Source organism: Struthio camelus, chromosome 29 (genome assembly GCF_040807025.1).
Source record: "Struthio camelus isolate bStrCam1 chromosome 29, bStrCam1.hap1, whole genome shotgun sequence".
NCBI classification, from domain to species: Eukaryota; Metazoa; Chordata; class Aves; order Struthioniformes; family Struthionidae; genus Struthio; species Struthio camelus.
Window position 1 is genome coordinate 2359396 of NC_090970.1, and position 69599 is coordinate 2428994.

General features: G+C 54.3%; 4 protein-coding genes across 4 annotated transcripts in view; 2 read left to right on the plus strand and 2 right to left on the minus strand.

Moving 5' to 3' along the window:
* Window positions 1–421, plus strand: part of LOC138062738 (olfactory receptor 14J1-like) — a gene marked incomplete at its 5' end in the record, with an annotated part of 1299 nt that extends 878 nt beyond the window's left edge. Inside the window, one exon of the mRNA XM_068921744.1 lies at window positions 410–421. Within this exon, the coding sequence (XP_068777845.1) occupies window positions 410–421 (12 nt within the window). The remainder of the gene's footprint in view (window positions 1–409) is intronic.
* A 4583-nt stretch (window positions 422–5004) lies between these two features.
* Window positions 5005–5595, minus strand: LOC138062739 (olfactory receptor 14J1-like). Its single transcript, XM_068921745.1, has one exon. The coding sequence runs from the start codon at window positions 5593–5595 to the stop codon at window positions 5005–5007; it is 591 nt and encodes a 196-aa protein (XP_068777846.1).
* Window positions 5596–18885: 13290 nt separating this feature from the next.
* LOC138062740 (olfactory receptor 14J1-like) lies at window positions 18886–26328 on the plus strand. Its single transcript, XM_068921747.1, has 2 exons — window positions 18886–19383; window positions 26278–26328. The coding sequence occupies exons 1-2, from the start codon at window positions 18886–18888 to the stop codon at window positions 26326–26328; spliced, it is 549 nt and encodes a 182-aa protein (XP_068777848.1).
* Window positions 26329–32111: 5783 nt separating this feature from the next.
* On the minus strand, window positions 32112–39847 carry LOC138062741 (olfactory receptor 14A16-like). The gene is made up of 2 exons (XM_068921748.1): window positions 39242–39847; window positions 32112–32231 (listed from the first exon to the last, which is right to left on the minus strand). Exons 1-2 carry the CDS (start codon window positions 39845–39847, stop codon window positions 32112–32114), a joined length of 726 nt encoding a protein of 241 aa, XP_068777849.1.
* Between the last annotated feature and the right edge of the window lie 29752 nt (window positions 39848–69599).

Here is a 69599-nt window from a genome sequence, read left to right on the forward strand (position 1 = left end):
CAGAGTCAGGCTCAGACAGGTGCAGGCAGGGTGAAACCGTGGGTCCTGTGTCCACTAGGAGAGCTCAGCTCCAATGGCCACAGTCAGGGTGTCATCTCACACTCTGCAAGGGTGGCAGCTGGCTGTCACCATGGGCTGATCCCTTCCCTCTACAGAGCTCCAACACTCAAAGCAGAGTAGGAGTGGAGGGGAGGAGATTCTGGACGAAGCTTGTGGGGATGGACCCTCTGCTGCACAGGACCGTCCCCACACCACCACAGCAGGCATTTGCTGGCTGCAGCCTTCCCTTGGGGGCTGCAGCTTTCCTGCAGATGTGGCCACCCACAGCAGCAGATCCTTCTCTTTTCACAACTGCTTCGTCTCATTTCCACACTGACCTACCGTGCTCTGATGTGTGTTTATGGTCCAGGAGTTCTCGTAACCTGGGAGTGGTAGGGTTGTATTTTGATGTTCAGGTGTCCTGTGACTACAGGCAGGATCAAGCAATGGGCACCCTTGTGCCAGACCTGACTCCCAGAATCAATTTCCTATAATAAAAGGCATCTCCCTTGTGCCGTGCCTGAAGTCTGGCCTTTCTTCAGAAGATGGAGTCAAAAATATGCCCACGGGATTGCACCATGAAAGGGCCTGATGCTCTGCTTGTGACCTTTGTGGGATCCTGGGGATGAGCTCAGAGGCCCTGGGTGATCTGTTGGGCACTGAGGACTGGATTCAGGGCTCATCTCTTGGTGTTTAGCAGAGATAGTGAATGGTCTCTGAACTACCATCCCAGGGCTGTTCCCACAGGTGACAGTGCTGATGAGAGATGCCCACTGTTGTGGAGGGGAATCTCCAGGAGATCGCCAGGAGAGCTCAGGAGATGTCCAGGCACAGCGTGTGCCTGGGGTGGGCAGTGAGTGGAGCCTCCCAAAGTGAGGGAGGGTCCATGGTGGAGTAACCAGAAGGCAAAGCACTAGATCCAGGTATGCTTGGGGAAACGAGGGCTCTGCAGTCCCCAGAGAGGCAGTGGGGACCCAGGAGGGGCAGCGAAGGGGAAGGGAGAGTGATTCCTGCACCTCCAGTGAAACACCACAAGCTGGAGCTAGTGTACACCCAAAAACATCTCCTGCCATGGGCAACACCCTGGGGGTCACTCTGAGCACCAGCCACAAGCACACATCTGTGCCAGCAGTGTCAGTGGTGGTGATCCCTGTGAAGCTGGGTCTGCTTCCCACCCCAGCCAGCAGGGCAAGAGCTTAGTCAGGAGTCACCCTGTGTCCCTTTGCCTCCACAGCCAATTGCTCTGCAGAGCAGCAATGCCAGCCCATGGCCCTGCGGGTAGCACAGGGGAGGGGTGTAGGATCAGCCAGGCCAGCAGGGCCATACTGGTCTGGAGAAAGGCTCTCTGGGGAGCAGAGATGTCCCAGGAGAAAAGCAGGGCAGCAGGCAGAGAGAGAAAATGAGAACGAGAAACAGGTTTCTCTGGGCACCAGCTCGGGGCAGGTGGCTCTGTCCCCGGGGCAGCAGGAGGTGCCGGAGGGGCTGCAGAGCCAGGGCTGTCGTGGTGTGCTGGGCAGCGGGGTGGGCATGGAGGGGTTGCAGGCAGCCAGGGAGGGGGATCTCGTGGGCACAAGAGCAGGGGAGACAGAGAGTGACCAGCCTCACTGTGGGGCCTCATCCCCCTTGCCAGGGAGCTGCTCCCCTTGTCCTTGGGCCGTGTCTGAGTTATGCTGTTGTGGTGGCCCATGCCAGTAGTGCACGTGCACCACGAAAAGGGCATGTTGGATAGCCGTATGTGCCACGTAGAGATTCTTTAGATGACCTGGGGGTTGCCTTCTTGAGGTGTGAGGGGGTTTACAAGAGCCAGCACACACAACACTTAACAGTAAACAAACTTTATTCCTCCTCTCATAACAGCAACTATATATATGTGTGTGTATATATATATATATGTATATATACACCCACACACAATATTTATATACTGGTACAGAAAGGAAAATTAACAGTAATAACATTATTTCAAAGCAAAGTGTACAGCAACAAGAAAGACACAAAACCTTTAGAAAGGGGAACAAGGTCGTGGAAGGGGATTGATGCCCAAGCTACTAGACGGCTGCGGCTAGAGCCGAACCGACAGTGAACACGGCTGGGGGGCAATAGCCCCAGAGGGAAGAAGCGGCACCTGCGTGCAGGGCCTGCTGCAATTATCCCTCCGGACGGGGTATTCTCTGATCCCGGGGACGGAGCAGCAGCTCCCTACTGGGACTGGGACACACGGCTCTTGCTGGAAGAGGTGGCCCTCAGAGACCTCCCAGAAGACCCTCCGGATGGGGTGACACCTCATTGTAGGAGTCGGAGTGGGAAAGGTCAGGCTTCCGCTCCACGTAGTGCGGTGCCCTTGCACAGCGCCCCGGTCGAGGGGGTGTTGGTGACGAAGTCCCGTGGAGCATCGCTTCCACCGCTCCGACGGTGGCCAGCCGCTGTAGCTGCTCGGCGTCTTCAGCTGGGGAAATGTGCCTGTAGGAGGCGGCTGGGCGTCTCGAGAGCTCTGACAAGAGGTGCCGCAGCCTCTTCTTCCCCGGCCGCATCGATCTTCGGCGAGTGTCCACCTGCCTTTGTGATCTTTTATCCAGGGGTTCTTATAACTAGACTAATCCAGTATGTAGTCACCCAGGAGGGACTAACCTGACCAATCAAAACATGCACTTTCAATCCGGCCATTTGCATACCCGCTGCCTTGCCAGCCTCCCAGAAGGTTCCTTTGGTCGACAGCCCAGACCACCTGATCTGGGATGCCCAATCAACTTAAAAGGAAAGTTGTGGGGACCTTTTGGCACAGTATCGATCCCGCTCCAAGTTATAGATAGGGCACGGTGATTGGTAGTTCATCTTCTAGTATGTTCCTATGGTGGGGAGGGCAGTTAATTCACCACAGCATCCCATCACTCCATCCCATCCTCTGCATCACTCATCAAGGCAAACAGCATTGGCTCCAGTACTGGCCTCTGAAGAACATCACTGGTAGCCATTAGTCTGTTGGACTTTGCACCACTGTTCTCCACCTTTGGAGCCAGGTGGTCTCCTGGTAATTTCCTGCATACTCCAGTGCATACGGCTCCATCCCACATCTGCCCACTTTGGCGACAAAGGTGCTAGGGAAGATCATGTCAAAGGCCTTCCTCCTTTCAAGCTATACAGCATGCAGGGCACTCCCCTTGTCCCCAAAGCCAGTCATCCCATCCCAGGAGGCAATCTGGGTGGGTCAGGTACACGCTGCCCTCAGTGACTTCATGCTGGCTGATCCCAATCCCTTCCTGCGGCTGGAAATCACTCCCACAAAGATTTGCTTCCCAGGGGCTGAGGTGACATGGAGCAGTCCGTCTTTTCCCAGAGGCTCTTTCTTGTCCTTCTGGAAGGTGGATGCAATGTTTGGGGGGAAGGTGGGGAGGGCTGGGACTGGAGAGCAGCTGTGGGGCTGTGCCAGCTCCTACCACACCACTGGTCCTTGCAGTTTGGGGAGAGGGGAGATGGGGCAGCAAAGGGGTTGGTGGCAGGTCAGCAGAGGAAGGGCAGGGAGCAGTGGGGGCTTCAGCAAGGGGTCATGGCTGGTGTTGGCAGGACGGAGCTGGCCACACAGCAACACGTACCATGAAACCTGGGGTGGGCGACCAGGGCAGGGTGGGTGCGTGTGTGCCGCCCCACCAGCCTCCCAGCTGGAACTGGCCCCAGGAGGCAGGCCACAGGGACACTCTGGGTCCCTCCTTCTGGTGTCCAGGAGATCCCCTACCCCCAGGCTGCCTGCAGCCCCCCGGGCCAGCCCCTCTCTCCACGACACACCAAGACCCCCTGCCCTGGGGCTCCTCCGGCCGCTCCTGCTGCCCCAGGGGCACAGCACCCTGCCCTTCCTGGACACACAGAGAAACACGTTGCTCTTCCTCCTTTATGCCTCCTTGCCAGTGCACAATTGCTCCTTTCCTCTTCTCCAGGGACCTCCCTGCTCCCCGCAGAGCCTTTCCCCACGTCTGTGTGTCCAGGCTGGCCTGCCCGGCCCTTCCTGGACCCTTCCCTGTGCTCCCCGCAGGGCCCTGGGCTGGCGGTGCTGCTGTGCAGAGGGAGTGGGCTGTGGGGCCACGGGGCCATGGGGTGACTCCACGCTGGCTGGGGTGGTCACGGTGGGAAGTAGACCCAGACAGACGGGCCTCATTGCACCTGACAACCCCCACCAAGGGGTCTGTGGCCATGGACAACACTCTGAGCAATCACAGGGCATTTGCAATGGCTCAGGCAGTGTTCAGGTGCGTCCCGAGATCCAGCCCGTGCTTTTTCATTGAAGGTGACATGAAGGACTCTCCAGGCTCCCTTCCTGTGCCTGCTGGGTCCCCACTGGCTGTGGTGCGATTTCAGAGCTCTCACTTGCCTGCACATTCATTGGGTTTGCCCTTTAAGTGTGGGTGACTGCACTTGATTTTGTAAAGCTCCATTCACTGCCCACCCCAGGGCACATGGTGCCCTTGGAGATGCCCTGGGCTCTCCTGGAGGCTCCATACTGCCTTAGAGAAGGACAGGCATCTGTCTCCAGCCCTGTCGGATGGGAGATACCACCTGACCATCCACCACCTCCAGGAGCCCTGGGCACCCACAAGTGACAGCTGAATCCCACCTTCTTTCACTAACACATCACCTATGAGCTCATCACCTTGAGCCCACAGAGAGCCCCAGAAAAGCATCGGGGTCTCTCAGAGTGGAAGTCTTCAAGCACATTTTTGACTCCAGCTTTGGAAGGAGAGCCCAACCTGAAAGCATTGCACAGAGGAAATCCTCTTTTACTAGACCTAAGCCAGCTCTGACCCTGTGACAGACATTCACAGATTCCTCTGTGTCAAACAGGCTGGTTTTGGGCTGCTGGAGAAATGGGATGAATTCAAACCCTTCTGTACAAACATGATTATCACAGAGACAATGCCACTGCACAAAAGGTGTCTGAGACAAACTGGAAATTGCTTGTGAGGAGAGATGGGCACCTTATTTCTGCTGAACTAGAATCATTTGGATCAGTTTGTTCAGGGCACCTTTGAGCTCCTTGTTCCTCATGCTGTAGAGGAGGGGGTTCACTGCTGGAGGCACCACCGAGTACAGAACGGCCACCACCAGATCCAGACCTGGAGAGGAGATGGAGGGGGGCTTCAGGTAGGCAAACAGGCCAGTGCTCATGTACAGGGAGACCACGGCCAGGTGAGGGAGGCACATGGAGAAGGCTTTGTGCCTTCCCTGCTCAGAGGGCATCCTCAGCACAGCTGTGAAGATCTGCACATAGGACAGCACAATGAAAATGAAACATCCAAAGACTAAAGAGGTACTAACCACAAGAAGCCCAACTTCCCGGAGGTAGGACTGAGAGCAGGAGAGCTTGAGAATCTGGGGAACCTCACAGAAGAACTGGTCCAGGACATTGCCTTGGCAGAGAGGAATGGAAAATGTGTTGGCAGTGTGCAGCACAGCATGGAGAAAACTAGTGGCCCAGGCAGCTGCTGCCATCCTGACACAAGCTCTGGTGCCCAGGAGGGTCCCGTAGTGCAGGGGTCTGAAGATGGCAACGTAGCGGTCATAGGCCATGACTGTGAGAAGAGAACACTCAGCTGACATGAATAAGGCAAACAAAAACATCTGGGCAGCACATCCTGCATAGGAAATGGCCCTGGTGTCCCTCAGGGAGTTGGCCATGGATTTGGGGACAGTGGTGGAGATGGAGGCCATGTCGAGGAGGGCGAGGTGGAGGAGGAAGAAGTACATGGGGGTGTGGAGGCGGTGGTCGCAGGCTACGGCTGTGATGATGAGGCCGTTGGCCAGGAGGGCAGCCAGGCAGATCCCCAGGAAGAGTGAGAAGTGCAAGAGCTGCAGCTCCCGTGTGTCTGCAAATGCCAGGAGAAGGAACTCCTTCAGGGAGCTGCTGTTGGACATTTGCTCTGCCTTGCTTCAGGACACTGTCCAAGGAGGAACAGGCATTGACAAGTTAGCACAGGCTTCTCGGAGCCAAACCCATTGCCCTCCTCAGAGCAACCCCCACATTGCCTCTCTCCTTTACCTTGTTCAGCTCCCTTCCCTCACCTCTGCTTTGGGCTGTGTGTGCGGTGCAGAGCAGGGGCCTCTGCCCATGGGCTACAGAGGAGTCAGCCCTGGGCACCCTGAGCTGAGTGGTGGGGATGTGGTCTGGGAAGCAAGGGGAATATTCTGTTTTGCTCATTGGGAGAGATGAATACAGCGCTCATGCCAGCTGTGTCTGGAAGAGAAGGTCCCTGCGGGGGACGCATCTCTCCCAACCTTGCCCTCTTGATCGGAGCTGCCCATATCTGAACCAGTCGCACCAGCTCCCACTCCAGCATGGGAGAGAAACAGTGCAGTGAAGGCAGGGGCTGACCCAACCCTTCCTCAACCTCTCTGCCCCACTGACATGGACCCTGCCCTCACATCAGTTCACCCTCTGCACTCTTTCTTCAGGCACTGTCAGGGGAGTGGGAAGTTCCTGCCTCCGCTGCAGCTGAACCCCCTCCTTAACCCCAGAGAGCGTGAGAGCAAGAACCAGAGCAGCACAAAGAGGTGAGGAAACTGTGAGGACTACTGTGACGCTCCGACCACAAGGAAAGCAAGGAGCAAGACACAGACGGGCTCTCAGGAAAGCCTTCAGCTCACGCAGCTGTGCTCACCACCTCCCAGACAGCAACCAGAGCAGGACAGTCACTCTCAGCCCCTTTGTCCCGCAGTGAGAAACAAAGCTCTGCTGGAGGTCGGGCTGCTGAGGAGGGGGCTCATGCCCTGCACCCCCTGGCCTGGAGGGCAGAGGCTCTGCTGGGTGGGAGAGGAGACACAGAGGGGCTTCCTTTAGAGGAACATGTCTGCACGGAAGAGGTTAATGGGGAGGTCTCCACATTCCCCCTCCCACAGCATTCACGTTTCCAGCTTCCTCTCTTTCGCTGATCAGATCTTCCCTGCTCAGAGCTTTTCCTCCTGGGAAATGGGAGCTGCTTCTCTATCCCTCGTCTTCTCCCTGTCAGCGCTCACAGACCCCATGCAGAGTGGGGAAAGAGTTTTCGGAGGTTCCTCGCAGACCTCTTGATCTCTCTCTGTCAAGTCTAGGAACGTCAGTCTGTTGTCCAAACCTGGCAGCTCCTTTTCCAACCCTCCCACCTGCAGAAAGCAGGAATCGGAAAGCAGAGACTCAGGAAAGCTCCTGATCTTCAAGGCAACCCCTGCCATGAGTGACCCATCAAAGGTCCCTTGGAAATACCGTGGGGGTGAGCTGGAGCTGAGAGCAGCCCTGACCCACACAGCACCCCCTCGATAGCAGAATGAACCTGCTCTGAAGGGGTCGCTCCTTCCACCCAGACCTTCTCCCCACAGCGCTGTGGGGAGCTCCCCGGGCAGGCTGAGGGCTGACCCACGCAGGCAGCAGAGTCACTGCCCCGGGCACACAGCACCCTGGGGCGCAGGGCTCTGCTCTGAATTACAGCCCTGCGCACACCTGGGGGCACTCCCTGGCTTCACAGCCCTGCACCAGCCCTGCAAGCAGGTAGCCCTCATGCCCTGTCCCTCTGACCATGTGGCAGCGCATCCCTGCTCTCAAAGCACCTCCTGCTCCAAACAGCAGAAGCTGGGAGAGCCACCCGGACAGATGCTCTCAGCTGTGGAAGGTGCCAGCTGCAGAAGAGCCCTCCGGGAACCACAGCAGCGGTGCCCTGCAGCCAGAGACTTACTGTGTTAGGGGCTGTGAAGGTTCCTCCCTGCAGTGAGCTCTCAGCCGTCCTCCCGCTCCCAACTGCCTTTAACTTCTGAGTCGCTCATCTCCTCCTGGCCCCTGCAGGCAGTGCCCTGAGTCTTGCTGCTCCATTCAAAGGAGCTGCACCTGGACAGAGCTGTCTCTCTGCAGCGCCTGCCAGGTTGCCCTGGGCTCCGGCAGTCCCAGGAGCCAGGCCCAGCTCAGGAGCAGAGGCCCAGCTGAAGACGTGACTTTCTCTGTCCCCTGTGCGCCCTCGAGATGGTTCCAGGGCTCCAGGGCTCACAGTTCCTGAAAGGCAGCAGACTGATTCCCCCCTGACTGATTCCTCATGCTCTGATCTTCTCAGAGGCACCGCAAGGCAGGGGGAGCCATCTGCACACACACAGTAACAGCTGACACAAGAGACCTTCAGTCTAGGGGACCTTTAGAAACTTGGGGAACAGGAACCTCATGAAGTTTTACATGGAGAAGGGGCAAGTCCTGCCCCTGGGGAAGGGTAAATCCCATGCATCAGGGCAGGTTGGGACCTTACCGGCTGTGGTGTGACCCTGAGGAGCAGGGTGTGGGCACTGTGAGAAATGCTATATGAGCCAGTGGGGCACACTCATTGTGAAGAAGGCCAGATGACCACGGGCTGCGTTAGGAGAAGCGTGGCCACCCACACAAGGGGAGCCATTATCCCCCTCAACACAGCAGACCTCCTGCAGGCAGGTGGGCTTGGAAGAGACTGTGAGGTTACTAGTAAAGGAGCCGCTGGTAGGCCAAAAGTCTAACCGGAGGGGACATTGTGGTGAGAGCCATTGTTTCTCAGAAGCTCCTTGGATGGTAGGAGGCACATGGCCGTAAAGGTGAAAGTGATGTCACTTCTGTCTCTGCAGGTGATGGGCCAGCAGCAAGCACATTGCTGGGAAAGTGGCTGTGAGGTCACGTCTGTGCAAGCATCTGGTAGACCATTAGGAGGCCCATGGATTGGATGTGGCAGCAGCTCATTTGCTTGGATGCTCATGGTGAGGTCACTGCTGCCTGAGTACCCAATAGGCTACCCACAGGCACAGGGCTAGAGTGCTGATTTGGTGGTGTCTCCTGTCTTTGCAGGTAATAGGCCAGCAGCAGGCACAAGGCTTGGATGTTGGTTGTGAAGCCCCCTCTGCCTTAGGACCTGACTGGATAACAGCAGGCACATAGCTGGTCACGTACATGAGCGAATCTGGAGGGCCAGCAGTAGGCCCCTTGGCTTGGTGGATGATTGTAAGGTCTACCAGGACCCCCAGGCCCTTCTCTGCCAAGCTGCTTTCCAGCCAGTCAGCACCCAGCGTGATGGTGACGGTACTGGATTCTGACAGAGTGAGAGTCCCACAATCTCCAAGGCCAGTTGGAGGCCCATGGCTGTGAAGGTGACTGCGAGGTCACTTCTGTCTCTGCCAGTGATGGGCAAGGAGCAGGCACATGGGTGGGACCTCACAATCAACAGTGCAGGTGTGTCCCCTTTGCCTGCCTCTCCCCGGCCTCCCACTCGTATCTCATCTTGGCTGGGATGAGTGGTGGTGTGATGTGCTTCTTGTCCTCAGAATGGCTCCTTCCACATGCTGGCCAGTGAGGTTCCTGCACAAGAAGTGACCTCACTATGAACGTCACAGCGGTGTGTGATGGTGCACTCCTCCCTGCCCCCGATGTGCTCTTCCTCCCCTAGCCTGACCTCTTCGTAAACAGCACATAGGACTATGAGTCCATCCTCTTTACCTCATAAATAGGGGGCTACGCAGAGCCCATTGAGCTCTCCCGCATGGTGACAGGCTGCACGGCAGAATCTCCCCTTGAGCGGGGATGCCTCTCAAGGTTACCCCTCGAGGTCAAGACATTCCTTACCCGCGTCACATCCTCGGTAAGTGACACTGAAAGCATGCTAAAGCTTTGTAACTTTCTCAAGTTACCTCTCTGCTGGATTGTGCACATAATTGTTAGACATAAACTGTTGACCACGTCTGGGACTAAGTTTGGATCCATTAGGTCCATTCTGAACCTCGTGACTCGGCGGGAGGGTCTACTAGACACTTTTGTGTGACCCTGTCCTCCACATAGTAAATAACCATGTGAACCGTACCATTTGACCCCTGTTAAGTCACTGTCTTATTTACGCTTTTACTCTGTTAAATCACTGTCTTGCCTCCACACATGTGGTGGGACAACTCATATGGCAGGATGGAAATGGGCTCCTGGGGAAGGCAGGCTGGGACAGCGAGGAGGTGGAGGTGTGCCCTGTGCAAAGGGGTGGCCAGAGTGCACAGAGCTTTGCCCTAGAGATGGTGATGAGCCAGTCCAAAGCACGGCACAAATGGACTGTAAAGCAGGTGGAAAATGGGCTGTACCATTGGGCCAAAATGCTGTGATCAGTGGCACACAGCATCCCTCAGGGATCAGCAGGTAGGGCAGCACTGTTTAAGGTTTTTGTTAACATCCTGGACCATAGGATGGAGCACACTCTCCGTGTGTTTGTGGACTAGGTGCAACGGGGGCAAGCCTCTGACCAAGCTTGTGTAATTCCCTTGGAGTGAGTGGGGGACGGGACAACATGACGTCCAGAGGTCTCGTCCACACTAAGTGCTGTGATTCACTGAATCTTTCCCTGAAGAGCTCTGGAAAGACAGAACAGTGAGAGGAAGCAGAAAGGACAGGGAGGCAGAAGGCGGCAGAGGAAATAGGTCCCTCTGAATAAAGTAGTTGCTCAGAACAAAGCTTCTGCATTCAGAGGGTTGGTAGAAAAGGTATTGGGCTGAATAACTGGTCACAAATATCTATACTCCACTAGAAGAAGGAAATACTGCACTGCATGCACTTGGTGCTGCTAATAAGAAAGACAAGATTCATCAGAACTGATAAAACATACTTGACCTTCTGGAAATGGCTGTGTGTTCTTTTCAGTTTTGGCATAGAGTTGTTTTTTGGATAGGTTTCAAGTTACAGCTAAACATTTTGATTCAGACCTTTATTCGTTTGCCCACATATGGAGGCTGCTGCTGCCTGAGATGCCCTGGGGTCACTGAGTTCCCATGACTAGAAAGGGAAGGGCAGACACCTGGGTTAGGCAGAGACATCTGCCCTGGAGGGGTCAGGCATGGGGTGAGATCGGTCTCAGCCCTGTTGTCACCTCAGATGGGGTCACACTTCATTGACGGTGCAGGGAAGGAGAAGGGAGTGTGGCTAGACTCATTGGGACATCTGTAAGACGTCACTATGACACAGGTATATTGAGATTTGTGCCAATCTGGCCATTTAAAAATACAGTTTGCCCCTTACTCTTTATCATTCAGGTGCTTCTCCACTCCCTAGTCGCTGGTCTGAGCTTCAGGGAGTCGGAAGCTTGCCTTCGTCTTTCAGCACTCTCATTGTCTCTTCAACCAACTCCTTCACTCTGTTTCTGTCTAGCCTTCCCTATCTGTTTGTCAAGAACATGTCAAGGAAGGTTATTCCTTCCAGCCTCATGGACCGCCCTGGAGGCAACTTGCCCTTGACATACACTTGAGGATTGTATGTTATTTCTTAGGACACTGCATCATGTTTCTTTGTGTTGGATCAGAATTGAGACACATGCTTCTGTGTCTGTTTGCAGTTGATTTTCTAAGGAAAGCAGGTGGGAATTGGTGCCCAGGAGCTGTAACATTCAGCTACAGGCTTGAGTGGGAAAAGGCTAGATGTTAAGCCGAGTGAGGGAAGTCCCCAGGGGCCAAGGAGAGAAATGTGAGGGCTGGGGAGGTGGGGAGGAAGGTTGTCCATACACGTCTCCTATCAGAAATACTGCTTTTCCTAGATGTGCAGGCTTCATCAAGGGACCCTGTGGGTCAGTGTGAATTGGAGGAGGTGGGTATCACTTCTTCTGAAACCTGAAGACTGAAGAAAGTTTGAAAAGCAGACATCTCTCAGGTGCTCCTTGAAATCTTCCTCTTTTCAATACACTCCTCAAAACTTGCCAATTAGCCACAGCAGAATAGAACTGAAGAAAAGGATGGAAAGAGGCATGGATTGTTAAGGGTTTCTGCATTTTAATGACCCCTCGAGGGTATTTGGTGCTGAGCCCATGAACCTTGGATGCTGAGAGGAGGCTGAAGAAACCTCTCCAGAAGTTGAAGTGAGAAGAAAATCCCAAGTTTCTTGGAGTGTTAACGAGTCCCACTGAGGGCCATTACTGAGAAAGCCTCCCCAGGGGGCTGATGAGAGCACAAAGCTGGAGGCCCTGATTGCAGGCAGGCTAAAGGCAATGTGCAGGTGCCTCTGTGATGCCAAGTCAGCCTTGATGTGTGTTCTCAAGCAGATCAGCCAGGCCCTGACCCCCAGCCCCTGCACAGGGTGATCCTTTCCATCACACATTGCTCTTGTGGGCAGTGTGCGGGTGGGCATATGCAACGCCCAGTGCAGGACCATGATGTGGCACCTCCTGGGCTCCCCAGGGACTAGGAGGCAGCAAGGCCACAGTGCTTTAAGGAAAAGGTGTCTTCTTGTGGGCCTTGGTGGCAGAGATACCAGCCACAGCCAAGAGGCCAAAGACCTAGCTCTGCTGGGAGCTTTCAGCCTTGGCAGTGTCCTCAGCCATCTCTACCACAGGCCATCCTACACTGCCCCCATGCCTGCTGCTGCTTCCCTGCAGCCTGTAGACTCCCAGCCTCCTTCCGCACCTTGCTCTCACCCCAGGATCTCCCTGCCTCTACTGATGTCTTCCTGTCCTCACTTGCTTTTCCTGGAAACACAAAGGCAGGGGCTGATCACAAGAGTCCCTCTGTGTGGCCTGTAGCACCACAGCACTACCCTTCAAGTGACATTTTCTTTTCCTAATGTCACATCTAAACCCCTCAAGCTGCTGTGTGTGGCTTTTTCTCTTTCTCATGCTGTTTCCCACTACCAAGAAAAGCTCTGTCATCTCTTCAAGCTGTCACAGTCTACTACTCTACTGCCCTTCACCTCCATTTCAGCAGGATAAAGAAGCCCAGGTCCCTCTACCTCTCCTCATGGGCGGGGTTATTCCCATCTAGGTGCAGGACTTGACACAACACGTCTCTTGTAAATCTTCATGAGGTATCTGTTTTTCCGAATCACCTTTGTTTCTCAAGATCCTTTTGGACTGAAGCACCTCTGTGTCAAAAAAACAAACCAAAAAACCCCCAACAAAACAACCCAAAAAAGCCCCAATGGGTTAAGGTTAAGCAGGGGAGGGCCAATTGTATGGAAAGAGATCAGGACGGTAAGTGAGACGAACTTAAAAGAGGGGAAAGAAAAAGAAAAAAAAAGGGAAACTGAAAGTGAAGGAAAAGATTGATGAGTACTGTTCTGGGGATCCCTGCCAAGAAGTCCTGCATCTGAATACCTCTGAGTGGAGGAGGACAAGAAAGCTGGCCTACCTCCACTCTCACAGGGAACCTGCGTGCTTCCCTGACATCAGCAAGAGAAGATCGAGAGTGGGAAGAATCGTGGACACCTTCAGGGTGGAAGGGAGCTCAGGAGGTCTCTAGTGCAATCTCCTTGCTCCCAGGAAGGTCAGCGCTGAGGGTGAGAGCAGGTTGCTCTGGGCTTCCTCCAGTCTGGGGTTGGAAGCCTCCAAGGGAAGAGACTGCCCAGCCTCTCTGGGCAACCACTTGCAATGCTTGACCATCCGTGTAGTGGAAAAGCTTTTCCTTGTCTCCTGCACAAATGTCTCTTCTTTCCACATAGGCCCATTGTCTCTTGTCCTCCCACCATGCACCCTGGTGAAGAGCCTGCTTCCATCTTCTTGAGGACCTCCTTGTAGCCATTGGAAGGCTGCCTATGAGATCCCTCCAAAGCCATCTCTTCTCCAAGTGGAACAAGCCCCATTTCCTCACAGCTCCAGCTCCCCGACTCTTGTGAGGGCCCTCAGCTGAATTCGCTCCCAGTTATCAACCTCTTCTGGGGACCCAGCACGAGATACAGTGTTCTATCTGGGGTCTAATGCAAACTGACTAGCAGGTGATCATTTCCCTCGACCTCCTCGCTATGCTCCTGGTCCTACAGCCCCCAATACTTCTGGCCTTCTTTGCTGCCAGGGAATGCTGCTGCCTCATCTTTGGCCTCCTCTCCACTAGGACCCTCAGGTCCTTTTCCACACAGCTGCTCCCCAAGCACCCAGGCCTCAGCCTGTAAAACCAGCCTGTAACTGCAGGGGCAAGAGCTGACATTTGTCCTGGCTGAATTTCTGGAGGTTCCTGACAGCCCATGCCTCCTGCCTGTCTAGGGCCCTCTGAATGGCACCCCTCCAGCAAAGGACTGGGCCCCCCCACCTCCCACCTGGGTCATTTTCAAGTATGAGGAGTGTTGCCTCCTCTGTGTCACTAATCAAGAAGATAAACAGGACAAGTTCCTGGAGACATCAGTGGTGCTCCCCTTCTCCCTGGCCTCCAGGAAGAGCACGACACATTCACCACTGCCCTCTGAGGCTGATCAGCCAAGCAGCTTTTTAGACATCCATTTGTTTACTCTTCTGGACTGTAACGTTCTAACATGCATGCAAGACTATTGTGGGAGACAGTGTCAAACACCTGGCTAAAGTCTAGGTGAAAGACCTTGTGGCCTTTCTTGAAGACAGAGGTAACATTTGCCTTTCTCCAGTCAATGGGACTTCACCCCATCTCCACAACCTTTCCAAGATGATAGTGAGTGGCCTTGCTGCGACAGCAGTCAGCTCTCACAGCATCCTCATGTGCAACCCATCCAACCTCATTGGCGTGTATAGTTTGAGTTCTCCCAAGTCATCCCCCACTAGCCTCATCCACTGTTGGTGGTTTTTGTCCTCTGGAGTCTGGAGCCAAGGCACAACAGCGTGGGAGACCTTGCTTGGGAAAACTGAAGCTAACAAGGGGTGGAGTTCCTCCCACCTCTCTGCATCTGCTGCTACAAGGTTCCCTGCCCCATGTAGCAGTGAGCCCACCTTTTCCTTTTGAGTCTTTGATTCTTACTGAGGTGGTAGCAGCTCTTCTTCAGGCCCTTGACATCCCCTGCAAGTGCCAATCCTAGGGGAGCCTTGGCTTCCCTAACACCCTGCCTGTGATGCTGGACAATGGGGATGCAAAGGGATGCTGGCTCCCTTGCAGCCTCTCCCTCCTTCTGCTTCTGGGATGCTGCCTGACTGCCCTGGAGCTAAGGTGTGAGGTCTCTGTTTAGCCACGCTGGTCCCCTGAGGTATCTACTAGTTTTCTTTAGTATCATGATGGATCATTTTTGTGCTTGGCAGTTGCTGTCCTCAAAGACCTGTTGGCTTTCCTGAGCTCCTGGGCCTTTCCAAGCTGCTTCCCATGGGTTCCCTGACCACTCCCCAGAAAAGGTCGAAGTCTGCTCTTCTGAACGCCAGGGCCTGTGCCCTCTGACTATCCTTCCTCATTCCCCTCAGCATTTGGGACTCCCTTGATTCTCACCCCCTTGAGGGGTGAGAGGGACTTTGGGAGGGACTTTCCCAAAAGGCTGTGGAGGGATTCAGTAGTCTGGGCACAGGCAGAAAACATGAGATGCCCTGAGGTGTTTGGCCAGCAAGCACTCCAAAGGGGCATGGCTTTCCTGCAGGGGCCATGGAGTACCTGCTAGAAGCATGCAGTTGTGCTGCACAGCCCAGGCATCTGACATGGCCCTGCCAGCCTGTTTCTGTGTCACTGCCTCAAGTGTCTGCATGGAATTACATCAGCTGTTTTGCAATGCGGGGATCTTCATATGTCTCAGCTTCCTCCTGAGTAGAGCTCTAGTTGTCCTAGGCATCTAGTGTCATTTCTGATGGCCAAAGAAATTCCCCACCAGACAGCCACCTCATGCTCTAGAAGGATGCAGGGGCCCCAGTTGCTCCATCAGAGCAAGCAGACCCTGGCACAAGCCTTGGACCACCTCTGTCTCTTCCAGTGTCCCCAGGTGTTTGTGTGTGAGCAACTGACTCCCACTCTCCATCTCCAGGGATTATAACACTAGCTTAGAGAAGGAGCTGACATGCAGACATCTCTGTTGTGTACACCAGCTTGGGCAAGGGGAATCCCACCTTCTGCATGCTTGTGGAGTTCACAGGAGGCATCTGAATCCCACTCCAGCGCATGGTCTTCTAAACAGACATGAGAAACCTAGATTGACTCATCTGAATCAATGTCTGAACAATGGGTGAATGAACTCCCTTCTTGTCCCCTTCAGGTGTCCTGCCTAGTTAAGACACGGGAATATGGGTTTCCTAGGTAGGATGTTTCCACCTCTCATGGATAACCATCCTCTGATGAGACAAATGACAGTGGTGTAACTGGTCTCCCTGTATTGTTCAGAGAGAGAGCAAAGGTGATTATTTAGGTGTTCATCAGTGAACATTTCCCAGGAGGAGGGAGCCCGAGGGACAGAGAATTTCTGCCTTCGGCTGGGCCTCTGCTCCTGAGTGGGGCCAGGCTCTTGGGATGGAGAGATCGCATGGTAACCTGGCAGCAGTGCCCATGTGCCCAGCTGTGTGCAGGAGCAGCTCCTCTGCCAAGAGCAGCAGGGCTGTGGGCACTGCCTGCTGCTGCTGAGAGGAGCTGCGAGAAGGCAGAGAGAAGTGAAGGGCAGTGTGGAGTGGGAGGACAGCTGACAGTTCACTGTGGGAGACATCTTCCCAGCCCTGAACACGGTAAGTCTCTGGCTGAAGGACAACACTGCAGAGGTTCCCAGAGGGGTCTTCTAAACCCTTTCCATCCCACTACTGATGGGTTTTTTAAGTATCATCCTCCCAGCTTCTCCATTGTGCAGGGGAAGAGGAGATGCTTTAGAGCAGGATTCCCTGGCACCCCATCACAGGGACAGGGCATGCTGCTACCTTCTCCCAGGGAAGGCTGCAGGGCTGTGAAGACGGGACATGCACACAGGTCTGCATGGTGGTTCAGAGCAGTGTCCCTGCCCTGCAGAGGAAGGTGAAAAAAGAGGGCTACTTGAAAGGCAAAGAGCTTTCCTCCCAGGGCTTTCCATTTCCTAATTTGAGCAGGGAGAAAAAAAGAAAGGGTTTTCTGGTTTGGCAAGGGCCTGGGACTCACAAACCTTCACCCTCAGAGATCAGGAGGTCTGTGAGAAAGCTCAGCTTCACCTCAGCCTCAACCTCCAGCAGCACCAGCATCACCTTTATGGGCTTCCTCAGGGTTTATGTGACCTGTTCCTTAGGACCTGCAAGCACAGAGATGCCCCTGCCCATGCCTCAGTCCCGGAGGATTTCTGTAGGGTAGAACTGAGCACACAGCAGGTAGGTTGAGGTTTGTGATCACTGAGAGGGAAAAGATGTAGGGACAGAGACAGCTCGCAGCAGAGGCAACTTCAGTCAGCCGAGATGTTCAGGGAATGAGAAGGAAATGCTGGCAGAATCATGATGGGAGGATGGATTTGGGCAAGTCATGGTCAGTCTTTCTGATGTAGATATCTTCCTCTGAGCAAGCTCCCCATGTCTCCTCTCCCACCCAGCAGAGCCTCAGCCCTGACAGCCAAGGGGAACAGGGCATGAGCTGCCTCCTCTGCAGCCAGTCCTCCAGCAGAGGAGAGGGGCATCTCTCCTGCCATGGGGTCATTTTGTGCTCCCTGACAAAGGGGCTGGGAGTACCTGCCCTGCAATGTCGCTGTCTGTGAGGCAGCATGGCCAGGTGGGCAAGGTGAAGGCTTTTGTGAGTGCTCGTCTGTCTCTCTCTCCTTGCCTCCCTTGGCAGCAGGATCATGGTGTTGCCCCTTGTTTCCCCTCCTCTCCATGCTGCTCCTCTTCTTGCTCTCAGGCTGTCCTGGGGTTGGGGGGTTTCAGGTGCACTTCAGACACCGATGCTGCAAGTTGTGCAACAGAGGGGTGTGCAGGGCAGGGAGGTTGCCCCAGCCTCCTCCTGACCTGTGGAGCTCCAGGAAATGCAGTCCGTGGGACTGGGGAATGAGCTGTCTCTCCCTGAAGGAGAGCCCGTCTTCAGTCCAACAGTCCTTTGTTTCCCTGTGGTGTCCTGCCAGGCTGCGAGCTGCCCTCTCGAAAGGCACCGCTGTCTCTCAGCTTCTCTCTGATAGCTGACAGACCTATCAAGAAGGTTCAGAGATGCAGAGAGTGTGGAGAAGGAGGTGGGAGGCTGTAGGTGGGCAGCTGCAAAGAGCCCTGAGTGTCCTTGGCCAGAAGGGGAGTGTGGAGAGCTGCCTGAGGTGCCTGGAGAAAGGGTGAGGAGTTTGGAGATCTGCCCTTTGAAAGTGCACTGCTCTGCTCTCAGCAGGGGCTGGTTTTTGTTTAAGAGTAACATCATCCTCCAGCTGAAAGAGGTGCAAGCACAGGACAGCTGGGGATGAGAATAATAAACAAACGAGCTGCCCTCACTCTGCCCCAAGTGACAGGGGATGCTTTCCTCTCAGGACTCACAGTAAAAATGCTGAGGATTTCTACCTTGAAAGAACACTCCCCAGGGGTGACAGGGACATCTCAAATAAAATAATAATTAAAAGACTTAATCCCTGAAAGTAATTTCTGCAAAACTCAGACAATGGATTTCATTCGACAGTTATTGTTCCCCCCATTCCCATGTACCCCCTATGGCACAGCCAGGTAGACTCCTGCGGAGTCCATGGGCAGAGGTCCCTGCTCCTCCCGACACACTCTGCCAGCCTAAAGCAGAGCTCATGGGAAGGAGCTGCACCCAATTGGGATACTCCCAATAAAGGAGAGAGGCAATGGGGTGTTTCTAATGAGAAATGGAACATTTTATTTCTTTAATTGTTTATTTTTAAAAGTCTTTTCTAACTTCTCACTATCTTTTTCTCCTTGGACAGCTCCTTATGCCCAGGGGGAGCAAATGTCCAACAGCAGCTTCCTTAATGAGTTCCTCCTCCTGGCGTTTGCGGACACACGGGAGCTGCAGCTCTTGCACTTCTCCCTCTTCCTGGGCATCTACCTGGCTGCCCTCCTGGCCAACGGACTCATCATCACAGCCGTAGCCTGCGACCACCGCCTCCACACCCCCATGTACTTCTTCCTCCTCCACCTCGCTCTCCTCGACCTGGCCTCCATCTCCACCACTGCCCCCAAATCCATGGCCAACTCCCTGAGGGACACCAGGACCATTTCCTACTCGGGATGTGCTGCCCAGGTCTTTTCTCTTGCCCTTTTCATTTCAGCTGAGTATTGTCTCCTCACTGTCATGGCCTATGACCGCTACGTTGCCATCTGCAAACCTCTGCACTACGGCACCCTCATGGGCACCAGAGCTTGTGTCAGGATGGCAGCAGCTGCCTGGGCCGGTGGTTTTCTCAATGCTCTGCTGCACACTGCAAACACATTTACAATGCCTCTCTGCCAAGGTAATGTCCTGGACCAGTTCTTCTGTGAAATCGCTCAGATCCTCAAGCTCTCCTGCTCACACTCCTACCTCCGGGAAGTGGGGGTTTTTGTGTTTAGTGCCTGTTTAATATTTGGGTGTTTTGTTTTCATTGTGCTGTCCTACGTGCAGATCTTCAGAGCTGTGCTGAGGATGCCCTCTGAGCAGGGCCGGCACAAAGCCTTCTCCATGTGCCTCCCGCACCTGGCTGTGGTCTCCCTCTTTGTCAGCACTGTCATGTTTGCCCACCTGAAGCCCCCCTCCGTGTCCTCCCCAGCTCTGGATCTGGTGGTGGCTGTTGTGTACTCGGTGGTGCCTCCAGCAGTGAACCCCCTCCTCTACAGCATGAGGAACAAGGAGCTCAAGGCGGCCCTGAGGAAACTGATTCAGCTGCTTCTAGTTCAGCAGCACTAAGCTGCCCATTTCTCCTCACAAGCAGTTTCCGATTCATCTCAGACAACTCTTATGCTTTGCGCATTCTCTCTGTGATCATCATGTTTGTACACAAGGGTTTGAATTCATTCCACTTCTCCAGCAGCATGAACCCTGTCTTTTTGACTGAGACACCTGCTGTGAACATCTTTCACTGTATCAGAGCTGGCTTAGGTCTAATAAAAGAGGATTTCCTGTGTGCAATGCTTGAAAGTTGGGCTGTTCTTCCAAAACTGGAGTCAAAAATGTGCTTGAGGACTTCCACCCTGAAAGACCCTGTTGCTTTTCCAAGGGCTCTCTATGGGCTCAAGGCAATGAGCTCAGAGGTGATGTGTTAGGGAAAGAAGGTGGGATTCAGCTGTCACTTGTGGGTGCCCAGGGCTCCTGGAGGTGGTCAAGTGGTATCTCCCATCCGACAGGGCTGGAGACGGATGCCTGACCTTCTCAAAGGCAGCATGGAGCCTCCAGGAGAGCACAGGGCATCTCCCAGGGCACTCTGTGCCTTGAGGTGGGCAGTGAATGGAGCTTCACAAAGTCAACTGGAGTCATCCACACTTAAAGGGTAAAACCAATGAATATATAGGTGAGTTAGAGCTCTACTATCTCACAAGAGGCAGTGGGGACCCAACAGGCACAGAAAGGGAGCCTGGAGAGTCCTTCATGTCACCTCCAGTGGAAACCATGGGCCAGATCTGGGGACACACCTGAACACAGCCTGAGCCATTGGAAATGCCCTGTGATTGCTCAGAGCATCGTCCATGGCCACAGATCCCTTCTCAGGCACGATAATGCCCATCCAGCTGGGTCTGCTTCCCACCGTGACAACCCCAGCCAGCGTGGAGTCACCCCATGGCCCCGTGGCCCCACAGCCCACCCACTCTGCCGAGCAGCACCACCAGCCCGGGGCCCTGCGGGGAGCCCAGGGAAGGGTCCAGGAACAGCCAGGCAGGCCAGCCTGGACACACTGAGGTGGGGAAAGGCTCTGTGGGGAGCAGGGAAGTCCCTGGAGAAGAGGAAAGGAGCAATTGTGCACTGGCAAGGAGGAGTAGAGGAGGAAGAGCAACGTGTTTCTCTGTGTGTCCAGGAAGGGCAGGGTGCTGTGCCCCTGGGGCAGCAGGAGCGGCCGGAGGAGCCCCAGGGCAGGGGGCCTTGGTGTGTCGTGGAGAGAGGGGCTGGCCCGGGGGGCTGCAGGCAGGCTGGGGGTAGGGGATCTCCTGGACACCAGAAGGAGGGACCCAGAGTGTCCCTGTGGCCTGCCTCCTGGTGCCACTGGGGCCAGTTCCAGCTGGGAGGCTGGTGGGACGGCAGACACACATCCCCCCTACCCTGGCCGCTCACCCCAGGTTTCGGGGTGCGTTTGGCTGCTCCGTCCTGCTGGTCTCAGTGCCTGTATGGAGGGGAACGGCCGGCCCTGCCCGGCCTCTCTCCCAGCCCCGACCCCGGCAGACCCCGGGCCATGGCTGTGTGCTGACCCCCGCGTGTGACACAGCCGGGACTGGGCAGGCCCCGGGTGCTGGGGGAGGGTGCCAGAGCAGGAGGGCTGTGGGGGGACGGGGCACCGAGGGCTGTGGTGGGGACGGTGCTGGGGGGACGTGTCCCCAGCCCTGAACACACCCTACCCTGGGCAGTGCCTGCACAGCGGGGCCATGGGGCTGCTCTCCAGTCCCAGCCCTCCCCACCTTCTCCCCAAACATGACATCCACCTTCCAGAAGGACAAGAAAGAGCCTCTGGGAAAGGACAGACTGCTCCGTGTCACCTCAGCCCCTGCGAAGCAAATCTTTGTGGGAGTGATTTCCAGCCCCATTAAGGGATTATGATCAGCCACCATGAAGTCATGTGCCTGACCCACCCAGATTGCCTTCTGGGATGGGATGACTGGCTGTGTGGACAAGGGGAGTGCTCTGCATGCTGTATAGTTTGAATGGAGGAAGGCCTTTGACATGATCTTCCCTAGCACCTTTGTCGCCAAAGTGGGCAGATGTGCAATGCAGCAGTAAGCACTGGATTTTGCAGGAAATTAGCTGGAGGCCACCTGGCCCAAAAGGTGGAGAACAGTGGTGCAAAGTCCAACAGACTAATGGCTCCCAGTGATGTTCTTCAGAGGCCAGTACTGGAGCCAATGCTGTTTGCCTTTGTGAGTGATGCAGATGATGGGATGGAGTGATGGGATGCTGTGGTGAATTAACTCCCCTCCCCACCATAGGAACATACTAGAAGATGAACTACCAATCACCGTGCCCTATCTATAACCTGGAGCGGGATCGATACCGCACCAAAAGGTCCCCACTACTTTCCTTTTAAGTTGATTGGGCATCCCAGATCAGGTGGTCTGGGCTGTCGACCAAAAGAACCTTCTGGGAGGCTGGCAAGGCAGCGGGTATGCAAATGGCTGGATTGAAAGTGCATGTTTTGATTGGTCAGGTTAGTTCTCCTGGGTGACTACATACTGGATAAGTCTAGTTATAAGAACCCCCGGATAAAAGCTCACAAAGGCAGGTGGACACTCGCCGAAGGTCGATGTGGCCGGGGAAGAAGAGGCTGCGGCACCTCTTGTCAGAGCTCTCGAGTCGCCTAGCCGCCTCCTACAGGCACATTTCCCCAGCTGAAGACGCCGAGCAGCTGCAGCTGCTGGCCACCGTCGGAGCGGTGGAAGCGATGCTCCACGGGACTTCGTCACCAACACCCCCTTGACCGGGGCGCCGTGCGAGGGCACCGCACTACGTGGAGAGGAAGCCTGACCTTTCGCACTCCGACTCCTACAATGAGGTGTCACCCCGTCCGGAGGGTCTTGCGGGAGGTCTCTAACTGAGTGCCGCTTCTTCCAGCAAGAGCCATGTGTCCCAGTCCCAGTAGGGAGCTGCTGCTCCGTCCCCGGGAACGGAGAATACCCCGTCCAGAGGGATAATTGCAGCAGGCCCTGCACGCAGGTGTCCCTTCTTCCCTCTGGGGCTATTGCCTCCCAGCCATGTTCATTGCCGGTTCGGCTCTAGCCACAGCCATCTAGTAGCTTGGGCATCAATCCCCTTCCACAACCTTGTTCCCCTTTCTAAAGGTTGTTTCTTTATTGTTGCTGCACACTTAGATATGAAATAATGTCATTATTGTCAATTTTCATTTCTGTACTAGTATATAAATATTGTGTCTATGTATATATGCATATCTATATATACACATATATATACAGTTGCTGTTATGAGAGGAGGAATAAAGTTTGTTTACTGTTAAGTGTTGTGTGTGCTGGCTCTTGTAAACCCCCTCACACCTCAAGAAGGCAACCCCCAGGTCATCTAAAGAATCTCTACGTGGCACATACGGCTATCCAACATGCCCTTTTCGTGGTGCACGTGCACTACTGGCATGGGCTGCCACAACAGCATAACTCAGACACGGCCCAAGGACAAGGGGAGCAGCTCCCTGGCAAGGAGGACGAGGCCCCACAGTGAGGCTGGTCACTCTCTGTCTCCCCTGATCTTGTGCCCACGAGATCCCCCTCCCTGGCTGCCTGCAACCCCTCCATGCCCACACCACTGCCCAGCACACCACGACAGCCCTGGCCCTGCAGCCCCTCCAGCACCTCCTGCTGCCCCGGGGACAGAGCCGCCTGCCCCGAGCTGGTGCCCAGAGAAACTTGTTTCTTGTTCTCATTTTCTCTCTCTGCCTGCTGCCCTGCTTTTCTCCTGGGACGTCCCTGCTCCCCAGAGAGCCTTTCCCCAGGTCAGTGTGTCCATGCTGGCCTGGCTGTTCTTGCATCCCTTCCCCTGTGCTCCCCGCAGGGCCCTGGTCTGGTGGTGCTGCTCTGCAGAACGAGTGGCTGTGGGGTCATGGACCCACAGGTTGACTCCTGACTCAGCTCTTGCCCTGCTGGCTGGGGTGGGAAGCAGACCCAGCTGCACAGGGATCACCACCACTGCTGCCATGTGGCTGTTCTCATGGACAATGCTCAGAGTGACCCCAGGTTGTTGGCCAGGGCAGGAGATGTGTTTGAGGTGTGCACTGTGGTGTCCAGCCTGTGGTGTTTCACTGAGGGTGCAGGAATCACTCTCCTGTCCCCCTTCCCTGCACCTCCTGGGTCCCCTCTGACTCTCCGGGCACTGTAGAGCCATCGTTTCCCCAAGCATACCTGGATTTAGTGCTGTACCTTCTGGTTACTCCACCATGGACCCTCCCTCACTTTGGGAGGCTCCACCCACTGCCCACCCCAGGCACACACTGTCCCTGGACATCCCCTGAGCTCTCCTGGGGATCTCCTGGAGATTCCCCTCCACAACAGTGGGCAGCTCTCATCAGCACTGTCACCTGTGGGACAGCCCCAGGCAGGTAATTCAGAGACCATTCACTGTCTCTGCTAAACACCAAGAGATGATCCCTGAATCCAGTCCTCAGTGCCCAAAAGATCACCCAGGGCCTCTGAGCTCATCCCTTGGATCCCACAAAGTTCACAAGCAGAGCAGCAGGCCCTTTCATGGTGCAATCCCTTGGGCATATTTTTGACTCCATCTTCTGAAGAAAGGCCAGACTTCAGGCACGGCACAAGGGGAGATGCCTTTTATTATAGGAAATTGTTTCTGGAAGCCAGGTCTGGCACAAGGGTACCCATGGCCTGATCCTGCCTGTAGTCACAGGACACCTGAACATCAAAATATAACCCTACCATTCCCAGGTTACGAGAACTCCTGGGCTGTAAACACACATGAGAGCACAATAGGTCAGTGTGGAAATGAGACGAAGCAGTTGTGAAAAGAGAAGGATCTGCTGCTGTGGGTGGCCACCTCTGCAGGAAAGCTGCAGCCCCCAAGGGAAGTCTTCAGGCAGCAAATGCCTGCTGTGGTGGTGTGGGGACGGTCCTGTGCAGCAGAGGGTCCATCCCCACAAGTTTTGTCTCGAATCTCCTCCCCTCCACTCCTACTCTGCTTTGAGTGTTGGTGCTCTGCAGAGGGAAGGGATCAGCCCATGATGACAGCCAGCTGCCACCCTTGCAGGAGAGGGGTGTGAGATCACAGCCTGACTGTGGCCATTGGAGCTGAGCTCTCCTAGTGGACACAGGACCCATGGTTTCACCCGACCTGTACCCGTCTGAGCCTAACTCTGTGCCTGGGAGCTCCTGTGGTGTCAGTGCCAAAAGAGACCCTGCAAACAGAAACTCCCCTCATTGCACTGGGGGCATCCGAGGGAGCTCAGACTAGCAGGCTCTGAGGTTCCCCCATCTCTGCTGAAGAAGGGGAAGCCTGACTTCCAGCTTCAACATGGTCTCTGGGTCAGATTCAGGAGAGGAGAAGAGGAGGAGAAGCAGGATGAACCCAAACATTTTCCTCTAGAAAGGAATATAATGCAGAAAAGTAAGACAGACAGAAGTGAACAAGTCATAGCTGTGACCAAAAGTATCCTGGGATTGATGAGATGGTGCACATGGGACAGTTATCGGTGCTAACATTGCACTGATTGCAAGAGTTTCTCCAGGGCATCCTTGAGCTCCTTGTTCCTCATGCTGTAGAGGAGGGGGTTCACTGCTGGAGGCACCACCGAGTACACAACAGCTACCACCAGATCCAGAGCTGGGGAGGACATGGAGGGGGGCTTCAGGTAGGCAAACATGATGGTACTGACAAAGAGGGAGACGACAGCCAGGTGCAGGAGGCACATGGAGAAGGCTTTGTGCCTTCCCTGCTCAGAGGGCATCCTCAGCACAGCTCTGAAGATCTGCACGTAGGACAGCACAATGAAAACGAAACACCCAAAGCCTGAACAAACACTAAACACAAGAGCCCACACTTCCCGGAGGTAGGATTGTGAGCAGGAGAGCTTGAGGATCTGGGGAATCTCACAGAAGAACTGGTCCAGGACATTGCCTTGGCAGAGAGGAATGGAAAATGTGTTGGCAGTGTGCAGGAGAGCATTGAGAAAACCACCGGCCCAGGCGGCTGCTGCCATCCTGACACAAGCTGTGGTGTCCATGAGGGTCCTGTAGTGCAGGGGTCTGCAGATGGCAACGTAGCGGTCATAGGCCATGACAGTGAGGAGAGAATACTCAGTTGGAAATAAGAAGACAAAGGAAAAGACCTGGGCAGCACATCCTGAGTAAGAAATGGTCCTGGTGTCCCTCAGGGAATTAGCCATGGATTTGGGGACAGTGGTGGAGATGGAGCCCAGGTCGAGGAGGGCGAGGTGGAGGAGGAAGAAGTACATGGGGGTGTGGAGGTGGTGGTCGCAGGTTACAGCTGTGATGATGAGTCCGTTGGCCAGGAGGGCAGCCAGGTAGGTGCCCAGGAAGAGGGAGAAGTGCAAGAGCTGCAGCTCCCGTGTGTCTGCAAACGCCACAAGCAGGAAGTGGTTGAAGGAGCTGCTGTTGGACATTTTGCTCTCTCCAGGCATGTAGGACTGTCCAAGGTGAAAAAAGACAGTGACAAGTCAGGAAAGACCCTCTCTGGACAAAATTCTTTCCCTTTCTTACAGACATTCCCCCCCACTCACTTCCGCACACACATTGCTTTTCTCCTTCTCAGCAGCACCTTTGTTCCACTCCCTGTCCAGAGCTCCAGTCTGTGCTGGCTGAGTGTGCCACGAGGAGCAGGGACCTCTGCCCAACGGCTCCAGAGGCATCAGTCCTGCTATGATGTAGGAGGGCTGTTCAGCCACATCCAGTTCAGAGGCATGTTGACCACCCAAGTAACAGCTTCACTTTGGGGGGGTAAGTGGGGGAGGGATCTTGCTTGTTGGTCTGCTCTGCAGGGTAGGAATATGCACCCTTAACATTGCTGTGCGCTGGCAAAATTCTTTAACCATAGCAGAATCAATTCTTCAAGCCCAAGGACGATGAAGAAGCCACAGAGCCATAACAACCTGATCTCTCTTACTTCAGTTAGTCGGAGACCTCTGAATGCCATTGACATGATAATGCTCACCATCTTGTGGGGAAGATGGCAATCAGTCCCTAACCGAGGCTGGAGAGAATCTGGCAGAGCTTTATCTTCATCTTATCAAATGTAGAAGCGATACGACCTTAAGACGGGAACCATCAGCCAATAATGTTTAACCAGTGCAGTGAATACTTTGTTCCTGTTCCTCACAAGAAAGAGGCCAGACTTGCAGCCCTGGCCCTTCTAGAGTCAAGGGGAGTCCTGCCACTGGCCTCACGTCTCTGTGAATGACGGTGGTTAGTGGTAGGAAGAGCCCAGGAGTGGGGATCTCTACCATGTAAAGAGGAAAAGAGTAAGAAGTCTCATGAATCTGTTTTGCATTTTTAAGAAATAAACAGACATAAGATTCAGAGGCTGATAATGCTGATGTCTATCAGTATTTATAAAGAGGGAATTATTTAGCAAGGCTACACTGGTGGCTCTCAAGCTGAGCTGAACATGCAAATCGGGAAAGTTATGATTTTTCCAGTCTGTGCTGTGATGTCTCAGGATTAAATCTTAATGTCGCTATGTGTCCAAAGTGCCCTTTGTCAAATACTCACTAAAATATACTGCTGTCTAACTCACATGGTTAAAGCGTTGGAAAAAAAAAATCCCCTTTTATACCTTTTCTGGAACTAAAACATCTCCTTAGAGAAAAACTGCTGCCTTGGCCGTGCACCTCTCTCAGCCAGAGGACAATCTCAGCCACAACTTACCCTGAAAGGAAACTGGCCTGTGCTGACAGTGGTGTCCCCTTGCACAGCGCAAACCTCCAAACTCTCCTCCCTTTCTCAGCTCACATGTTCTGAGAGTGATGGAGAGGGTGTGACATAGCGCATGGCTCTGATGATCAGAAGGACTCGGTGATGTGGCTCTGACACAGAGGGAGCTCTCAACACTCAGCTTCTAGCCAAAGACACACAGGGCTTATTTCAGCTGCCCACACACAGCCACCCCCAGCAGCAGTTCCAGTTCCTTAGCACCTCTGGGGCTTCTGCATGGGACATTCAGCTATCACACATGTCCTGCAGAAGGACACAGCAGCACACAGTCTGGCAGCACAGCCCAGGGAGGGTCAAGGGTCTTAAAGGAGGGCTATCCTGAAGGGACAGTCAGCCCCACACACTCTGCTCCTTTGAGCCCCACAGGCAAGAAGGAGACTTCCTCCTCTCGCTCCATCTGCAGAGACAGCTCTATGGCTAGAACCACAGGGTCTGTGTTAGAGTCTGCAGCTGCAAATGTCATCCCCAGAAAGCCCCCGAGCAAGAACAAGAGCGGCCCGGACAGGGGGAGAAGCAAGGAGCAACACCTTGATGCTTCTGGCTAGGGTGGCAAAGAGAGAAAGAGACAGAGATACTGGGCAAGGTCTTGCCCTAACCCAGCTGTGCACACCACCTCCCAGATGGAGACATCACAGGGCAGTTGTCCTCAGTCCCTTGGTCACGGTTTAGGAAATGGGCACTCAGCAGGAGAGCTGCTCCTCTCGTCTTCTCAGGCTCTGGCTGCCAAAAAGACAATTTGGGTCCTAGATCCCTCGATCTTGAGGGCAGAGGGCTCTGCTGGGTGGCAGAGGACAGATGCAGGGTGCTTGCGAAGGGGAAAGCACTGCCGGGGCTAGCCGAAATTTGCTTGCACCCCAACCTCATATGAGGTTTCAGGTAGCAGTTTCCTCTCCCTCTCGGACCATCTCTCTGCTGCTTGGAGGTGTCCTTGCTGGGAGCTCTTCCTCTGTCCCCACACAGACCCCATCCCAACCACTGTGATCCCAGCTCTGCCCTACAGAAACCTCCAAGCAGCAGGAAGCTGCCCAGCAGCATCTCCCTGTGTGCAGGAGCTAAAGAGCAGACCAGAAAATCTCCCATGAGACTGGCAAGGTGATGCTGGTGGTGCCTGTAGGCTGAGGGGTGGTGAAGGCACTTGCTGAGCTTCCTTGCAGGTGTTTTCAGCCTTGAGGGTGCTGGTGAAGAGGCTCAGCCCCTGGATTAAACCTGACTGCTGCATTTCCATTCCCACCAGGCAGAGACAAGTCCTCTGGAAAACTCCACTCTCCAAATACCCTCATGGTGAGCGAGAGCTGTGGGCAGCCCTGACCCACGCAGCACCCTCTCAGTGGGACAATGAACCTGCCCTGCTGGGGGGTCGCTCCTCCCACCCAGACCTTCTCCCTGCAGCACCGCAGGTTGCTGCCCAGGCAGGCTGAGTGCTGACCCACCCAGGCAGCAGAGTCACTGCCCCGGGCACACAACACCCCGCGGTGGCAGGGACACTGCACCTGGGACTATACCCCAGCTTCACACCCCTGCACCAGCCCCGGCACAAGGAAGCAGCACGCCCTGTCCCGGGGACAGTGGGGCAGGACATCCCTGCTCTGAAGCCTCTCTCCCTCTTCTGCCCTGCAGGAGCCGGGAGAGCGATCCTCACAACCCTATTGCCCTGCAGCCAGACACTTACCGTGCAAAAGGCTGTGAAGATGTCTCCCACAAGGAGCTCTCCTCTCTCCTCCCACTCCACACTGCCTTCCACTTCTCTCTGCCTTCTCTCACCTCCTCTCAGCAGCAGCAGGCAGTGCCCACAGCCCTGCTGCTCTTGGCAGAGGAGCTGCTCCTGCACACAGCTGGGCACATGGGCACTGCTGCCACGGTGCCACCAGCTCCCTCTCTCCCAGGAGCCTGGCCCCACTCAGGAGTGGGGACACAGCTGCAGGCGTGACTTCCTCTGCCCCTCGGGCTCCCTCGCGATTGTCCTGGGGCTCCAAGGCTGACAGCTCCTGAGCGGCAGCACGGTCCCCTCTGGGAAATGCTCTTGCAAGTGTGCTCTTCACCTCCAGTCCCTCTCTGGGCTGTGGAGGGAGACTGATTTCAGCAGTGTGCCTGATCCCATCAGGGGACAGAGGTGGAGAGAGGGGGACATGTTCCCCTCTCTCAAGCCCTATTCCTGGCCCAGCACCAGGCAGCAGACCTGGGCAGGGACAGGGAGAGGGAGAGGGAGAGGGAGGGGGTCATTTCCCCTGCACAGGGCAGGGATTCAGAGGAGCAAATGCAGGTGGTTCATGTCAGCTTGGCAGGCCTTGGGCAGCAGGGGGATTCAGCTCCCTCCCAGGCAGCCCACAACCCCCTAGCAGGTGGGATCCCTCTGGCCTCAGCTCAGCTGTGCCCAAAACAGGTGCCTGCATGCAAGCCCTTTTCTGAGCTGCCACCATGAGCAATAGGGGTGGAGAGGGGAGTCAGCAACTGGCATCCAAAGTCCAGGTGATGGCTGAGACTCCAGGCTTGGTCCAAGTCCTGTGTCTGTGTGTGTGCCAGCTGTGATGGAGCAATTCTGAGACACCCACATGCTGCCTGAGCCTCAGCTGTGGGCCAGAGGGGTGGTGGGGTGGGTTCCCTTGGCCATCTGAAACTACACCAGATATTTTCAGTGTCTGAACTTTCCTTAGCCATGTGTTTCTATGGAGTCCACAGAGCTGTTCAGCTGACCAAAAGGAGGAATTCACCAGAACGACAGCCAGCTCACTCTCCAGGCTCCACCAGCTGTATATACTGCCGCTCAAGTCACCACAAAGCTAAGACACAGGCACATCCTGGCTTTGCAGATACTCTGGTTAATTCAGGGCTCTCATTTTCAGGCAATAAAAAGAGCCTCTAGCACCATGCCAGGTGCCTGGGGTGCCCAGCAGGATCTGCAAGTGGCTGGCACATACCATACAGGACCTCCAGGGAACCCATGGGCTGGTGGAGGGTGTTTGGGGCAGACCCCACAGAGTCTCTCAAAGGGGTTTGGGGCCTGCATGCCAGCAACTGAACACCAACACCATGGCATGCAGGGAAGGTCCTTCCCAGCTACAGCCAGGGGTGCTGCAGGACTGGGAGGCACATCACACCAAGGTCTCCACTCATGTCTCTGCACTCTCCAACCCTCCTAGCTCTTCTCCCTCTGAACCTCTTCTCACCCCCTCACATGATATGAACAGGGACTGGGCTAAGGATGTCCTCGGGATGTCTGGATCAAAGGCTGCCCAGGCCTAGGGACTTCTTTAGTTCATCTCTGTCACAGGTCTCAAGGTGCTGCAGAATCAGCTCAGGCAGCAAACCCCTCTCCTGCCATTCCTGCACAGCCCAGCACTGGTTCTCCCTGGCCTTGGGCACTGCAGGGTTTGCCCTCTCAGGGGGAACCTCCTTTCACTAGCACATTGCCACCAGCTTTTTACACCAGCATCTCTCTGCTCTGAAGTGGGACCATCGCACACACCGTGTTCTTGGCCCTTGATAACAGGTTTCACCATGGCCAGTTGGACTTTAACATTTCTAGAATAATTGAGATGTGGTAGGGTCAGTCACAGTACTGGAGAGCCCCGAGGGAGGAGGATGCTCTTTGTGTGAAGAGGCAGCTCGGATGGGTGGAGCTCTTCCACAGGAGGGGCAAGGGGCTGGGTGAGAGCTTGTGGGTGAGCCTCAGAGTCAGGGTGACATCGCAATGGGAGCTAGAGACCACCCAATGAGGGTGAGGAGGTGGATGCAGTCTCCTTGAAGCAACATGAGAAAGTCTGTGGATCACAGGCCCTGGTTCTTATCAGAGGGACTTTACTCTCCCAGACATTAGCTGCAAGGGCAAACAGTCGTGGAAGGCATCAGGGACAGCTTCTTAGCACATCCACATGACCGGCCAATACTCATGATGCTTTTCTGTAGCTGGACATTTCCAACAGGGAGGAACGGATCAGGGATGGGATGCTCAGTGTCAAAGTTTCCTGTCGTGACCTGGAAGAAGTAGAGTTCTAGATCCTGAGGGGAGTGAGGAAGGACAGGAGTGGAGCACAGACCATTAACTTCAGAGGAGCAGACTTTGGCCTGTTCAGAGGAGTGGTGGGAGATCCCATGGGAGGCCGCTCTGAAGGGTCCAGGAGCTCAGGAAAGGCAGCAGGTCTTTGAGGACAGCACCTGGCAAGCACAAGGATGCTCCATCCCAATACTCAGTAAACTAGTAGACACATCGAGAGAGTGGCTGGGCTGCACTGGGAAGTCAGGACTGAACTCCAGGGCAATCAGGCAGCATACTGGAAGCAGAAGGAGGGAGAGGCTGCAATGGAGGAATTCAGAAATATTGTCCAGCGAAGCAGGGATGGTGTTAGGGAAGCCAAAGCTCCCTGAGGGTAGATACTTGAAGCGGATGACAAGGGCATGAAGAAGAGCTGCTACTGCTTCAGGGTCAATAAAAGAGTAAAAAGGAAAATGTTGGCTCCCTCCTGGATCAGGCAGAGAAAAACAACCAACAGTGAGTGATGACGGAGTGAGGGATGACTTGCAAGAACTCAACCCATATAAGTCTGCAGGACTGGGTGGGCTGCATCTGAGGACATTGAGAGAGCTGGCCACTCTCACAACAAGACTGCTGTGTGTCACCTTTGAAAGGCTGTGGAGATCAGGGGAGGTCCCAATGAGCTGAGAAAGGAATATGTTGTGCACACCTTCAAAAAAGGCCACAAGGACAAATCAGGGAGCTGCAGGCCATTCAGCCACACTTTAGTGAGGAGCAGTGTGTCATGGAACGATTCCTCTCACATCACCTTTCTGGGCACAGGAAGAAGGTGACTGTGAACAGTCTGCATGGATTTAATGGAGGTAAAACATTCCTGATCCACTCGATTACCTTCTATTGTCAAAGGCCTGTCCTTGTGGAGGAGAGGAGAGTAGTGGATGTCATTTACCACAGTTGTAGCAAGGGGTTTAACAGTCTTCCACTATATGGTTGAAGGCTGCCATCCAGATGGACCTCTGCAGGAAGGAGGAATGCATTACCAGGAACTTTATGGAATTCACAGATGAAACAAATGCCAGGTCCTGCACCTGGGGTACACAAAACACCCTGCAGTGATCTGGGCTGGGGAGTGGCCAGCTGGGCAGCAGCTCTGCAGAGAAGGACCTGGCAGTCTTTGTGGGCAGCAAAGTGAGCGAGAGCCAGCAGCATGCCCTGGCATCAATGGAGGCCACAGTGTCCCGGGCCGCCTGAACAAGAGCAAAACCAGGAGGTTGAACGAAGGGATTATCCTCCTCTACTCAACACCTGTTAGAGCACATGCATTTGGGGCCCTGTGTAGAAGAACACTGTTGATGACATGGAGTGAGTTTGGTGGCACACCCCCAAGGAGCCCAGGCACCAGAGCACTTGCCCTGTGAGGAGAGGCTGAGGGAATGGGCCTTGTTCAACCTGGAGAAGGGAGGCTTTGGTGGGAACTCACAGCAGCTTCCCAACTCAAGGTTACCACCGAGTAAAAAAACAGGGTTTTCTGCAGAGATTCATGGCAGGAGAATGAGAGGCAATGGTTATAAGCTGACCCAAGTGCAGTTAAAAGTGGATATATGGAAGAAAATTCCCTGAGGTTAACAAAGCATTTGAAGGGTCCAGGGAGGTTACGGACTCTCTCTTCTTTCAGGACTCTGTTGGACAAAGCTCTGAGAACTCAGAGTTGACCCTGACTGGAGCAGGAGGTTGGACTAGAAACCTCCCAATGTGCCTTCCAACCTGAATGCTTTGCTGATTCTGTCATCTCTGGCCATAGCCTCTGCAGTTCTTGCAGTCCTCAATTCCTCTGCTGCATGTGGGTTAGCACCAAACATGGCCTCCCCAGAGGCAGCCCCTCCCAGTGGGGTGAGGTTGCCCCTTGGGCCTGGAAGGTTTTAAATTGCAAGTTTTATTCTGAGTGACTGCTTGTCCAGTATGGGCCCTCCTCACAGCCCACCACACCTGGACAGTAGTACACAATGTGAAATGAGTGTGACGCACATAGACAGTCATGGCATGAGGGTGATTGCACTCTAATGTGCCTAAGTCCTAAAGTGGATCCAGTAAAGTCCAGAAAGATTGGAGGAGCCTTTTACTTCCTAGGCACCCCTAGGTAATGGTGACTTTGTCACCAGGGGAGGCTGAGGGAGCTGGGTTTGTTCAGCCTGGAGAACAGAAGGCTTTGTGCAGACCTAATCACAGCCTCCCCATACTTTCCAGGATGTCACGAAGAAGATGGAGTCAGGCTCTTCACCATCGTGCCTGATGGGAGGATGAGGCCCCAGTGGGCATTGGCTTAAACTAGAGGGCTTCAGGCTGGGGATAAGGAGAAACTTTTGACCCATCCAGACAGTCAAGCACTGGGGCAGGTTTTCCAGAGAAGTAGTGCCATCTCCACCCTTAGAGGTTTTTGAAATCCTAAAGGAGTAAAGCCTTGAGCAACCTGGATGGAGCTGAGAGCTGACCCTGCCGTGGGAAGGAGGTTGGAGTAGAGACCGCCTCAGGCCCCTCCCAACCTGAATGATTCTGCATGTCCTTCCACCCTGGGTCTTCCCTTGTTGACCTTAGGGAAAACCTTCAGCTTCCTCGTGACCATGGAAGTAGATTTCCCCAAAGGATCACCAGATCAACTGCATGTTTCTTTTCCCGCTCTGGTCAGAGTCATTGAGATTGAGGGCTGCTTGGCAGCCACCCCCAAATCACCTTCAGTTTTCTTTTCCTTCACCTTTTATTGCATTTTGTCCCTCTTTTCTCCCTTCCAAACTCTTCTTTTACCATCCTGATCGCCTCCCATGCAGTCAGCCAACCTCTGTTTCCCCATTGGCCCTGGGTTCCCTTTCTTTGTGCATTCATTTGGCTTGTCTGAGATGGTTGCCATGACGATTTCTACTTTTACCACTAGGGCCTTGAAACTGGTACTGCCTTTTATTACGTGTAGTGTCCTGCAGGTCCTCATGCTGTTACCCTGCCAGAGGCACTGCAAGATAGGATGAGCCATCAGCACGCATACATTAACAGCTGACCCAGAGGAGCCTGAGTCCAGAGGGGCCTTGAGAAACTTGGGGTTTTGGCCAACAAAAACTTCATGATGTTGTGCAAGGAGAAGTGTCAGATCTTGCCTCAGGGGGCAGAACAGGCTGGTGCATCAGGACAGATTGAGACCTGACCAGGAGAAGAGTGACCCTGAGGAGAAGGGCCTAGATGTTACACGAGGGATGCCCTATGAGCCAGTGCTGCGTGCTCACCACAAAGGAGGCCAGCTGCATAGAGGGCTGCATTAGGAAGTGCATAGCCATCGAGACAAGGGCCGTTCTTATCCCCCTCGACTCAACACTGGTGTGGCCACATGTGGGATAGTGTGTCCCAGTGTGGGCTGCCCCGTGCTGGAGGAATGGGGAGGAACATGGAGAGGGTCCAGAGGAGGTCTGCCAAGATGGGGTTGGGGGCCTGAAGGCCATGGCCTGTATGGAGAGGCAGAGGGACCTGCCTGGTGAAGTGTCAAAGACAAATGGAATATAGTAGTAGCCTGTTACTGCTTGAAGGGTGGTTCCAGAGGGGATGGAGCTTTTGTTGGTAGTAGGAAAGAGCACGAAGAGGGGAAAGGGTCACAAACTGCATCTTGAGAGGTACAGCCTGGGCTTCAGGAAAAAGACATGTCACTTGAAGGGTAGTGCTGTGGTGCAACAGGTCACCCAGAGGCCTCTGAGGTCACCCCATGCCTTTGTGTTTAAAAGAACACCAGCAAGGATAGAGAGACCTCAGTAAATATGGAGAGATCCTGGGGACAGAGCAAGGGGAGGAAGCATGTTGGGTGTCTACAGGCTGCAGGGATGCAGGCACAGGCATGGGACAGTGTAGGACAGCCTGTGGTGGAGACGGCTGAGGGCACTGCCATGGCTGAAAGCCTCCAACAGAACCGAGGTCTCTAGCCTCTTGGCTATGGTTGGTGTCTCTGCCACTAAGGCCTCTGAGAAGAAGTTTCCTTAAACCACTGGGACCTTAAACCACTGGGACCTCCTTGTCCACGGGGAACCAAGAGATGCCATATTGTTGTCCTGCAGTTGGAGCTGCACATGCCCACCTTCACACTGACCCCCAGAAAGAGCCCCGAACAACGCGTGAGGGAAGTCACCACCCTTCACAAGGACTGGGTGTCAGGGCCTGGTTGCTCTGCTTCATTACACACATCAAGGCTGACTTGGCATCACAGCCACCTGCACATTGTCTTGGCCTACCTGCAATCAGAGCCTCCAGCTTTCTGCTCTAATCAGCCCCCTGGGAAGGCTTTGTCAGTAATGGCCCTCAGTGGGACTCCTTAACACTCCAAGAAACTTTGAGATTTACTTCTACCTTCAACTTCTGGAGAGGTTTGCTCAACCTTCTCAGCATCTGAGGTCCATGGGCTCAGCACCAAATACACCTGAGGGGTCATTAAAAAGCAGAAAGCCCTAACAACCTCTGTCTCTTTCCATCATTTTCTTCAGTTCTGCTGTGGCTAATTGGCAAGTGTTCAGGAGGGTATTGAAAAGAGAAGGATTTCAAGGAGCACCTGAAAAGTAAAGACGTCTGCTTTTCGAGCTTTTTTTATTCTTCAGGTTTCAGAAGTGATACCCACCTTCTCCAGGTCACACTGAACCGTGGTGTTTCCTAATTAAGCCTGGACATTTGGGAGAAGCAGTATTTTGGATAGGAGACATGTATGGACAACCTTCCTCCCCACCTCCCCAGCCCTCACATTTCTCTCCTCAGCCCCTGGGGACTTCCCTCATTCGGCTTAACATCTAGCCTTTTCCCACTCAAGCCTGTAGCTGAATGTTACAGCTCCTGGGCACCAATTCCCACCTGCTTTCCTTAGAAAATCAGCTGCAAACAGACACAGAAGGATTTGTCTCAATTCTGATCCAACACAAACAAACATGATGCAGTGTCCTAAGAAATAACATACAATCCTCAAGTGCATGTCAAGGGCAAGTTGCCTCCAGGCAGGTCCACAGTCTGCAAGGAATAGCCTTCCTTGACATGTTCTTGACAAATAGATGGGGGAGGCTAGATAGAAACACAGTGAAGGAGTTGGTTGAAGAGACAATGAGAGTGCTGAAAGACGAGACAAGCTTCCGACTCCCTGAAGCTCAGAGCAGCGACTAGGGAGTTGAGAGGTGCCTGAATGATACAGAGGAAGGGGAGGAGGAAAACTGGGAAACTCTGGGAAGGGCATATGCCCAGCTTGTCTAATGCAAAGTTGATCTCAGAAATGATCAATGTAATCTGGACATGTGGAAATACGTGAAAGGATTCTGAGATTAAATCCACAGCATAAGAGCAGTGGTCATGGAAGTTTGGGGTAGGTCAAAATTACTTCTCCTAAGATTCATATCCTTCGTCAACATTTCCATTATGTAATCCTGAGAAAGCACTGACATTTTCTTAAAATTAATCAATCATTTCAGCTGATGAAAATGTAGTCTTTTTTAAACAAAACAAAACAAAACAAAACTTTGAAAATTGTTTTTTTGAGGAAGAGCTCAGGTGTCTGAGTACAAGTACCCACCAGGACTCCCCAGGTCCTTCTCTGCAGAGCTACTTTTGGAGTATATGGCGGTGATTCTGTTATTGCTCTTACCTCTCCATCATCTCAAGATCACTGCAGTGACAGACAGCCTCCACATTCCCATCCCCACCCAGGCTGAGTTCCTGAGAAAGGGGAGGATGGCACCATCTACTTCGAGGTGCAAATTGCAGAGGTAGAGACATCACACTGCCGAAAAGCCTGCTGTTCTCCCCTCACCTCTGAGGAGATCCAGGCCATGGACTTAAAGGTGGATGCAAAGAAGTTCAGGGGTAATGTAGATATGCCTGAGGCAGTGCCTCCCAGGCTGCCCTTGCAGTCACTGGGGAGAAGGAGGTGTTCACCAGCCTTCTTCAAGATGGTCACATAAAGCACAAACAACACATGTCCCAGAAACATTTGCTCGGTGTTTGAAATGAGGCCTGAGAGCACAGGCTTTTAGGATACTTCAAGCTGAAGGGACCACAGGAAGCCTGTAGTGCAACCTGCTGCTGCTCAAAGCAGGGTCAGAAGTAGGGTCAGCAACCAAAAAAATGTCCCTGCCAAAGGATTTCAGGGGTGATACAACAGGAGAAGACAGTAGAAGCTTGACAGGGTGGTAGAAGTCCTGTGGACAAAAGGGTTTCCTTTTTCCTGTTCTCCAGAGAATTAAATCCTCCGCTCTGCAGAGAGAAGAAGCTGGGACACTACCTTTGCCACTAACACGGAGGTGGAGAAGCTCCTGAGTCCCTTTCAGAGAGAGGCTGCTCCAGAGGTCACCACCCCAATGGCACTAGACCCCCCGGCATGCCTGCCTTTCTGCTGGGTACCCTCCAGCCCCAGGCAGGAGGTCTGCGGGGAACCGAGTCAGTCCTGCACAGGACTCGTCCTCCCAAGGGTCATATCTGAATGCCCAGTCCTCCAGCTGGGCGTGGAGCCCTGTCTGGAGGTGACTTTTGGGGTAAGGGCCAGCATGCAGGCTGGGGGAGATTGTCGCAAGGACATGTGCGGGGGACAGGGTCTGAGGGACAGCAGCAACCTGACACGGCTCCTGGGTCCTGCTTCCTTCAAGGCAAGCTCTGACACAGGGTCCCAGCCTTCCTTTTGGCGCCACCCTTCAGGAGGGACGATGGCACTGTGAGCGGGGAGGGTGGGGAGCATTAATCCTTCTTCAGTCACTTCCCAAGCCATGCAGAGGGCCAGGACTGCAAAGATTTCTGGCTCAGCATCGTGAGCTCACTTTAATATACCCACACTCTGAATGTTTGTTTGTTTGTTTTTAAATTAAATGTCAGCATTTTTCGCTCCAAGAAACTTCCAAGCCCAGTCCCACTTCCTCCTTCTGATCTCTCCCAACCCCTCCTCTGGTCTCGTTGCCATTCCCACACCCCCTGCCCCTGTTCTCCCCACAGGGTCCTGAGCTGACAGTGCTGCTCTGCACAGCAAGCACACTGTGGAGCCACAGGGCCGTGGAGGGACTCTGCACCTCTGCACTGGTGGTACTGGTGAGGATGGGAAGCAGACCCAACCAAATGGGGATCACGGCCTCTACTCCCTCCAGGGGTCTGCTGATGTGTCAAGTGCTTGGAGGGACTAGGGAGCATTTCCAGGGGTACTTGCTGTGCCCAGCTGCACCTCTAGATCCTGCCCCTGCTATTTCACAGAAAGCGACATGAATCACTCTCTAGTCTGCCTTCCCCATGCCAGCTGGATCCTTACTGTCTCTCCTGAGATTGCAGAGTCCTCCTTTGCCTGTGGAGACCTGGGTTTAGTGCTTTCCCTTGAGGTGACTCCACCTTGGACCATCTCTCCCTTTGTCAGGCTCCACTCACTGCCCACCCCAGGCACATGCTGCCCCAGGACATCCCCCTGGGCTCTCCTGGCAGCCCCAGCTTCCCCTCCAGAAGGACAGGCATCTGACACTGTGCCTGAACATGTGCGACAGCTCTGGGCATGTCAATCAGTGACCATTCATCCCCCCTGCTGTCACTGGGCACCGATGGGTGGCCGAGTCCTAAATGCAGCCCTTGGTCTCTAAGAGGTCATTACATGAGTATGAGCTTTTTGCTCCTGAACCCATGGAGAAGCCAGCCCAGCAGGCCCTGCTGGGATGCAATTCCTTGGGCCTCTTCTTGACACCAGCTTTGGAGGAAGAGCCCAGCCTTCAGGGACTGCTGCAGGAGGAACTTACTTTATTCCAGAGATAACTGGGAGGGCGTCAGCTCTGACCCAGTGTTAGACACAATATGATATGGGCACCAGGGGAGACAGAGCAGTCTCAGGAAAGGTGGAGGGAATCTAAGCATTTATGTAGCAATATGATAAGAAATTATGCCAAGAACAGTAATAATAGTAATCAGAAAACTAAAGTGAACAAACAAAGCTCAGTCCCGTTATGGGACACAGTGGGAGTCATTTGTGGAGAGAAATGGCAATTTTAGTACTGCTGAAAAATGTCCATGGCATCACTTTCCTCAGGGCCTCCTTGAGCTCCTTGTTCCTCATGCTGTAGAGGAGGGGGTTCACTGCTGGAGGCACCACTGAGTACACAACAGCCACCACCAGATCCAGAGCTGGGGAGGAGATGGAGGGGGGCTTCAGGTAGGCAAAAAAAGAGGTGCTGACAAAGAGGGAGACCACAACCAGATGAGGGAGGCACATGGAGAAGGCTTTGTGCCTTCCCTGCTCAGAGGGCATCCTCAGCACAGCTCTGAAGATCTGCACGTAGGACAGCACAATGAAAACGAAACACCCAAACATTAAAAAGGCAGTAAACACAAGAAGCCCGACTTCCCGGAGGTAGGATTGTGAGCAGGAGAGCTTGAGGATCTGGGGAATCTCACAGAAGAACTGGTCCAGGACATTGCCTTGGCAGAGAGGGATGGAAAATGTGTTGGCTGTGTGCAGGAGAGCATTGAGGAAAGCACTGGCCCAGGCAGCTGCTGCCATCCTGACACAAGCTCTGCTGCCCAGGAGGGTCCCGTAGTGCAGGGGTCTGCAGACGGCAATGTAGCGGTCGTAGGCCATGACAGTGAGGAGAGAATACTCGGCTCCAAACAAGAAGACAAGCAGAAACACTTGAGCAGCACATCCTGAGTAGGAAATGGTCCTGGTGTCCCTCAGGGAGTTGGCCATGGATTTGGGGACAGTGGTGGAGATGGAGGCCAGGTCGAGGAGGGCGAGGTGGAGGAGGAAGAAGTACATGGGGGTGTGGAGGCGGTGGTGGCAGGCTACGGCTGTGATGATGAGGCCGTTGGCCAGGAGGGCAGCCAGGTAGATGCCCAGGAAGAGCGAGAAGAGCAAGAGCTGCAGCTCCCGTTTGTCTGCAAACGCCAGGAGGAGGAACCCGTTGAGGAAGCTGTCGTTGGACATTTTGCTCCCCCTGAGTATGGGGAACTGTGCAAGGAGAAAAAGATAGTGACTAGTTAGAAAAGAATTTTAAAAATAAACAATCAAACAAATAAAGTGTTCAATTTCTCACTAAAAACACCACATTGCCTCCCATGTACAGTAGGGGGTACATGGGAACGGGGGTGAACAATTTCTGTCAAATGAAGTCCATCGTCTGAGTTTTGCAGAAATTACTTTCAGGGATTTTTAAAAATATTTTTTATTTTCTCTGAGATGCCCCTGTCACCCCAAGGTAGAAATCCTCAGCATTTCTGCTGTGAGTCCTGAGAGGAAAGCATCCACTGTCACTTGGGGCAGAGTGAGGACATTTCATTTATTAGCCTTGTTCCTAAGCTGTCCTGTGCTAGCATCTCTTTCAGCTGGAGGATGATGTCACCCTTAAAAGAAACCAGCCCCTGCTGAGAGCAGAGCAGTGCACTTTCAAAGGGCAGATCTCCAAACTCCTCACCCTTTCTCCAGGCACCTCAGGCAGCTCTCCACACTCCCCTTCTGGCCAAGGACACTCAGGGCTCTTTGCAGCTGCCCATCTGCAGCCTCCCACCTCCTTCTCCACACTCTCTGCCTCCCTGAACCTTCTTGATAGGTCTGTCAGCTATCAGGGAGAAGCTGAGAGACAGCGGTGCCTTTCGAGAGGGCAGCTCGCAGCCTGGCAGGACACCACAGGGAAACAAAGGACTGTTAGGACTGAAGACGGGCTCTCCTTCAGGGAGAGCCAGCTCATTTCCCAGTCCCACGGACTGCATTTCCTGGAGCTCCACAGGTCAGGAGGAGGCTGGGGCCACCTCCCTGCCCTGCACACCCCTCTGTTGCACAGCTTCCAGCATCGGTGTCTGAAGTGCAGCTGAAACCCCTCAAACCCCAGAGAGCCTGAGAGCAAGAAGAGGAGCAGCATGGAGAGGAGGGGAAACAAGGGGCAGCACCATGATCCTGCTGCTGAGGGAGGCAAGGAGAGAGACAGACGGGCACTCATGAAAGCCTTCACCTTGCCCACCTGGGCATGCTGCCTTGCTGAGGAAAACATTGTAGGGCAGGTGCTCCGAGCCCCTTTGTTGGGCAGCACGAAATGAACCCATGGCAGGAGAGATGCCCCTCTCCTCTGCTGGAGGTCTGGCTGCAGAGGAGGCAGCTCATGCCCTGGACTCCATGGCTGTCAGGGCAGAGGGTCTCCTCTGCTGGGTGGGAGAGGAGACACAGGCAGCATGCCGCATCTCTGCAGCCTGCAGCTGCCCCTGCTGGCAGCTTTCTCAGCCCCAATATATTTTCCCTGTCAGTGATCACAGTCCCCATCCCACCCTCTGTGGGCTCAGGGCTGCCCTACAGAAACCTTCCAGGTCTGGGACTTGGGCAGGGGTATCTCTGTGCTTGCAGGTCCTAAGGAGCAGGTCTCATAAACCCTGAGGAAGCCCATAAAGGTGAAGTTGGTGCTGCTGTAGGTAGAGATGGCGTTGAAGGGGTTTGCTGAGCTTTCTCACAGACCTCCTGATCTTTGAGGGTGAAGGTTTGTGAGTCCCAGGCCCTTGTCAAATCAGAAAACAATTTCTTTTTTTTTGCCTGCCAGAATTAGGAAACAGAAAGCCCTGGAAGGAAAGTTCTTTCCCTTTCCAGTAGCCCTTTTTTTCATCTTCCTCTGCAGGGCAGGGACACTGCTCTGAATCACAACCCGGGACAGACTTGTGTGCACACTCCAACTTCACAGCCCTGCAGCTGTCCCTGGGAGAAGGTAGCAGCATGCCCCGTCCCTGTGACGGCGTGTCAGGGAATCTCTGCTCTAAAGCACCTCCTCCTCCCCTGCACAATGGAGAAGCTGGGAGAGAGATCTTTAAAAATTCAGCCATGGAGTTGACTGGGTTTACAAGACCCCTCCAGGAACCGCAGTAGTGTTGTCCTTCAGCCAGAGACTTACCGTGTTCAGGGCTGGGATGATGTCTTCCACAGTGAACTGTCAGCTGTCCTCCCACTCCACACTGCCTTTCACTTCTCTCTGCCTTCTCTCAGCTCCCGTCAGCAGCAGCAGGCAGTGCCCGGAGCCCTGCTGCTCTTGGCAGAGGAGCTGCTCCTGCACACAGCTGGACACATGGGCACTGCTGCCAGGTTACCATGAGATCTCTCCGTCCCAAGAGCCTGGTCCTGGTTAGGAGCAGAGGCCCAGCTGAAGGCAGAAGTTCTCTGTCCCTTGTGCTCCCTCCTCCTGGGAAATGTTCACTGACGAACACCAAAATAATCACCTTTGCTCCCTCTCTGAACAATACAGGGAGACCAGTTACAGCACTGTCATTATCTCATCAGAAGATGGTTATCTATGAGAGGTGGAAACATCCTCTTGGAAATTGGAAATCCATTTTCCTGTGGATTAGCCTTAACTAGGCAGGACACTTAGAAGGGGACAAGAAGGGAGTTCATTTACCCATTTTTCAGGTTTCTCATGCCTGTTTAGAAGACCATGCACTGGCGTGGGGTTCAGATCTCTCCTGTCAACTCTACAAACATGCAGAAGGTGGGATTCCCTTTGCCCAAGCTGGTGTACACAACAGAGATGTCTGCATGCGAGCTCCTTGTCTAGGCTCACGTTATAATCCCTGGAGATGGAGAGTGGGAGTCAGTTGCTCACACACAAACACCTGGGGACATTGGAAGATACAGAGGTGGTCCAAAGCATGTGCCAGTGTCTGCTTGCTCTGATGGAGCAACTGGGGCCCCTGCATCCTTCTGGAGCATCAGGTGGCTCTCTGGTGGGGAACTTCTTTGGCCATCAGAAATGACCCTAGATGCCTAGGACAACTAGAGCTCCACTCAGGAGGAAGCTGAGACATATGAAGATCCCTGCATTGCAAAACAGCTGATGTAATTCCATGCAGACACTTGAGGCAGTGACACAGAAACAGGCTGGCAGGGCCATGTCAGATGCCTGGGCTGTGCAGCACAACTGCATGCTTCTAGCAGGTACTCCATGGCCCCTGCAGGAAAGCCATGCCCCTTTGGAGTGCTTGCTGGCCAAACACCTCAGGGCATCTCATGTTTTCTGCCTGTGCCCAGACTACTGAATCCCTCCACAGCCTTTAGGGAAAGTCCATCCCGTCTGCATTCAAGTGTGCTGCATAAACACCCCAAGGTCTCCCCTCTAGTCTCTGCACTCTTTAACGCTTCCAGCTCTCCTGTCCCTGGGCCTCTTCTCACCCCCTCACTTGATATGACCAGGCACTGGGCTAACGATATCCTCAGAGTGGCTGGATCACAGGCTGCCCAGGCCCAGGGACTTCTTCACTGGCATCTTGTCCTGCCTGGAGATTGTTTAACATCTGTCACGGGCTCCAAAGAGTCAGCTCACACAGCAAACCTCTCCCCTGCCATTCCTGCACAGCCCTGCTCTGTTCCTCCCTGGCCTTGGGCACTGCAGGGTTTGCTCTCTGAGTGGGAATCTCCTTTCAGAGTTACATTGCCACCAGCTTTTCACACCCACATGTCTCTATTCTGAAGTGGGGCCATTGTACACACAGTACCCTTGGCTCTTGGTAAATCTTTCATCATGATCAGTTTGTTCTCTCTGCCACAGTGGAGGCTCTTCAGGCCAAAGATATGCAAATGCATGCAGCCTGGGGCACAGCCAGGAGGAGATGGAGATGCGCAAGCTGTCACAGGACTGAAACATGGTTGGAATAGCTGAGATGTGGTGGGATCACTCACAAGTCTGGAGAGCTGCACTAGTAGGGTACTAGCTCTTCAGGAGGCACTATCAGGGAAGAAGAGGAGGGAGGATGCCCTTGGTGTGAAGGGGCAGCTCAGAGCTCTTCCATGGGAGAGGCAAGGGGCTGGGTGAGAGCTTGTGGGTGAGCATTAGAAGAACGGTGACATTGTGATGGGAGCCACAGAGCACAGAGTCAGGGTGAGGAGGTGGATGCAGTCTCCTTTAAGGAATGTGATCAAATCTGTGAATCACAGGCCCTGGTTCTTATGGCGGGGTGGAGGGGGTGGTGGGGGGTGAAAAAAGGGAGTCCCAGATGCTGAGGGGAATGAGGAAGGATAGTCATGGAGCAGAGACCCTGGCCTTCAGAGGAGCAGACTTCGGCCTCTTCTGGGGAGTGGTCAGGGAACCTGTGGGAAGCAGCTTGGAAAGGTGCAGGAGCTCAGGAAAGCCAACAGGTCTCTGAGGACAGCACCTGCCAAGCACAAGGATGGTCCATCATGATACTAAAGAAAACCTTAGCTCCAGGGCAGTCAGGCAGCATCCTGGAAGCAGAAGGAGGGAGAGGCTGCAAGGGAAGAATTTAGAAATTTTGTCCAGCATCACCGGCAGGGTGTTAGGGAAGCCAAGGCTGCCGTAGGATTGACACTTGCAAGGGATGTCAAGGGCCTGAAGAAGAGCTGCTACTGCCTCAGTAAGAATCGAAGACCCAAAAGGAGAAGGCTGGCTCACTGCTACATGGGGCAGGGAACCTTGTAGCAGCAGATGCAGAGAGGTGGGAGGAACTCCACCCCTTGTTAGCTTCAGTTTTCCCAAGCAAGGTCTCCCACGCTGTTGTGCCTTGGCTCCAGACTCCAGAGGACAAAAACCACCAACAGTGGATGAGGCTAGTGAGGGATGACTTGGGAGAACTCAAACTATACACGCCAAAGAGGTTGGATGGGCTGCACACGAGGATACTGTGAGAGCTGACACATCACTGACATTAAAATTAGTCAATCATTTCAGCTGATGAAAGCATGTTCATATTTTTGAAATGTTGAAACTAACTCTTCCCCTTTCCAGGCAGAGCTCAGGGGTCGAACCACAAGCACCCAGTGGCACTTGGAGAGGCCCTGGTGTCTCGGAGGTCCCTGCCTGGGCCTGGAAGCTCTCCCAGGGGACCTGCGGGAGACCGGAGCCCCTCGGAGCTGCAGATGGAGGCTAGGCAGAGGGCACCAGGGCAGTAGAAACAGCACCAGACATCTGTGACCCTCTAACTGCATCCTACCCTAGTTCTGAACATCTCTTTCTTTTTAAAAATAACGACACACACACAAAATCCCCCTGAAAGACCACTAAATTTAAAAAAAAATCAAGAAAAATACAAGAACAAAAAAAACATTTTGAAGTTGGAAAGGATAACAAAATATTTATTTACTTCAAATCTTTTTCTCAATTTCTCTCTTGGTGCATTTTTAATGGCAGTTTCTAAAGATTTCTTTTCTATATAGGGCCTACAGTATTAAAAAAGATATTTTTGTGTCTTTCCCAAGTCTAGTGTCTCTCCAGCCCCTCCCTGCTAACTGCCTGGATCACTCCAGAAGTAACTGAGCCTCACTTGCTTTTATGCCCCCCTCACTGGCAAGAGGAGACCTTTGTGCAAATTAGCCGCAGATCCACATTTCACCTCAGCTCTCCCCTCTCCTCCCACTCCACACTGCCTTCCACTTCTCTCTGCCTTCTCTCAGCTCCTCTCAGCAGCAGCAGGCAGTGCCCACAGCCCTGCTGCTCTTGGCAGAGGAGCTGCTCCTGCACACAGCTGGGCACATGGGCACTGCTGCCACGGTGCCACCAGCTCCCTCTGTCCCTGGAGCCTGGCCCCACTCAGGAGCGGGGGCCCAGCTGTAGGCGTGAATTTCTCTGTCCCTTGTGCTCCTTCCTCCTGGGAAATATCCACTGAGGTAAACTAAAATAATCACCTAGCGTCCTCTGCTAAGGAGTGGACAGAGACTGATTCCAACATTGCAGTTTATTTCATCAGAGGATAACTCTCTATGGTGGAAATGTCCCACTCTGCAGGTCCCCATTGCCTTCTCTTACCTAGGCAGGACACCTAGAAGGGGACCGGAGGGGAGTTCATTTACTCATGGTTCAGGTTTTCATTCAGATGATGTGGGCATCACATGCTGGTTTGGAAGCCCCTGGGCTGGCGTGGGATTCAGATCCCTCCTATAAACTCCACAAACACACAGGAGGTGGGATTCCCCTTGCCCAACCTGAAGTGTGTCCAACAGAAATGTCTGCATGGGACCTCCTTGTCCAAGCTCCCGTTGTAATCCCTGGAGATGGAGAGTGGGAGTCAGTTGCCCACACACAAAAACCTGGTGACATTGGAAGAGACAGAGGTGGTCCAAGGCTTGTACCAGTGTCTGCTTGCTCTGATGGAGCAGGTGGGAGACCTGCATACCACTAGAGCATCAGGTGGGGGCCAGGTGGGGAATTTCCTCGGCCATCTGAAATGACCCCTAGGTGCCTACTACAACAAGAGCTCCACTCACTAGGAAGCTGAGACATATGAAGTTCCCAATGTTTCCAACAGCTCATGTCATTCAGTGCAGACACTTGATTTCATGACCTAGAAATAACCTCACAGGGCCATATCAGATGCCTGTGGTGTCCATCACAGCCACATGTCTCTAGCAGGCACAACATGGTACCTCCAGGGAAACCATGGCCCCTTTTCAGTGCTTCCTGGACAAGTACCCCAGGGCATCTCACGTTTCCTACCTTTGTCCACACAACTGAATCCCACCACTACCTTTAGGCCAAATCCATCCTGTCTACATCCACATGTGCTCCATAAATGAGAGAGGCACATCACATCGAGGTCTCCCCTCTAGTCTCTGTAATCTCCAACCCTTCTAGCTCTCCTGCCCCTGAACCTCTTCTCACCCTTCCACATGATATGAACAGCCACTGGGCTAGTGATGTCCTCAGGGTGGCTGCATTGCAGACTGCCCAGGCCCTGGGACTTCTTTAGTGGCACCTTCTCCTTCCTGGAGATCGCTTCACCTCTGTCACAGGCCCCCAAGTTGCTCCAGAGGCAGCTCAGGCTGCTGATCCCTCTCCTGCCATTCCTGCACAGCTCAGCTCTGTTAATCCCTGGCCTTGGACACTGCAGGGTTTGCTCTGTTAGTGAGAACCCCCTTCCACCATCACATTGCCACCTGCTATCCGTGCCAGCATGTCACCCCTTGCAGTCAAAGCCTTTGCCTACAGAAGGTCCTTGGGAACATGTTTCCCTGTGACAAATCTTCTGTCCGTGCCACAGCTGAGGTGCTGAACTCCACATATATGCAGACATATGCAGCCTGGGGCACAGCCAGGAGCAAACGGAGATGCCCAAGCTGTCCCAGCACTGCCACATGCTTGGAATAACTGAGATGGGGTGGGGTCATTCACTTCACTGCAGTCCTTCAATGCCAAGGTACAAGATCTTCAGGAGAGACCCAAAGGCAAGATGAGGAGGGGGATGCCCATAGGGGGAAGGGGTAGCTTGGGTGTAGGGAGCTCTTCCATGAGATGGACTAAGGAAGGCACCTCTGAAGGGCAGAGGAGCTCAGGAAAGCCAGCAGGTAATTAGGGACAGCACCCATCAAGCACAAGAATGCCCCATACCAACAGCTTGTAAAATTAGTGGACAACTCTGGACCCTGGCTGGGCTAAACAGGGAACACACATGGGAGCTCCAGGGCAATCACGCAGCATACGGAAAAGGGAAGAAGGGAGAGGCTGCAAAGGAGGAATTTAGAAATATTGTCCAGTGAAGTAGGGATGGAGTTAGGGAAGCCAAAGCTCCCCTGGGATAGACACTTGCAGGGGATGTCAAGGACGGGAAGAAGAGCTGCTACTGCTTCAGTAACAGTAAAAGAATATGCAAGGAAAATGGGGGCTCACTGCTGGATGGGGCTGTTGTGCCTAGAGTCAAGACTCTTGAGGAGACAACCAGTCTGTAGCGCTTAAGGGATGACTTGCAAAACTCAACCCCTACAAGTCTATGGGCCTTGATGGCTAGCATGCATGGCCATGGAGAGAGCTGGCTGCTTTGACAGCAAGGCTGCTCTCTCTCATCTGTGAAAAGCTGTGGAGATCAGAGGAGGTCACAATGGGCAGAAAAAGGAATATGTTGTGCCCATCTTCCAAAAAGGTCACAAGGACCACGTGTGGAGCCACAGGCCATTCAGCCTCACGTTGGTGCAGAGTGTGTTATGGAGAGATTTGTCTCAGATCACGTTTCTGGGCACATGAGGGAGAAGAAGGTGCCTGGGAACACTCAGCATGCATTTGCTGAAGGTAAATCCTTCCTGAGCAACCTGATTGCCTCCTGTGATGAAAGACCAGTGCTTGTGGAGGAGTGGAGAGGAGTGGGTGTCCAGTAGACATCCAGATGGGCAAAAAGCTGGTTGGATGACTGAGCTCAGAGGGGTTTTATGAATGGGTCATATTTCACCAGGAAGCCACGTAAAGGTGGCATATGCGGGGGTCTACCCTGGATCCTGTCCTGTTTGAAAGTTCATCAGTGACCTGCAGAATGGAAATCTCATCACAGTTGTAGACGGCACCCAATTGGGTGGAACAGTCAGATGCTCGAGCTGCCATTCAGAGGGATCTCAGGAGGCAGGAGGAAGGGGCTGTCAGGACCTGGGGAGTGCCCGGCTGGGCAGCAGCTCTGAGTTAACGGACCTGGGAGTCTTTGTAGGCAGCGAGCTGGACACGAGCCAGCAGCGTGCCCTGGCAGCAAAGGAGGCCACAGTGTCCTGGGCTGCATAAACAGGAACACAGCCAGGAGACTGAGGGAAGTGATTATCCCCCTCTCCTCAGCCTCATCAGAGCACATCTATAATACTGCCTCCATTTGGGGGCCCCTGCAGAAGAACGATGTTGATCACTTGGGGTGAGTTCAGTGGCCACCCCCAAGGTGGTTTGGGGGCTGGAGCACTTGCCCTGTGAGGAGAGGCTGAGGCAATGGGGCTTGTTCAGCCTGGAGAAGGGAAGGCTTTGGGGGGAATACATAGCAGCTTCCCAACTCCGGGTTGCCACTGATAAAGAGGCAGGTACTGGAGGGACTCGTGGCATGTGAATGGGAGACAATGGCTACAAGCTGACGGAATTGCAGTGAAAATTAGCTAGAAGGGAGACAAATCAAAGAGGTTAACAAAGCACTTGAAGAAAGGTCCAGAGAGGTTTTGGACCCTCTGTCCTTGGAGGCTTTTGGGTTGCTGTTGGACAAAGTCCTGAGGAACTTATTGTGAAGGTGGTGTTGCTCCTGATGCGCGCAGGAGGCTCCCAAGGTGCCTCCCAACCTGAAAGAGTTGCTGATTCTGTCACCTCTGGCGATAGCACCAGATATGGCCTCCCCAGAGCCAGCCCCTCCTAGTTATGAACAACTGCGTGTCCAGAGTGGGCCCTCCTCACAGCCTACAACAGCTGTGTGTGATAACAGAATGCTCTTCACCCTTGGGAAGGATGGGAAGATGAGGGCCAAGGGGCACTAGTTGCAACAAGAGAGCTTCAGGCTGGCGATTAAGGACAAACTTTCAAGGACCTATCAAGACAGTGAGGCACTGGGGCAGGTGGCCCAGAGAGCCTGTGCCCTCTGGGCCAAAGAGCATCTCCATCCTTGGAGATTTTCAAGCCCTGGCTGAAGAAAGACTTGAGCAACCTGGTCGGGCCTGATAGCTGACCATGCTGTGAGCAGGAGGTTGGCTTGGAGACCTCCTGAGGTCCTTTCCAGCCTGAAGGGTCTTGCATATCTGTCCACACTGAGTCCCCTGCGACCATGGAAGTGAATCAGACAAAAGCATGGTCAAATCAGTGGAACCTGCTTCACAGGTACCCCCAAACAGCCCTCATGATGATGTACAAGGAAAAGTCAAAATTCCAGCATCGTGCTGCAGAACGGGCTGTGCATCAGGACAGGCTGGGACCTGACCAGCAGAGGAGGGACCCTGAGGAGAAGGGCCAGGATGTTACATGAGGGATGCTATAGGAGCCAGTGGTGCACGCTCACCACAAATGAGGCCAGCTGCAGACAGGGCCTGCATTGGGAAGACAATGGCCATTGAGACAAGGGCAGTTCTTCTCCCCCTTGACTCAGCACTCGTGTGGCCACGTCTGGAATAGTGCATCTGAGTGTGGGCTGCTCAGTGCTGGAGGACTGGGGAGGAAGTGGAGAGGGTCCAGAGGAGGTCTGCCAGGATGGGGTTGGGGGCCTGAAGGCCAGGGCCTGTACGGAGAGGCAGAGGGACCTGGGCTTCTTCAGCCTGGTGAAGTGGAGGCTAAGGCCAGTGCAGTAGTAGCCTGTGACTGCTTGAAGGGTGGTGTCAGAGAGGATGGAGCTTTTCTTGCTAGTGGGAAAGAGCATGAGAAGGGGCAAGAGCCACAAACTGCATCTTGAGGGGTTCAGACTGGACAGCAGGTAAAAAGAATGTCACTGGAAGGGCGGCGCTTTGGTGCAACAGGACACCCAGAGGAGATCTGAGATCAGTCCCTGGCTTTGTGTTTCAAGGAGCAGCCAGCAAGGACCGAGGGACAGCAGCAGAGGCAGGAAGATCCCAAGGTGAGAGCAAGGTGGGGAAGAAGGCTGGGTGTCTACAGGCTGCAGGGAAACAGGCGCAGCTTTGGGAGATTTTAGGACAGCCTGTGGTGAAGACAACCGAGGGCAATGCCTCCAACAGAACTGAGGTCTTTGTCCTCTGCCACCGAGGCCTATGAGAAGATGTCATTTCCTTTCGGCACCAGGCCTCGATGCCCCCTCACCCCCAGGGAGCCCAGGAGGGGTTGTAACGTTGTCCTGCACTCGGCATTGCTCACCTCCCCCACCCTCACACTGACCCCACAAAGAGCCCCGAGCAATGGGTGAGGGAGAGGATCACCCTGCCCAGGGGCTGGCTGTGGGCCTTGGCTGCTTGATAAAGCACATCAAGGTTGTCTTGGCATCACAGCCACCTGTACATTGCCTCCCACTTTCTGCTCTCATCGGCCCCCCAAGGAGACTTTCTTGGTAATTGCCCTCAGTGGGACCAATTAATGCTCCAGGAAACTTTGGGATTTGCTTCTAACTTCTGGAGAGGTTTGTTCTGTCTCCTCCCAGTATTTGAGGTTCATGGACTCAGCACCAAATACACCCGAGGGGTCATTAATATGCAAAAAGCCTTAATACCCCATGTCTCTCCCCACAATTTTCTTCAGCTCCTCAGTCCTTCTGTGGCTAACTGGGGAGATTTCAGAGTGGCTTTACAAGAGGAAGATTTCAAAGAGCACAAACAAAAAGGAAAAAAAGGGTTTCTGCTTTTAAAGTTTTATTTTTCAGCGTACAGAATAAGTGATAGCCACATTCTCCCACTGACATTGCCCCAGAGTGTCTCCTAATGAATCCTGTTGTGTACAAAAACAGTATTTTTGGTAGGAGACATGTATGGACAACCTTCCTGCCCACCTCCCCAGCCCTGCCATTTCCCTCCTCAGCCCCTGGGGACTTGCAGCACTCTGCTTAACATCTAGCCTTTAATCCACTCGAGTCTCTAGCTGAACACTACAGCGCACAGGCACTAATTTCTGCCTGCTTTCCTTAGACAACTAGCTGCAAACACACACACAAGGGGTTGTCTCAATTGTGATCAAGCAAAAATAAAACATGAGAGAGTTCAATAAACTTAATGACCAGCACTTCTCCGCTGTACCTTCAGCCCAAGCTGCCTCCAGTGAGGTCCACTTTCCACAGGGAATGACCTCCCTTGAAATGTTTTAGACAGGTAGACAGGAAAGGCCAGCGAGAAACACAGTGAAGCCGCTGGCTAAAGAGACAACAAGAGGCAATAAGAGACAATGCTGAAAGCCGAGGCAAGCTTCAGACTCCCTCCACCTCAAAGCAGCCACTAGAGAGTGGGGAGAAATCTCGCTGAATGAGAGTATAAGAGTATAATAAGGGTAAGGAGAGGAGGCAGATTGGAAAACAAGTGAAAGTGCCCATGTCCAGGCAGTCTGATGCAATCAGGATGTCTAAAAATATGTAAAAGATTCCTGAGATCATGTACATGGCGTAATAAACCGAGCAGCGGTAACAGAATTCCAGGGGCAAACCCATAGTTCTTCTCCTGAGATTCATACCCTTCCTGAAGATTTCCACCATGGACTGGAAAGTGCTGGAAATTGGAAAACGTGGACACTTGTATTAAAATTATTCAGTCATTTCAATTCATGAAAATGTGCTCCTATTTTTTGAAGAAATGTTGAAGAAGTTCTTCCCCTTTCCAGGCAGAGCTCAGGGGTCGAACCACAAGCAGCCAGTGGCACCTGGAGAGGCCCCAGTGTCTCGGAGGTTCCTGCCTGGGCCTGGCAGCTCTCCCAGGGGAGCTGCAGGAGACCGGAGCCCCTCGGAGCTGCAGAGGGAGGCTGGGCAGAGGGCACCAGGGCACCTGCAATGGCACCCAACGTCTGTGACCCTCCAACTACATCCCACCCCAGTTTGGAATATCACTTTCCTTTTCAGACAAAAACACAAGATTTAATCACCCCAGAGCACTAGCATACTAAAAGAAAACACATCAAGAAAGACAATAAGTACACAACAAATGTTAAAGCTGGAAAGTATAACAAAACCTCTCTCGCACAAGTCCAGGGTCCCACAAACCACTCCCTGGCCAGGGTCTTCCCTGCCACTCCTCGCTCTTTGCACACAGCAAGTTGCACAACGAGGTGCTGGGCTCTCACAACTGACAGAGGGAAGCAGGCTGATCAGCTTCAGCAAAATGCTCTATTTCTTGATGGCTGACATTGCACAAATCTCAATGTACCCGTGTTACAGTGATGTCCTAAAGGACACCTGATGCCAGACCCCCTCCAGTGCTGAGGGCTCTGCCTGGGCTTCCCTTTCTACTCAGAAAAAAGGAAAAGTCATCCCACTGAGATGTCTTGAGATGCTTCTCCTGGTTACCAACTAATGCCCCAGAAAGGTTCCCATAGCTCCTGGGTCACATTTCCCCATGGCAACACAGCTACACAGGGCATCTCAGGCAGCAATGGCCTCTAGATGTGTCTCTAAAGGCCTCAAGGTCAAGTTCTCGTCATAGGTTGAAATCTATGCAAAAATAGCTCTATGCAAGAACTGAAAATAAAAAATACTTGCTTTCAGAACTTGCTTTCACACAGGCTTTATCAGTTCTAATGAATATTTTCTGCCCTTTTCATCAGCAGCACCATGTGCATGCACTACAGTCATTACTGTATGCCACTTCACATGTTTCTATATAGGTGCAGTTATTCATCATGATACATTTCCTACCAACACTGCAAAAGGAGAAACTTTGTTCTGAGAAACTACTGCATTCAAACTGACATATTGCCTCTCTCTTCTTTAGCCTCTCTGTCCTCTCTTCCTCTGCCTATTCTGTCTTTACAGAGCGCCTATGGCCCCTCTGCCCTCCAGGGAAGCCTCCTGCGGGATCCTGCCAAGCAGATGCTGAACTAGCTGGAATCGGCTCTCCTGCAGCCCTGCGCTGTGCTACAGCTTTTGGCCTGACTTCTCCGCCATCTCATGGTCCTTGCAGCCATGGCTGCCCTTAACCTTTACATCCCCATCCGGTCCTGTTTGCTAGTGACTGACAGAGTCCAGCCGTTGATGGTTCACTGATTGCCTGGGTCAAGAAACTCTTTCCAGCGCTCGCTGGGAAGCTCCTGGGCTGCTTGTGCCCAGGGGCGCTGCCCTTCCAGCAGATTTCAGGGTGGTTAAATTGTCCTGGGAGAACCGGGAGCTGTGACCACGAGGCTTCCCCCAGCTGCCGGCAGGAGGTTTCAGCTACTTCCCTCCCCTCCTCAGGCAGCCCTTAGCAAACACTACCAGGATGTCACCCAGACTGGTGTGTCCTCTTCTCCTCCCTACAAGGTCTCGACTGGCTCATCACCTGCTCCAAGGCAAAGCCCTGTGCGCTCCAGCCACCCCTTTGCACAGACACGCCTCCACCTCCTCACCACCCCAGCCTGCCTTCCTCAGGAGCCCATTTTCATCCTGCCACAACGTGTGTAATTCCATGGGGATGGGGGAGAGGGAGGTGCCAGTAAAGGGGACATGGCTGGGATGATGAATGTGGGGATCCAGAAGAGAGGCGGACTCAGAAGAGGGGTGGGGGAGAAAAAGATAAAAGTGACACATCTGCAGTGTTGATGGCGAGGCCACCTCTTGTACAGGAACTTCATTGCCTGGGTTCTGGTAGGAGCCATTTTGAGGACAAGAAGAGCATCACAGCACCACTCATCCCAGCAGAGAGGAGATGCAAGTGGAGAGGATGGTTCAGGGCAGCCAAAGGGTACATGGCTGCAGTATGGACTGTGAGGTCACTTCCACTGCAGCTGCCTGATTGGCCTTCAGGAGATGTGCTGGCCAGCAGGCTTTCTGATGTCATCCAGCACCTCAGAGAGCCACCTAGCAGAAATGACCACCCTGGGGAGCAAAGGGGGTGACACATGTGACAGGCACCTGTCTGAGGGCTGACTGTGAGGGCACCTCTGCTGCAGCCAGCCCACCAGCCCACGGCCAGCAGGCAGGCAGGCACGGCTCATGGCCACCTTGCTCAGCACTAGCCCTCTGGAGAGGACCTGGCACCAAGCAGCGCACAGCTCCTTTCCTAGGTCTCTTCCAAGCCCAGAGTGCTGCTCCTGTGGCCCAGAGACACCACAGGTGTTATCTGCAGACTTGCTTGGGCAGCTCAGCCTTCCCCAAGTAGTGCATGATGTATTATTACCAGATAGAGGGTTTTTTTTCTTTATATTGTGATACCAAGGAGTCATCCTGCAGGCTCCAATGCAGTTTGACGATGGGTGGGTGAGCTGAATGGTGCAAAGCCTGCTGGGACAGCCCTGGACCACTCCAGAAGTAACTGAGCCTCACTTGCTTTTATGCCCACCTCACTGGCTAGAGGGGACCTTTGTCCAAATCAGCTTCAGATCCACATTTCACCTCAGAGGAGGGTCATTTGGAAAGAAGGGTCCACGAGGGAGCTAATACCCAGGCTGTGCCCCAGCTGATCAGGCAAGAGCTTCAGAAACTGCAGGCCTCAGTGACCAGCTCAGTGACACACTGCAAAACGTGAGTTGGACACCTGAACTGTCAGGTGCCAAAGGACTCCCTTAGAGAAGGGAGGAGCATGTGGAAAGGGGAGGAACATAATTCAGAGGGGGCTTGCAAGTTATTTGCTTCAAACAGCTTCAGCTTTGCAAGCTGATTCTCAGCTGTGACCCTTGAAGTGTTTCCTGTTGACTTGCAGGAAAGTGCTTGAGCATCACTACTCACTGTAGTAGGGGCACCTGGGAGAGGTGGTTTTCAAGGCCATTATTCTCTTGTGAAGAAAAACTTGGTCTTTGGAAGTTTCCCTTTTTTGGCCCCATTTTAAAGGCTTATGACTGTGGCACTGCCACTGGAAAGAGCATCTCCGCTGTGAAGAGACCATTTCCTTGTGAACTGTGTGGGTGGAAAAAGTCCCACCTTATGAAAACTGCTCTCTGAGGCCTCCTGCTGGAAGTCAGCGTGTGGATGTCTGGTTTCAGAGCCCAGGGCAGTGTGCAGGGTGCAGCAGAGAGCCCCGAAGCAGAGGCCTTTGGCAGGAAGAGCTCCAGACCCTCTCCCCTCACCTGCCATATTTCACTGGGTTGGAGGGAGGTTAACTGGATGGTTAATTAAGGGCTAATTGTGGAATACCACTGCATTATAAGGAAAGAGTTTCTAGGATCCTGCCCCATCAGAAGAAAACAGTGTCTGCACCACTTAAGGAAACAGGGAGCCTCCCCACGTAGCCTTTGCTTGTAGGGAAGAGAGGCAACTGCTGACGCCTCTAGTCTGAAAAAACTTGTGGTTGCAAAGACACTAGAAATCTAAATACAGGAATCTCCTACAAGGAACGCTTTCTGAAAGATGATCGCTTCTACTTGAAATACTCTCAGCTGCATGTTTATATGTATTTCACAGTCTGTGTGGGATATCTGGCTGCAGAGCCTGGCAAGAGCTGCGGAAACTCAAGGTCCGCAAGACAGGCCACCCCCCACTGGGGCACACCACAACTCACCCCTTGCCTCACAGAGGGTCCACAGCCAACACGCCCCTCTGCAGCAGGGACACACAGGGCACACGACCACACATGGCAGCAGCCAGGTGACCTCCCAAGGGCCCCAAAACACACCAAGGCCAACACTTTCCAAACCTCCACAGGGACCGCCTCTGAACAACGAGTCACAGCCCTGCTTCTGGTCACTTCCTACCTGCACGAAGCAGAGGGCAAGTGCTCTCCCAGGAGGCGCATCACGCCAGCTCTTGCCTCTCTCTTTTGCCTCACGTGCCCTCAAGGCCCTCACCCAACAGGCCTCCCTACTGAGGGGCTTCCAGGCAGGAGGACAAAACTCTTAGGCACCACTCCCCCTCTCTCGGGCCACGCCCAGAGAGCTCACCAATGACCACATGGCTGCACACAGACACACTCAGCAGCACGGACAGGGCCAGTGCACCAGCCTTAGACAAGCACACTTCCAACCAGGGACATGGCACAAGGCTTCCGCTGCTCTCAAGCCTTTGCCTTGCCCTGCCTCAGCAAGGCCGGGGATTTCTCTGCCAAGCAAAGCCTCGAGCCAAGCCAGCAGCTTTCAGCAGGGCACGTGCCACATGGAAAAGCCAGCGCAGGCTCTGCCTCCAGGGTCCCCCCGGCACGATCCAGGCATAGTCCGAGAGCACCAGCAAAGGCACCCACTGAAGGAGCTTGTTGGACCTTGTGCCACTGATCACAGCATTTTGGCTCAATGGTCCAGCCCATTTTCCACCTGCCTTATGGTCCATTTGCGCAGTGCTATGGACTGGCTCGTCAACATCTCCAAGGCAAAACTCTGTGCACTCCAGCCACCTCTTCGCATAGGGTGGTGCACCACCACTCATCCCAGCCAAAAGAAGACAGGGGTGGGAGGATGGGGAGAGGCAGGGAAAGGAGATACATCTGCAGTGCTGACTGCGAGGTCTCATAATTTTGCCTGCTCCTTGCCCATCACTTGCAGAGACAGGCGTGACCTCACAGTCACCTTCACAGCCAGGTGGCTCAAACTGGTCTTGGAGATTTTGAGGCTGTCAGAATCCAGTACCCTCCTCATCACGCTGAATGCCGACTGCCTGGAAAGCAGCTTAGTAGAGAAGGGCCTGGGGGTCCTGGTAGACAACATGAAGCAGCAGGAGCCAGACAAGTGTTTTTGGTATTCAAAGGCTGCATCAGTTTCCTGGGCTGCAGTGGGAAGAGCGTTGCAGCAGGGCGAGGGCTCTGTGCCTGCAGGCTCTGGGTCAGCAGGCTCTGCGCCTGCTGTCTAACCACATCCTCAGGCAGAAGTGACCTCACAAACACCTGCCTTAGGCCGCAGCCAAAGGCTCACCTCTCAGCTGCTCACACAGAAGTCACCTCACAATCATCCACCAAGCCAAGGGGCCTACTGCTGGCCCTCCAGCTTCTCTCATGCACGTGACCAGCTATGTGCCTGCTGCTCTCCAGTCAGGTCCTAAGGCAGAGGAGGCTTCACAATCAACATCCAAGCCGTGTGCCTGCTGCTGGCCTATCACCTGCAAAGACAGGAGACACCACCAAATCAGCACCCTAGCCCTGCGCCTGGGGGTAGCCTATTAGGTACTCAGGCAGCAGTGACCTCACCATGAGCATCCAAGCAAATGAGCAGCTACTAGCTAATCAGGTCATCAGGAAGAAGAGACCTGGCAAAGACCTCATCAGGCATTCACAAAGAATGGACTTCCCAGTCAACAGCCAATCCATGGGCCTTCTCCTGGTCTACCAGCAGCTTGCTCAGAAGTGACCTCACATGCACGTGCCCCAGCCATGAGCCTGCTGCTAGCCTGTCAGAGGCTGAGACAGACGGGACCTCACAGCCAATTTCCCAGCAATGTGCCTGCTGCTGGCCCATCACCTGCAGAGACAGAAGGGACATCACTTTCCCCTTTACAGCCATGTGCCTCCTACCATCCAAGGAGCTTCCGAGAAACAATGGCTCTCACCACAATGTCCCCTCCCATTAAACTTTTGGCCTACCGGCTGATCCTTTACCAGTAACCTCACAGTCCTCTTCCAAGCCCACCTGCCTGCAGTGAGCCTTTCAGCTTCTCAGAAGGACTGGACTTACCATGTGCCTGCTGCTAGCCAAACAGGTACTCAGGCAGGAACGTCATCACAATCAGCATCCAAGCCATCGGCCTGCAAGTGGCCTATCAGGTACTCAGACAGAAGCAGTCGCACAAGCACCTCCTCTGCTCGGGAGCCAGTGGTTGCCCTATCACGTGCCGAGACAAAAATGACCTCACAACCAACATCCAAGTATTGTGCCTGCTGCTGGCCTATCAGGTACTGAGACACAAGTCACCTCACAAACAGTTTCCCACCCAGGAGCTTGTTCCTGGCCCATCACCTACAGACACAGAAGGGACCACACAGTCACCTGCATGGGCCTGTGCCTCCTAAGGGCCTGCAAGCTTCTGAGACACAATTATGTCCTAAAAACCGGACATGACATAATCTGTTTGCGCTGCGAGTCAGAGGGATTGTGACAGGCTGGAGAAATGGGCAGAGAGGAACGTCAGGAAGGTCCACAAAAGGAAATGCAATGTCTTGCACCAGGACATGCTGAGTGCCGATCGGCTGGAAAGCAGCTTGGCTGAGAAGGGCCTGGGGGCGTCCAGGGAGGCAGCATGCAGCAGCATAAGCCAGCAGCATGTCCTCAGGACGAAGGCAGTCCATGGCTTCCTGGGCTGCCTTGGGGAGAGCGCTGGCAGCAGGGTGAGGGCTCTGGGCCTGCAGGCTCTGTGTCAGCAGGAGGTGGGCCTGCTAGCTGGTCTGCTACTCATCAGATAATGGCCCATCAGATGGGGAGGCAGAAAGAATCTCACAATCACCTTCCAAGCTCTGTGCCAGCTCCTGGCCTTTCCCCTTCCTGATGGACATGAGAAGCCAGCTATGTGGGTCTCTTCTCTCTCTGTACCAGAAAGGAGACACACTGGGATTGAGTCAGCTTTCCAGCTGGAGATCCTGGCAAGAGCTCCCGAAACTGCAGGCCTCAGTGACCAGCTCAGTGACACTCTGCCAAATGTGCTCACTTGGACACCTGAAGGGTCAGCTCCCAAATGACCCCCTTAGGGCAGAGAGGAGCATGTGGAAAGGGGAGGAACCTAATTCTGAGGCGGTTATTTGCATCAAACAACTCCAGCTTGGCACGCTGATTCTCAGCTCGGACCCAGGAAGTGTTTCCTGCTGACTTGCAGGAAAGTGCCTGAGCATCAGCCCATGTTTCTCCCAGTCCAAAAGCAATGGGCTCATTTCCTTAGTCTTCAGGACAGAAAGTGAGCTCTGGGCAGCTGAGATTACTACTCCCTGCAGCAGGCACCTCTGGGAGAAGTGGTTTTAAAGCCCAATCACTTTCTGAAGAAATACTTGGTCTTTGGAAGTTTCCCTTATTTGGCCCATTTCAAATGGGCCAATGACTGTGGCACCGCCACTGGAAAGAGCACCTCTGAGCGCTCCACTGTGGAGAGACCATTTCCTTGTGAACTGTGTGGGTGAAGAAAGTCCCACATGATCTGAACTGCTCTCTGTGGCCTCCTGCTGGATGTCCGCCTCTGGATATCTGGTTTCAGAGCCCAGGGCAGGGTGCAGGGTGCAGCAGAGAGCCCCGAAGCAGTGAGGCCTTTGGCAGGAAGAGCTCAAGACCCTCTCCCCTCACCTGCCATATTTCACTGGGTTGGAGGGAGGTTAACTGGATGGTAAATTAAGGGCTAATTGTTGAATACCACTGCACTATAAGCAAAGAGTTTCTGGGGTCCTGCCACATCGGAAGAAAACAGTGTCTGCACCAACTATGTACTCCACTTAGGTAGTACCCCCACGGAGCCTTTGCTACTAGGGGAGAGAGGCAACTGCTTACGCCTCTAGCGTAAAATAAAACGTGTTGGACAGATCTCAGAGGTGTTAAATTCAAGAATCTCCAGCAAGGAACCCTTTCTGAAAGATGACCTCTTCTACTCCAAATACTCTCAGCTGCATGTTTATATGTATCTCACAGTCTGTGTGGGATATCTGGCTGCAGAGCCTGGCAAGAGCGGAGGAAACTCCAGGCCTGAAGCTGAGCGGGCAGAAGGCAGCCGGCTGCCAGCGTGCCTGGCTCACGGGGCCACCAGGGCAGCCGGGGCCCCAGCAGCCAAGGCACCTGCTCACCTCACGGCGCTCCCCACCTCCCCAGCCTCATGGCACTGCCCACGCACACCACTGCTCTCTCCACACGTCTCCTCCCGCACCCAGAACCAACACCCTGGGCCCACCGCCTCTCCCCACCACACGCCACCCAACTTCTGGCACACACCTCACCCCCACCCCTCCCCTCACACAGCGTGGACAGCCAGCACGCCCCTCTGCAGCAGGCACACACAGGCCACACCACCACACAGGGCAGCAGCCAGGACACCCTCCACCATGGACCCAAATCACACCCAGGCCCACTCTCCAGCCCTCCCGTTTGCTTCTAGTCCTCCAAGAAGGAGCAACAAGCACTTCCTCTGAACATCCACTCCCACCTCTGCTCCTGCTCCCTTCCCACCTCCACCAATCCAAGGGCAGAAAGAGCATTCCCATCTTGCAGACAACTCTCACCAGGTCCCTCTCTTTTCATGGGGCACAATTTCCACACCACGCACACACTGTCAAGCCTAGATTTCACCACCAATGTCTAAGCCATGCTGCAGGCCAGGCAGCCTGCGGGGACAGGCGGGACCTCCGAGTCACTTCCCAGCCATGGGCAACCTGGGCTGCTCTCTCTGCACTCACCTCACAAGCACCTTCCCAGCCACCTGCCTCCTGCTGCCCTATCAGCCACTCCAAAAGACAGGACCTCACTGTCACCTTCCCAGCCGTCTGCCTCTCACTGCCCTACAAGCCTCTGACACACAAGTGACCTCACAATAACTTCCTCAGCCATCAGCCAAATGTTGACCTCCCAGCTGCTCCGGCCAACGTCACCTCCAAAGCACGCGTCCCAGCCGTGCACCTGCTGCTGCCCCAGCAACTGCTCAGCCAGAAGCCACCTCACCAGCACCTCCCCAGCCACACGCCTCCTGCTAGCCAATCACGTAAGCGTTGCAGAAGGGACCTTACAGACAACACGCCAGCCTTGTTCCTGCAGCTGGCCTCTCAGCTCCTCAGCCCCAAGGGACCTCAGAATCAGCAGCCGAGCCACGGGGCCCCTGCTGGCCTCTCAGCTACCGACAAAGAACTGATTGGGCAGTGGTGATTTTCTGGCACAGCTCTCGCACACACTAGGGACCCCGGCCTTGTGGCTGTTGCCCCCTGCAGCTCCCCCTGCCCTCCCCAAAGGCTGAGACACCTCCTGAACAGCCCCCCCTCATTCACCCTGGTGCCTCACACTGCTCCTAGTGCAGCAAAACACCCAGGACGGGCCAGTTCCTGCCCCAAGAGAAGATCACCTTCTGCCCAGCCAGTACCTACACCGAGCCCGTGAAGCTTAGGAACTGGAGAAAGGCCTGCAAGGGATTCGTGGCAACATTTCCTAAGGGGCCAATTGTGTGGGAGCAGTGACCATGAAGCGGAAGACAGCGGTGTCTTGTTTCCCAGGCAGAGCGAGAAGCCTTCCCACAACTCCAAAGGCCACTTCCTGCCCCAAGGAGGGACTGAACCAAGCCAGCACATCCCCTACACATCAAGGACAACAAGCACTCTCTGATTTGGGGCCCTGACAGTTTGGGACACGGGGAAGGACTGAGGCGAGGGCATCTCAGCTGGGGACACCAGCAGAGGCAGCACTCAGCAGCTCTTCCCCCTGGCCCGCCAGCAGGGCTAATGACAACGGCAAGGGGAGGACGGGCCCTTCCCCAGCCTCCAAGGCCCTGAGAAAGCACAACAGCTGCCACGCTCAGAGCTGCTCTGCCAACACCCTTCAGGCTGCTTCCAGGGCCACAGGTCTCAGGGCCCAGCAAGAGCCACGGAGCGGCACCAACGGCCAGGCCACGGTGTGCCGCGTGGGCACAGCCTCTCTCGGAGCCCTCCGACAGGCAGTTTTTCCGAGCAGAAGCGACCATGGGCAAGGGCCCCAAAACACACCAAGACCCACTCTCCAACCCTTCCGAATCAAAGGGCCAAGATATCATTCCAATGTTGAAGACAAATCTTGGCCCAACCCCACCACATCGCCCCCATGCAGCTGCTCAGGGCCAGCCAGCACATCTGGCTTGTAGGGCAGCTGCCCTGGGGCCTAGGCTGCTCTTTCCCGCCTTCCCAACCCCACCGGCCCTGCTGGCAGCTCCTGGAGGAAAGCAGCCCCACTGCCGGCACCACTGCTCTTGCTCTCTGTGGGATAGGCTGGGCCCAGTGGGTCGCTCTGGAAGGCTGAGGAGCCCCGGGGCAGGGGGCAGCAAGGGGGAGAGCAGCTCTGGGCCTGCCGGTGCTGCGGAGTGGAGGTGTGGGGCTTGCAGGGGCAGCGGGAGATGGCCCTGCTGCACTCACCCCAGCACTGCCCACCACGGCTCTGGGGAAAATCAGCCTGGCATCAGCCAGCACTGGAAGCTTGGCCATGGCACCCTCCCATCTCTCTCCAAGCTGCTCTCCCAAACCTCCTGTCTTTTGGGTGCAAAGCCTTGAGCCCTGTTTGCAGGAGGACGGGGGCTGTGGCCATCTGAGGACACCAGGTCTGAGCCGAAAACATGCTCTGCCAAGCTCGAAACATAAAAGGCTCCGGGGGGAAGGAACAGAGGATCTGCCAAACAAGGAGACGCGTTGAGGTTATTTAAGGTGAAGTTTTCATTTCCTCTGTGGACCTTTCAGCAGGCTCTTGAGAGCCCCATGGGATCTGGTGGACACTCTAGCCTCCAGGGCACACAGGACCCCTTTCCTGCCAGAGCCAGATCCCAAAGGGAGACCCACTCCCAGGGAAACTTTGGCCTGAATTTCCTCCCCACCATGTCATGAGGGGATGGAGCCAGCCCCACAGGAGCCTCGGGGCTCAGGACAGCTCCAGCCCCAGGACCCAGCACTCCTGCCTGCCCCATTGTGCCCTGAGCCAGATGGGACCCTCCAGCAGGGCTCTTGTGGCCGCCCCCAGCCCTGTCCAGACACCCCCACAGCCCAGGACCCACAACTGTTTTTGCATTTTACGGTCTCTGTGCGACACCTCAGGAAGGAGTTCCTGAATCCCTTACCCTTGGTGGAGAGCTGCAGGAGCACTGGAAAACAAGTACCTGTGGTCTGGGCTAATGTTCTTGGTCCAGCAGTCTCCATCTCTTTGGTCCCTTCCCTTCAGCTCACCTCTCCCTCCAGGGAAAAAGGACTCGCTTCCTGTCTCGTCCCCCACAATTCCTCTCCAATGTGTCCCTGCTCTTGTGCCTGTTGGTGAGGAGCCCCAGTGCAGCCCCACTGCCTCCTGTCCTCCCTCCTTGCTGGGGAGTAGCTCTGAAGGGCAGCAGTGAGGAGCGTGTGAGCCGTGTCCTGGTCTTGCAGGGAAGTGAGGGCTCTCCCATGGCACCGGGGAGAGACCTCTCTGTGATGCAGCACATCCCACTGTGACCTCAGCCTGTGTCATCTCGGGGCTCAGTAGGTCACTGCCATGGAGATGGCACAGCCAGGGAGAGAGCAGAGACTTCCCCTCACGTCCTGGAAAGCAGTCACCTGCCCACACCACAGTTAGTTTCCAAAACTTGCTGATAAATCCTTCAGGAATGTGACCAGATGGTGACAAAGGCTGTGAAAAATCTAAGATGGGTCACGGCAGAGGTCACTTCTGTGCCCCTGCACCAACAGGTGTCTGCACAGGGCAGACCTGTGCGGGAAGCTGGGGTTTGGGGCTATGTTAGGGGTTTGCCACTTGTTAAACATGGGATCAAAGTCATGTGAGGTCAAACAGCACAAAGGGTGGCCATGGGCTGAGATGCTTTGGTGAGCCTCAAGACAGGTTTCTCCTGTGGGTCACTCTTCTTGTCAAAGGAGGATGTAGGACAGGATGGGACAGGACGCAGCCTTCCTCCTTCAGGCACCAAAGCAGGCGCTTTGTTTTGAAAAGGCCTCAGCAAGGTTTCTCAGTCTGCAGTGCTTGAGAGAGAGATGAGATGCCAAAAAAAGAGCAAATTGGCCCTTAACACACATCATCCAGATCAGAGGGCTTTACGTGGGACCCTGGTGCTTCCCATGTTCCATAACCATGGGCAAGGCTGGGGAGCAAATTTGGGGCAGTGTTCTCATTTCCCATGAATGTTGCCCAGGCTGAGCCTGGGGAAAGCCATTTCCCACCTCTGGAGCTCAGCTGATCCTTGGGCTTTTCAGCATCACCTCAGGGCAGTGCTTCTCCCCTGGCTACAGTCCCTGGAAGACTGGATCCGCCCCCCAGCACCCTGGGTTTCCTGGGGGGCTGTACAGGACCTAGTGCCCTGGATCTCCTACAGTTTTGCTCCTGGGCTTCTCAGCACGTGCCCACACACTGCAGGGCTGCTGTCCATGCTCCGGTGGTGCAGAGCCTGGAAGGCAGTGCAATGCCTCAGGACCTGCACCTTGGCTCATTCAGAAGTGTGTGAGGTGACCAGCTCCCAGCTGTGCAGCTGCTGGAGTTTGAGAACATCCCTACAACCACCCTTCCTGGTCTCTGAGAAGTCTCAGGGTGACTCTTGCAGAAGGGAGGCTCCATCCCCCTTGAAGACTGTCAGAGAGGTGGCTTTCCAAGTCCCTGCCAAAAGGAAGTCAGATTGCAGAGAAGAGAGGCAGCAGAACAGAGGCAGCAGTTTGGGCAGCAGTGTGTGGGCTCTGCTTAGAACTTCTGAGGAGCTTGTTGGAAGTTGTGGGGCAGGGGCTGCTTTCTGGGGACCCAGAGGAAATAGAGGGTGCTTGCTGCTAACAGGCAAGGAGAGCTAGGCAAGGACAACTACAGGAGGCCTTAACTTCTCCTGGGAGCAGCTCTAGCTAGGTGGAGCTGCAGCTAAGGAGCTTTGTTGGTTGCCCCTGAGGAGAGGGAGTTGGGGCCACCTGAATCTGAGGAAAAACTTCTTGACTGTGAGAGTGACAGAGCACTGGAAGAGGTTGCCCAGAGGTTGTGGAGTCTCCTTCCCTGGTGATATTTCTGTTTGCTCCTGGCTGTGCCCCAGGCTGCATATGTCTGCATGTATTTTGAGTTCAGCACCTCAGCTGTGGCATGGACAGAAGATTTGTCACACAGAAACATGTTCCCAAGGACCTTCTGTAGGCAAAGGCTTTGACTGCAAGGGGTGACAAGCTGGCATGGATAGCAGGTGGCAATGTGATTGTGGATGGAGGTTCCCACTAACAGAGCAAACCCTGCAGTGCCCAAGGCCAAGGAGAAACAGAGCTGAGCTGTGCAGGAATGGCAGGAGAGGGATTAGCAGCCTGAGCTGCCTCTGCTGCACCTTGGGGCCCTGTGACAGAGGTGAAGTGACCTCCAGGAAGGACAAGATGCTACTGTAGAAGTCCCTGGGCCTGGGCAGCCTGCGATGCAGCCACCCAGAGGACATCACTAGCCCAGTGCCTGTCCATATCATGTGGAAGGGTGAGAAGAGGTTCAGGGACAGGAGAGCCAGAAGGGTTGGAGAGTGCAGACCCTAGAGTGGAGACCTCGATGTGATGTGCCTCCCATTTATGGAGCACGCTTGAATGCAGACAGGATGGATGTGGCCTAAGGGCCGTGGTGGGATTCAGTTGTGTGGACACAGGTAGGAAACGTGAGATGCCCTGGGGCACCTTGTCCAGCAAGCACTGAAAAGGGGCCATGGTTTCCCTGTAGGTGACATGTTGTGTCTGCTAGAGACATGTGGCTGTGATGGACACCCCAGGCATCCGACATGGCCCTGCGAGGCTATTTCTAGGTCATGAAATCAAGTGTCGGCACTGAATGACATGAGCTGTTGGTAACACTGGGATCTGGATATGTCTCAGCTTCCTCATGAGTGGGTGTCTAGCAGTAGTAGGCATCTGGGGTCATTTCAGATAGCCAAGGAAATTCCCCACCCGACCCCCACCTGATGCTCTAGTGGTATACGGGTCTCCCAGTTGCTCCATCAGAGCAAGCAGACACTGGCACATGCCTTGGACCTTCCAGTCTCTTCCTCTGTCTCTTCCAGTGTTGCCAGGTGTTTGTGTGTGGGCAACTGACTCCCACCCTCCACCTCCAGGGATTATAACAGGACCTTAGGCAAGTAACTCGTATGCAGACATCTCTGTTGGGCACACTTCAGGTTGGGCAAGGGGAATCCCACCTCCTGTGTGTTTGTGGAGTTCAGGGGAGGGGTCTGAATCCCACGCCAGCCCTGGGGCTTCCAAACCAGCATGTCATGCCCAGATGGACTCATCTGAATCAATATGTGAACGATGTGTCAATGAACTCCCCTCCTGTCCCCTTCTAGGTGTCCTGCCTAGGTAAGAGGAGGGAATGGGGACTTCCAGAGTGGGGTATTTCCACCATAGAGAGTTATCCTCTGATGAAATAAAGTGCGATGTTGGAATCGGTCTCTGTCCACTCCTTAGCAGAGGACGCTAGGTGATTATTTTAGTCTACCTCAGTGGATATTCCCAGGAGGAAGGAGCCTGAGGGAAATAGAAATTCACACCTTCAGCTGGGCCCCTGCTCCTGAGTGGGGCCAGGCTCCTGGGAGAGAGGGAGCTGGTGGCACCGTGGCAGCAGTGCCCATGTGCCCAGCTGTGTGCAGGAGCAGCTCCTCTGCCAAGAGCAGCAGGGCTGTGGGCACTGCCTGCTGCTGCTGAGAGGAGGTGAGAGAAGGCAGGGAGAAGTGAAGGGCAGTGTGGAGTGGGAGGACAGCCGACAGTTCACTGTGGGAGACATCTTCCCAGCTCTTTGCACGGTGAGTGTCTGGCTGCAGGGCAATGCTGCTGAGGTTGCTGGAGCGCTCTTCTGAACCCAGCCCCTCGCGTGGCTGATCAGTTTTTTAAGGATTGCTCTCCCGGTTCCTCTAGTGCATGGGAGGAGGAGATGCTTCAGAGCAGAGATTCCCTGACACATGGTCACAGGGACAGGGTGCTCTGCTGCTTTCTCCCAGGGACAGCTGCATGGAGGTGAGGTCTGGGTGTGCACCAAGGTCTGTGCAGGGCTGTGGTTCAGAGCTGTGTCCCTGTGCCCCGAGGGTGCTGTGCGCCCGGTGCAGTGTCTCTGCCACCTGTGAGGATCAGCCCTCAGCCTGCCCAGGGACCTCCCCACAGTGCTGCGGGGAGAAGCTCTGGGTGGAAGGAGTGACCCCCAGCAGGGCAGGTTCATTCTGCTCCTGGGAGGGTGCTGCGTGCATCAGGGTCAGGGCTGCTCACAGCTCTAGCTCACCCTCAGGGCATGTCTGGAGGGGACTTTCCAAGAGGACACTCAGGGCAGGCTTACCTGTGAGGGGGGGCACCCTCCTGAGTCTCTGCTTTTGTGTTGTGCCTGTGGCAGGGCACAAATCCAGAAGGATGTTGCAGGTTTAGAGGACTGAAGGAGAGTTGTGCAGGGTTACTGTCTGCAAGGATCCCCACAAGTTCCTTCAGGCATCTGTTTACCTGCAGGCAGCAGCAATCTCCCCTTTGCAGCTCGCATCATCCTCATCATGCTTCGTCCACCCTGCTCCTTCGGTCCTGCCAACACAGAGATGCCCCTGGGCAGTGCCCTCCTGCCGGGAGGTTTGTGCAGGGCAGAGGTGAACGGCCAGCGGGTGGGATGGGGTCTGTGAGCCCTGACAGCGGAGAGAGGTGGGGACAGAGGAAGAGCTGCCAGTGGGGACAGCTCCAGGCAGCTGAGAGGTGGTCAGGGAATGGCAGGAAAGTGCCCCCAGAAACTCTGTGGTAGGCTGGACTCAGGCAGCTGTCTTGTGGTCCTCCATCGTAGATGCCTTCCTCTGAGCAAGCCCCCCTCTTCTCCTCTCCCACCCAACAGTGCCCTCCCGCTGCTCTGAGGGTGAAGGGCTCCAGGGGAGGAGTCACCTCCTCTGCAGACAGACTGCCAGGAAGCAGAGCTGCCTCTCTGCTGCCACGTGCCCCTTTCCCAGGGCAAGGCAGAGGGGCTGAGAACGACTGCCCTGGCAGGACCCCCGGGGTGGGAGGCGCAGTCTGGGGAAGGTGCCCGTCTGTCTCTCTCTGTCCTGCCTGGGCAGCAGGGTCACAGCCTTTCTCCTCCTTTCCCTACCTCTCCTTTCTGCTCTGGTACTTGCTGTCCGCTGGCGGTTCAGCTACAAATCCAGACACCCACCCTGCGGCCCTTCATGGGAGCGAGGTGCCCGAGGCCCCTTCGAGCCCCACGGCGCTGGGCAATGCAGTCGGAGGGGCTGGGGAAGGAGCTGCCTCTCCCTTCCGGAGACCCCCGGGTCGGGACACATGACTGTCTCCTTCGGGAGCCATTTCCAGAAGCTCAGGAGGTGCTAATGCCACCAAGGGCTCCTGAGCAGAGGAAGAACTGTGCTTTGAAACCAGCCGCCCTTGATCTCCTCAGAGTCCAGTGTCTTTTCTAGACAAACCTGGGTTTGTGGGTGAAATCATGCTCTGGGTAGCACCAGTGCGAGCCCAGGGCAGCTGGGAACAAGGCTGATGGACTCAGCAGCACTCCTGACTGCGCTAAGCAGCAGAGAGCCCATTTGCCTCTCTGGTCTTTGCAATGTTCATGCCTGCAGCAACACAGATATCTGTCCCTGCAAAGAACGCTCCCCAGATGTGATGATGGAATCTAAAAATCTCCACACCAAATAATTATTAAAAAAATGCTAAACCTCCCTGCTGCAGCCCAAGCTCTTTAGAACTGTGTGTGCGGATATTAACAGCCCTTTTCCATTAAAGGTGGACATCCTTATACACCAGTAGCGAAAACCAGAGCTATCACAAACCAATTCCATCCACCCACTGGTCTAGATTAGGACAGGCCCCTGCTCCTCACAGCACACTCAGCTGGAGCTGAAGCTGAGGAGCTGAATGAACGTCTTCCTGAGGAGAAAAGAAATTTGTCTATCTTGTGTTTCTGTGTGGGTGGGTGGGTGTGGGGGGGAATTGTATATGAAAAATGGAAACGTTTTCTCAGAGAAAACTATTCTAAGTTGTCACTGTCTTTTCTTCCTCAGACAGCACCCCTGTGCCCCAAAGGAGAAAATGTCCAACAGCAGCTTCCTCAACGGGTTCCTCCTCCTGGCGTTTGCGGACTCACGGGAGCTGCAGCTCTTGCACTTCTCGCTCTTCCTGGGCATCTACCTGGCTGCCCTCCTGGCCAACGGCCTTATCATCACTGCTGTAGCCTGCGACCACCACCTCCACACCCCCATGTACTTCTTCCTCCTCCACCTCGCTCTCCTCGACCTGGCCTCCATCTCCACCACTGTCCCCAAATCCATGGCCAACTCCCTGAGGGACACCAGGACCATTTCCTACTCAGGATGTGCTGCCCAGGTCTTTTGCTTTGTCTTCTTTTTTTCAGCTGAGTGTTCTCTTCTCACAATCATGGCCTACGACCGCTACGTTGCCATCTGCAGACCCCTGCACTACGGGACCCTCGTGCACCAGAGCTTGTGTCAGGATGGCAGCAGCTGCCGGGGCCACTGGTTTTCTCTATGCTCTCCTGCACACTGCCAACACATTTTCCATCCCTCTCTGCCAAGGCAACGCTGTGGACCAGTTCTTCTGTGAAGTTCCCCAGATCCTCAAGCTCTCCTGCTCACAATCCTACCTCAGGGAAGTGGGGCTTATTGTGGTTAGTGTCTTTTTAGTCTTTGGGTGT

What these genes read in the sequence shown, in the direction of transcription:
- LOC138062739 (XM_068921745.1), bottom strand. Translation starts at nt 5,595, where the DNA reads ATGGCCTATGACCGCTACGTTGCCATCTTCAGACCCCTGCACTACGGG.
- LOC138062740 (XM_068921747.1), top strand. Translation starts at nt 18,886, where the DNA reads ATGGCCTATGACCGCTACGTTGCCATCTGCAAACCTCTGCACTACGGC. An exon ending in TGTACTCGGTGGTGCCTCCA is followed by an intron (nt 19,384 to 26,277) that starts GCAGTGAACCCC and finishes CTTTAACCATAG; the next exon opens with CAGAATCAATTCTTCAAGCC.
- LOC138062741 (XM_068921748.1), bottom strand. Translation starts at nt 39,847, where the DNA reads ATGGCCAACTCCCTGAGGGACACCAGGACCATTTCCTACTCAGGATGT. An exon ending in TGTACTCAGTGGTGCCTCCA is followed by an intron (nt 32,232 to 39,241) that starts GCAGTGAACCCC and finishes TGTGTACCCCAG; the next exon opens with GTGCAGGACCTGGCATTTGT.